At 50.6% G+C, this 72,089-nt stretch overlaps 2 protein-coding genes across 2 annotated transcripts; one reads left to right on the top strand and one right to left on the bottom strand.

Moving 5' to 3' along the window:
- Positions 1–20,706: 20,706 nt before the first annotated feature.
- Positions 20,707–36,229, top strand: LOC142304412 (insulin receptor substrate 1-like). The gene is made up of 5 exons (XM_075346744.1): positions 20,707–20,859; positions 23,724–25,235; positions 30,503–30,795; positions 30,952–32,773; positions 34,990–36,229. Exons 2-5 carry the CDS (start codon positions 24,911–24,913, stop codon positions 34,995–34,997), a joined length of 2,448 nt encoding a protein of 815 aa, XP_075202859.1. The 5' UTR covers positions 20,707–20,859; positions 23,724–24,910; the 3' UTR covers positions 34,998–36,229.
- Positions 35,718–57,979, bottom strand: SAP25 (Sin3A associated protein 25). The gene is made up of 6 exons (XM_075346745.1): positions 57,931–57,979; positions 49,336–49,424; positions 49,156–49,229; positions 37,484–37,603; positions 37,244–37,338; positions 35,718–36,771 (listed from the first exon to the last, which is right to left on the bottom strand). The coding sequence occupies exons 2-6, from the start codon at positions 49,422–49,424 to the stop codon at positions 36,466–36,468; spliced, it is 684 nt and encodes a 227-aa protein (XP_075202860.1). The 5' UTR covers positions 57,931–57,979; the 3' UTR covers positions 35,718–36,465.
- Positions 57,980–72,089: the final 14,110 nt, after the last annotated feature.

Here is a 72,089-nt window from a genome sequence, read left to right as displayed (position 1 = left end):
ACTTTCTGTGTCGGGGGTGGTGTTTTTCGCAGGTATTGTGTGGGTTATAAACATGTTTTTCTTCTTATCAGAATTTTGTGTTTTCTTTTTCTTGTTTTCAAAACGACTTAAACAGTTTGTGTCTCCGGTGTCATCAGTTTAGGAAGATCTGTGACCGGCGGACAATACAGGACGCGGTGAGCATCGCTGCACCTGATGTCATGAGACATCTGCTCCGAACTAATGAGTATGAGCGACGTGCACTCCTATACTGAGCATAAAAGGTGAACAACTGTATACAGCACGTATAGCCAAGAACATGGCGGCCTCCAAGGACTCAGGAGTTTCATAAATCATCAAGGCATCTTTCAATCTCTCTGAAAGGCCCTGACAGAATTGTCTTCTGAGCACCGGGTCCATCCATTTATTGTCGGTTATCCATCTACGAAATCCTGAACAATAAGTCTCCGCTGACTGATCCCCCTTCTGGAGGTGACGCAGCCTGGACTCAGCCAAGGAGACTCGGTCAGGATCGGAGATGAGACCCAAGGCCTCAAAAATCCATCCACCAACCAGAGACAATCGGAGACGTGGCAACAAGAAAGCCCAATCCAGGAAGATTGTGGAGAGGGGAAACTACTGTATTGATAATTGTCTGAACACTTCCCTCTCTACGGTCTCTACGGACTTTTTACCTGCATTTTTTGTTCAAATCAAAGTTTATTAGAATAGAAGAAGATAATCAAACAATTGCACAGCGCGCAGGCAGAGGGTATATATCCAAGCTAGCTGCTAAAAACACAACAGTTCTTTGACTACACCTGCGCCACTGGCGACCAAAAATAACAAGTACAATTCGTATGTGTTTGAAATAGGAAGAACAAGTTGAAAAAAAAAGAGATAAAGAAGAGGAGGTGGAAGAAGAATTTAGAGACAGTAAAGACAACAGAAACGTGGGAAAGTAAGATGAAAGGGGAAGGTTACAAAGAGTTCCCACCCAAGTGGACGCGCCCTCCTACATCAAAACCACATTTTCAAGGCTAACCTTCTAGGTACAGAAATAAGAGAATGGAAAATTACCTACGTACCTGCCCCCCCGTGAATCCATAGACCCATATCCGGCGAGTCCCTGAACATGATCCACGGGGCCCACGTAGCATCAACTTTGTCCTTGTTGCCGAGTGTCTGACCTATCAAGGTCTCCATCCTGAAGATCTCGTTGCACTCTGCTATGAATTCATCCCGTGATGGGATTCTAGTTTGCTTCCAATATCTTGGAATTAGGTTTCTGGCAGCTGTTAAAAAATGTCTTAATAAACCTTTCCTAAACCCTGAAGCAGAAACATTCCCGAGGGACAGGAGAGCTAACTCTTTTGTGGGCCGGATCTGCCTCAAGGAAAGTTTATTGAGTAACTGGAAAATGCTCTCCCAGAATGATCTCACTGGGGGACATGACCACCAGATATGAGTGAGGGTTCCCCTCTCCTTTTGGCATCTCCAGCACACATCAGAGGCTGATGGAAAGGCAGCATGGATACTCACAGGACACCTATACCACCTAGATAGGATCTTGTAGCACCTCTCCTGTGATATCACATTCAGCGAAGTTTTACCAATAAAGAGAAGGATTTTGGTCCGCTCCTCAGCCGAGAATGACCTCCCCCACTCTCTCTCCCATTTCCCAAAGTACCCAGGCAAGCCGTCCCTCGCACCTCTGCATCTGAGAAACAAGTCATACAAGGTCGAAATGGTATGGCCTGGAGGATCCTTCTCTAGGCAAAGGGCCTCAAAGGGTGTGAGTGCCCTATAGATGTCTACCCTCCTAGCCATAGACACTATAAAGCTTTTCAGCTGTTCGAAGAAGAACCACATATCTTGAGATTTGGTGATATCTGAAGAGTAATTATCTAGGGGTTTAATACCTGTGTCTGAGATAAAGTCACGAATAATAGGATGGTCACTCTTCCTTTTATGGAGGAATGTTGATCTATGGAAACCCGCCTGAAAATCTGAATTACTATGGACCGGTGTCAATGGGCCTGGAATGGAGGACAAGTCAAGATATTTATTACCTCGGGACATAAAATTCCGCAATTGCTTTGTGATAAAGGGTACTGTGATAGAGCTGGAGCTGGGTGGTGCTCTGGTCCAAATAACTACCTTCGGATCAACATCAGATTGCGCGCTTTCGGCTTCCACCCATCTTTTCGTTTCACCTGAGTTAAATAGATCCAGAACGCACGTCCCTAAAGAGGCGTAGCTATACAAAAGGAGATTAGGGAGTCCAGTTCCTCCCATATCCCTTGATCTACTCAATATTTTGTGGGAAATACGTGGGCGTTTATGTGCCCAGACAAATTTGGTTATGCTAGATTTCAGACGTGAGAAAAAAGAGGCCGGCAATACTAAGGGGATGGTTTGGAAGTAATAAAGCAGCTTCGGTAACAGGTCCATTTTGATCGCATTTATCCTCCCAAACCATGATTTACCTGCATTTTTATCTGGGTTTGAGGATGTATTTTCGGAGAGGGGGTGTCAGAATTTGCCTCCCCATCGTGTGTATGACTGCCCCATTAATCTGCTTTCTGGAGCAAAACTTCCGAAGTCCAGACTGTATAATCTTTCTGGTCCAGAGAGACCAGCCATGAAGATTACATTGCTGAGAGTCTGGAGAAGGGACATATCAGACCCTCCTCTTCACCCGTGGTGGCAGGGGTCTTCTTTGTTAAGAAGAAAGCTGGGGTCTCCGCCCTTGTTGGATTTTTGAGAATTGAATCAGATTACCGTCTGAGACCCTTATCCTCGCACTCTGATCCCGCATCTATTCAACCAGATTGTGGGAGCTCAGTGGTTCTCCAAGATGAACTTAACGGGGGGGGGGGGGGGGGGCTCTACAATCTGGTTATAATCAGAGAAGAGGATGAATGGAAAATGGCTTTCCATACACCTGAGGGACATTTTGAGAATCTGGTCATGCCATTTGGCCTGGCCTCACTAATGCCCCCGTTGTATTCCAGGATTTTGTGAATATTTTTCACCATTTGGTGGGCAGGTTTGTGGTGGGATATTTGGACGATATCTTGATCTACTCACACGAGATGGAGACACATCAGATACATGTAAAACAGGTATTACAGATCTTCAGAGATAACAAACTGTACGACAAACTGGAGAAGTGTGTGTTCACTGTCCAAGAGGTACAGTTTTTACAATTTTTGGGATACTTATTGTCTCAGGTTTTTGGATGGATCCTGAGAAGGTCCGCGCTGTACTTGACTGAGATCGCCAGGAAAACCTGAAATCATTACAGCACTTTCTATAATTTACCAGTTTTTACCAGAAATTTATTCACAATTATTCGGTAATTGTAAAGCCTCTCACTGACATGACAAAGAAAGGGACAGAATTCTCTAAATGGTCGGACTCTGCCCAACAGGCTTTTTCCTCTTTATAAAAATATTTTTCCTCAGCACTCAGTCAGACTGATATTTTATAGCCTTGTATCATGGAGGTCGATGCATCTGAGGTGGGGGTTGGGGCTGTGTTGTCACAAGGTCCGTCTCCTGGTAAATGGCGTCCTTGTGCTTCCTGTTCCAAGAAATTGTCTTCAGCCAAGAGAAACTATGATGTGGGTTGTGACGACCTTTTACTCTGTCAGTGCCTAGCATGGGTTAACTTTCTTAAAATTCAGCCAGACATGAAGATAGTTTGTGTATAGATGGGGGATAAGCCCTCATTGTTTCTACAAGACTCTTGGGAGTTTAGTATTGAAGTTTTTGTTGACTCATGTAATTGTTTGGCCACTGAAGGCCAGGCACTCATTGTATTAAGATGTGTTTGCTGGATGGGATGTTACTTAGCTGTCTCTTCCTCGTCTCTGTCATTGACCATTATTACTGGAATATTCTGTATACGGCTTGAAATCTAGCCAATAAGAGCCCAGTCTTATCCACCAATCATGAAGACCCCAAATGGTCTGAATGGGGAGCTCAGAGGTATAAGCAGGAGGACTGTCCATTGCCCAGAGAGACTCTTGCTACATGCTACCAATCTAGGACCTGCGGATCCGATTGGCAAGCCATAACCTGGATTATAACACTATATGGACTTCAGCATTGAGTGCAAGGAGTCGGCTGTGATACCAAGGACTACATAAGGAAGGAATCCAGCTTGGGACAATCCAGTCACCTGCCGCAGACTTTGTGGACCTCAGCCAGCTTCCTAAATCTTGCGTTATTCCATTCTCGGTGGGTGCCGCCAAAAGCGGGGTGCTGCTGGATTGGAGTAAGTAGCCCTGGAACCTCTGAGGCATGGACATTCTAAATCCCTGGTGAGCCAGCGGAAGGGTGAGGCTCTGTTGCCTGTTACATTTGTGTGTTTTGCTGGTTATGTGTTATGTGCCGTTAATATTTTGGGGATCCAATAAAGTCTTAATATTGTGATTCCCTCACCCTGTGTTGTCTGAGTAGTGTTCCGCCCACGGTTAAGGAGGTCGTGCGGTCAGTTGGGATGAGCCCTGAGCCACGCTGTCTTTCTAAAGGCGGCTGGGCCAGCGGACAAGAGCACCCACTGAGCCCCGTGTCTCCACATGGGTCAGAGAGCTTCTTGGCAGTTAAGTTGGACTTTGAGGAATGGTGCCTGTTGTGAATATGTTTTCCAGTTTGGGGCTCCCTCTTGTGGTCAGTGCTGGCAGTTCAGTTGATGTGTGGAATGAAAGCCACACACCTGTGGAGGACTGGCAATCGGGGTCAGATTGGGCTATTTAACTGAGTAGTTTTCTATTGTTTCTTGCCGGTGTTCAATGGTCTCCTGTGTGTTAAGGACATTCTGTAACCAGCTCTGCTCACTACCAGAACTCCTCTCAGATAAGTGGGTCTTTGTACCTCTCCTGTTTGTTTTCCACTTTCTTGTAGTTTTTTCTGTTTTGATACTAATACTTGATTCCTATTTTGTCTGTGTGGAGTTCTTGGTGGAATTGGATCATTCCCTGCTGGGAGTGTCTGTATACTTAGCTTCATGATTCTGCAAGGTATTGTGTTTGTCATGCTTGCTATTAATTCAGTCCTTCATCTGTATTAGTGTTTTTGGATCCCAGTAACATCTGAGTGCTGGTACAGTGGGGGAGAGGTTGTGTGACCTCCGGATTTTTCCATATCAGAAGTGCTGGTATATATTAGGGTTTTTACGGCTGCAGACAGTTGCTCTTTCCTATCCTTTCCTATAAAGATAGTTTGGGCCTCACCTTTGCTGAATATGTCTTTTCTAGCTTTGTATTGTGTTTTTCTATATCACCGTAGCCTTTATATGTGGGGGCTATCTATCTAACTTTGGGGACTGCTCCAAGGCAGATTAGCTTTCTTATATCTCTATCTGTAATAATATTTAGTTTTCTTACTTTGTCGAGACGAATGGGTCATCGTAGGCTCGTCCCACGGCTACTTCTAGTTGTGTGTCAGGATTAGGTCTGCAGTCCGTTAAGGTTCCAGCCACTCTGTTACCTTTTGGGATTCTGCATTTTTTGATCCTCCTCGGTCCCTGAATCATAACAGGTGCCATTGGCTGGGGGGGGGGGCAGTTCATCCCATTACGGTAATCACAGACCATAAATACCTGTCATATCTCGATTCTGCCAAACGTCTCAATCCCAGCCAGGCAAGATGGTCTTTGTTTTTCACCAGATTTAATGTTACTGTCACTTACTATCTAGGGAGTAAGAACATCAGGGCAGATGCATTATCCCGAAGCTTCCCTGGTGGTAGTGATCATTTGAACCCGGTAACCATTTTGCAGAAGGTGCAGCTGTGCAGCTCAGATCAGCAGAAATGAATGAGCGATGAAACTGCTGATCCTTACAGTCCCATCGGGGAACTAGTAAAATAAAATTAAAAAAAAAGTTTTAAAAAATTAAAAAAAAGTAAAAAAACCCCTAAAAGTTCAACTCAACCCCCATTTTCACCATTGAAAATTAAAGGGTTAAAAAAAATAAAAAAAATATACACCTATTAGAAATGCCTGATCTATCAAAATATAAAATCAACTAACCGGATAGTAAACACGTGATCAAAATTTAGCATCTGCACAAAAATGGTAGCATTAAAAATGTCATCTTGAGATGCAAAAAATAAGTCATCACTGAGCCTCAGATCACGGAAAATGGCACAATAAGTGCAGCACTTTTTTTTGGACAAAACTCAGATTTTTTTTAACCCCTTACATAAAAGTAAACCTATACATGTTTGGTGTCTACGAACTTGCACCGACCTGAGACATCACACCCACACAACAGTTTTACTATTTAGTGAATATGAGGAATAAAATATCCCAAAAACAATCATGCATTCAGACTTTTTTTGCAATTTTTCCACACTTGGGATTTTTTTGCCATTTCGCTATAGACGATATAGTAAAACTTATGGTTTAATTTAAAAGTACAACTCGTCCCACTAAAAACAAGCCCTCCTATGGCAAGATTGGTGAAAAAATATAAGTTACGGCTCTTAGAACAAGGGGAGCAAAAAACACCGAAAAACGAAAAATCGCCTAGGGGTGAAGGGGTTAAATAATCATCAGCAGGAGTCTACTGGCAAGTCACCATTCTTTGGTGATTATGTGGCACCCCTGAGGTTTCAGTCGCCACAGGGTTCTGCACCTCACTTAAGGTGCGGTACTCATCCCAGGTAAGGAGAGGTTAACCGCTGGTGTTAACCACATTCACAAACCACACACAGTTAGGTGCTTTCCCACTGTGGGTTGGCCTTAGGTAGACAGGGGGGTGGCCATCACGAAGCATGGGACTTTCCCAGTCACTAGGACAACCACCGGGGGGGAGTGGGCACCACTTGGGACAAAAGAAAGGAGCATCTTCAAACTTAGTCAGTTGACCCTGGGCACAGCTTGGTGTGAGGAGCACAGTCAGGACCTCGGTCCAGGCATCTCCTAACACTTCTGGGAGCACCAGAAGTGCGGCCTCACATCCTGCCGCCGGGGACACCGAAAGGTAAGAGATTCGCGGGCTCACATCCTGCCGCCGGGGACACCGAAAGGTAAGAGATTCGCAGCCTCACATCCAGCCGCCGGGGACATCGGAAGGTAAGAGATTTGCGGCCTCACATCCAGCCGCTGAGGACATTGGGAAGTAAGAGATTCGCGGCCTCACGTCCAGCCGCCGGGGACACCGGAAAGTAAGAGATTCGTTGCCTCACGTCCAGTCACCGGGGACACTGGAAGGTAAGAGACTCTTGCCCTCCTGTCTAGCTGCTAGAGACCCTGGAAGGTAAGAAATTTTCAGCCTCCCGTCCAGATGTCAGGGACACCGGAAGGTAAGAGACTCGCAACCTCACGTCCAGCCGCTGGGTACACTGGAAGGTAAAAGATTCACTGCCTCACATCCTGCCGCCGGGGACATCGAAAGGTAGGAGATTCGCAGCCTCACATCCAGCCGCTGGGGACACCGAAACGTAAGAGATTCGCGGCCTTACATCCAGCCGCCGGGGACACTGGAAGGTAAGAGATTTTCGGCCTCACGTCCAGTCGCTGGGGACACTGGAAGGTAAGAGATTCGCGGCCTCACATCCAGCCGCTGGGGACATTGGAAGGTAAGAGATTCGTGGCCTCACGTCCAGCCGCCGGGGACACCGAATGGTAAGGGACTCGCGGCCTCACATCCAGCCGCTGGGGACACTGGAAGGTAAGAGATTCGCGGCCTCACGTCCAGCCGCCGGGGACATTGGAAGGTAAGAGATTCGTGGCCTCACGTCCAGCCGCCGGGGACACTGGAAGGTAAGAGATTCGCGGCCTCACGTCCAGCTGCCGGGGACACTGGAAGGTAAGAGATTCGTGGCCTCACATCCAGCCGCCGGGGACACCGAAAGGTAAGAGATTCGTGGCCTCACATCCAGCCGCCGGGGAGACTTGAATGTAAGAGATTTGTGGCCTCACTTCCAGCCGCCGGGGACACCGGAAGGTAAGAGATTCGTGGCCTCACGTCCTGCCGCCGGGGAAACCAGAAGGTAAGAGACCTACTGCCTCACTGCCGCTGCTGTCACTGTCCTCCGGGGCTGATGGTAGTAGGAGCTAAGATGTTTCTGCTCCCCACAGGTGGAGAAGGCCCCGGGGAGGATGATGAGAGTGGTAGTATACGTTGAGGTGCAGGACTGATGGCGCCGACAGTAATTGGACGACACAAACTGGTTGTTTCCTTTACCTGTACTGGTTGCTGGTTAATGTCCCGAATTACAATCGTCCGGTCAGCCTGAAAGCACTGGTGAATCTCCCTTTGCCTGGTGTGATGGATGGCTTCCTCAATACGCTTGATGAGTGGGTCGCTATGGCTTGAAGTCTCACAGCGTCCCTCGTCTTCTTGGCAATCTGCCTTGTTCCCTATGGCGGGCAGTGCGGGCCGAATGTGAGGCCTGCTTGTATTACTACGGCCCCAGGCTCTATTTACTGCTTCACCATGGGAGTCTCTGTTTGGCCAGGGGATGTAATATCTCCTGTCCTCCAGGTTTTACTGCTGGGCCGTTAGTACCCAACAGTCGAGGACCACAGTGTCCTGATCTCTGTGCTCGGTCCTGGAAAGCTCAAAGCAGCCTCTCAGACAGCGACCGGTCTCTTCCCTCGCCACTACTGTTCTGAAGTTTTCCTTCCTCTTCCTGTGTTTAACCCCTCCTCAGCCCAGAATCCTCAGGGAAGCTCGCCCCAAACAGGTCTTGAGCACCCCCTTCTGGCCTGAATTGGGAAGATGTGATGTTACCTGACAGAGAGAGTTCCCCGCTGCTTCCAGGCATAGCATTCCCCCCCCTGTGAGGAGAACAATTCCACTGTGGCTCCCATGACCACTGGGGTGCCACACGTACACCCTGTATACTTAGAGGCGTACACACCTTATGCTGAGAATCGTACACCCGTATGTTGAGAGGCGTTCACTGTTATGATTCAGGGACCGGGGAGGATTAAATAATGCGGAATCCCAAAAAGGTAACAGAGTGGCTGGAAACTTAACGGACAGCAGACCTAATCCTGACACACAACTAACAGTAGCCATGGGGCGTGCCTACGATGACCTGGACGCCTCGACAAAGCCGGAGAACTAAATAATCTCACAGATAGAAATATAAGAAAGCTAATCTGCCTCAGAGTAGTCCCCAAAGATAGATTGATAGCCCCCCACATGTAAAGACTACGGTGATATAGAAAAACACAATACAAAGCCAGAAAGGACAGAATTCAGCAAAGGTGAGGCCCAAACTATCTTTATAGAAAAGGATAGGAAAGAGCAACTGTCTGCAGATGTAAAAACCCTAATAAATACCAGCACTACTGATATGGAAAAATCCTGAGGTTACTAAACCTCTCCCCCACTGTATCAGCACTCTGATGTTACTGGGATCCAAAAAACACTAATACAGATGAGGGACTGAATAATACCAGGCATGACAAAACACAAATGCTGCAGAATCATGGAGCTAAGTATACAGACACTCCCAGCAGGGAATGATCCATTGCACCACAAACTCCACACAGACAACTTAGAAATCATGCATAGTATGAAAGCAGAACAACAACAAAAAATGGTAAACAAATAACAGAGGTACAAGACCACTTATCTGAGAGGAGTTCTGGTAGTGAGCAGGGCTGGTTACAGAATATCCTTAACACACAGGAAATAAACTGAGCACCGGCAAGTAACAAGAGAAGGCTACTAAGTTAAATAGCCCAATCTGACCCTGATTGCCAGTCCTCCACAAGTGTGTTGCTTCCATTCCACACATCAACTGCACCGCCAGCACTGACCACAAGATGGAGCCCCAAACTGGAAAACGTATTCACAACAGTTCACCCTCTATATTGAGAGGCGTACACCTCATAAACTGAGAAGAGTACACCCCATATACTGAGAAGCGTTCACCCTGTATGCTCAGAGGCGCACACCCCTTATGCTGAGAATTGTACACCCCTTATGTTGAGAGGCGTCCACCCTCTATATTGAGAGGCGTACAGTCTTATACTGAGAGGTGTACCCCCTGTGGAGACAAGGGGGTCAGTGGATGCTCTTATGCACTGGTCTGGATGTCTTCAGAAAAACCACATGGACCAGAGCTCATCCCACTGAACGCCCGCACTCCTTCCCCGTGGGCAGAACACGACCCAGACGACACAGGGTGCAGGCACCATACATTGGTGAGACTTTATTGGGTCACCAATAGCTAATAACATAAAGTACATTCCCAGCAAGAACACAAGACGGTACAAGCAGCAGAGTCTGACCCTTCCACTGGCCCACCAGGGATTAGAATCTTCATGAGTTCAGGGCTTCCAGAGCCTACTATGTTGCAGGCAGGGGTGACCGACAACGGCAGGGAAGGCTACCCGAGGTGCTCGGATCCGGGATCATGGCTGTGGCTTGAGTGGCAGCTGGATCCGGGGCTCGCACAGCAGCCCGTCGCCCACAACAATGAAAAGGGGAGTATTTATAGGGGAACAGTTTGATAGTGACGCCACCCGTGGGTTGCGGTGATGGCTGGTGACACCACCGCTGCTTTGGTATGGGATGCCCAGGGCTGATGGAGCGGAGCAGCAGGATGGAATCCCCTCCACGGGTAGGGGAGGTGTAGTCCCGGGGCCCAGGTGTACGGGGAAGGATGCTGCGGAGCGTATTCTGCAGGGCTGGACCGGGTGGTATTGGTGCACTCACAGTTCTAGAGGAATTCACACAAAGTCCAAATGGTAAACCAAATTGCCAGTGACCGGTGACCTCCGGCGGGTGTATTCGGGTCCCACACCCTGGTACAGCAAACAGGGGTCCCTTCCTCCTGCACTTAGTGTTTGTGTCCTTAGTTTGACTACTCCTCTTGAAACAGGGAACTCCCGGTGATTCTATGTGTTTGGAGCTGTGGCCCGCGAGAACTGACCCGTGGGATCTTAGCAGGTAATTGCGGAGCCCTATCCCCCGCGTTGGGTTTCCGTCTCGCTCTATCTGGGCTCACTGGCGGGACAAGACCTGAAATCTTGTCCCTGGCTAGTCAATTAGAAAGGTGCTTGAAGCTGTCCTTGCTATAGGGTCCAGGTACCCCGACTGTGCACGGCCTCCGGACCGGATTCCCGCAGTCGGCACCGGCGGGCTACAACCCGGGCCCGGTCCACTTAAGGTCTCCAACGACCGGATCTCCGTCGTCTGTGGCTCTGTATGCCGACTGCCACCTAGTCAGTAGTGCGGTAGTCCAGAGGCTCCAACCCCTGACTACCACTTCACTCCTCTCACTTCCTCTCTCCAAACTTAACTGTGTCTCAGCTCTCATTGAACTGTCTTGTTCCCTCCCAGAACACCTCAGGACCCCTAAGTGGGCGTCACATTCTCATTTCAGGGTATTGTGTGTTACAGGATTAGTGGAGATGGCTGCTCTCTCATTGGTCACTAGTTCAATCCAACTGCATAATTTTCCCCTGATGTAGTCAAAGGGTCTGCGGCAATCCTCACTTAGCAGGCAATCCGCATATTAATGAACAATAGGGCTCTGATCAGTCTTACATGAAACAATGGCTAACTTCTGCTGATTAACCGAACAAAGGGACCATACGTCTGGCCTAATTAAGAACATCTCACCACCACACAAGTGACCAGATGCGGAGTCATCACATACCCCGTATACAGAGGTGTACACCCCGAATACTGAGAGTCATACACCCCGAATACTAAGAGACAGACAGCCCGAATACTGAGAGACATACACCCCGTATACTGAGAGACATACACCCCGAATACTGAGAGACATACATCCCATATAATGACAGGTGTACACCCCGAATACTGAGAGACATACACCCCGAATACTGAGAGACATACATCCCTTATACTGAGAGGCGTACACCCCGAATACTGAGAGGCATACACCCCGAATACTGAGAGACATATACCCCGAATACTGAGGTGTACACCCCGAATACTGAGAGACATACACCTCGAATACTGAGAGGTGTACACCCCAAATACTGAGAGACATACACCCCGAATACTGAGAGGCATACACCCAGAATACTGAGAGGCGTACACCCCGAATACTGAGAGACATATACCCCGAATACTGAGGTGTACACCCCGAATACTGAGAGACGTACACCCCGAATACTGAGAGGTGTACACCCCGAATAATGAGAGGCATACATCCCTTATACTGAGAGGTGTACACCCCGAATACTGAGAGACATATACTCCGAATACTGAGACGTGTACACCCCGAATACTGAGAGACATACACCCCGAATACTGAGAGGCATACACCCCGAATACTGAGAGGCATACACCCCGAATACTGAGAGGCATACACCCCGAATACTGAGAGGTGTACACCCCGAATACTGAGAGGTGTACACCCCGAATACTGAGAGGTGTACACCCCAAATACTGAGAGGCATACATCCCATATAATGAGAGGTGTACAGCCCGAATACTGAGAGACATACACCCCGAATACTGAGAGGTGTACACCCCGAATACTGAGAGGCGTACACCCCGAATACTGAGAGACATACACCCCGAATACTGAGAGGCGTACACCCCGAATACTGAGAGGTGTACACCCCAAATACTGAGAGGTGTACACCCCGAATACTGAGAGACATACACCCCGAATACTGAGAGGTGTACACCCCAAATACTGAGAGACATACACCCCGAATACTGAGAGACGTACACCCCGAATACTGAGAGACGTACACCCCGAATACTGAGAGACATACACCCCGAATACTGAGAGACATACATCCCTTATACTGAGAGACATACACCCCGAATACTGAGAGACATACACCCCGAATACTGAGAGACATACACCCCGAATACTGAGAGACGTACACCCCGAATACTGAGAGACAGACACCCCGAATACTGAGAGACATGCATCCCATATAATGAGAGGTGTACACCGCGAATACTGAGAGACATACACCCCGAACACTGAGAGACATACACCCCGAATACTGAGAGACATACACCCCGAATACTGAGAGACATACACCCCGAATACTGAGAGACGTACACCCCGAATACTGAGAGGTGTACACCCCGAATAATGAGAGGCATACATCCCTTATACTGAGAGGTGTACACCCCGAATACTGAGAGACATATACTCCGAATACTGAGACGTGTACACCCCGAATACTGAGAGACATACACCCCGAATACTGAGAGGCATACACCCCGAATACTGAGAGGCATACACCCCGAATACTGAGAGGCATACACCCCGAATACTGAGAGGTGTACACCCCGAATACTGAGAGGTGTACACCCCGAATACTGAGAGGTGTACACCCCAAATACTGAGAGGCATACATCCCATATAATGAGAGGTGTACAGCCCGAATACTGAGAGACATACACCCCGAATACTGAGAGGTGTACACCCCGAATACTGAGAGGCGTACACCCCGAATACTGAGAGACATACACCCCGAATACTGAGAGGCGTACACCCCGAATACTGAGAGGTGTACACCCCAAATACTGAGAGGTGTACACCCCGAATACTGAGAGACATACACCCCGAATACTGAGAGGTGTACACCCCAAATACTGAGAGACATACACCCCGAATACTGAGAGACGTACACCCCGAATACTGAGAGACGTACACCCCGAATACTGAGAGACGTACACCCCGAATACTGAGAGACGTACACCCCGAATACTGAGAGACATACATCCCTTATACTGAGAGACATACACCCCGAATACTGAGAGACATACACCCCGAATACTGAGAGACATACACCCCGAATACTGAGAGACGTACACCCCGAATACTGAGAGACAGACACCCCGAATACTGAGAGACATGCATCCCATATAATGAGAGGTGTACACCGCGAATACTGAGAGACATACACCCCGAACACTGAGAGACATACACCCCGAATACTGAGAGACATACACCCCGAATACTGAGAGACATACACACCGAATACTGAGAGACATGCACCCCGAATACTGAGAGACATACATCCCATATAATGAGAGGTGTACACCCCGAATACTGAGAGACATACACCCCGAATACTGAGAGGTGTACACCCCAAATACTGAGAGACATACACCCCGAATACTGAGAGACGTACACCCCGAATACTGAGAGACGTACACCCCGAATACTGAGAGACGTACACCCCGAATACTGAGAGACGTACACCCCGAATACTGAGAGACATACACCCCGAATACTGAGAGACATACATCCCTTATACTGAGAGACATACACCCCGAATACTGAGAGACATACACCCCGAATACTGAGAGACATACACCCCGAATACTGAGAGACGTACACCCCGAATACTGAGAGACAGACACCCCGAATACTGAGAGACGTACACCCCGAATACTGAGAGACATGCATCCCATATAATGAGAGGTGTACACCGCGAATACTGAGAGACATACACCCCGAACACTGAGAGACATACACCCCGAATACTGAGAGACATACACACCGAATACTGAGAGACATGCACCCCGAATACTGAGAGACATACATCCCATATAATGAGAGGTGTACACCCCGAATACTGAGAGACATACACCCCGAATACTGAGAGGTGTACACCCCAAATACTGAGAGACATACACCCCGAATACTGAGAGACGTACACCCCGAATACTGAGAGACGTACACCCCGAATACTGAGAGACGTACACCCCGAATACTGAGAGACATACATCCCTTATACTGAGAGACATACACCCCGAATACTGAGAGACATACACCCCGAATACTGAGAGACGTACACCCCGAATACTGAGAGACAGACACCCCGAATACTGAGAGACGTACACCCCGAATACTGAGAGACATGCATCCCATATAATGAGAGGTGTACACCGCGAATACTGAGAGACATACACCCCGAACACTGAGAGACATACACCCCGAATACTGAGAGACATGCACCCCGAATACTGAGAGACATACATCCCATATAATGAGAGGTGTACACCCCGAATACTGAGAGACATACACCCCGAATACTGAGAGACATACACCCCGAATACTGAGAGGCATACACCCCGAATACTGAGAACCATACACCCCGAATACTGAGAGACGTACACCCCGAATACTGAGAGGCATACACCCCGAATACTGAAAGACGTACACCCCGAATACTGAGAGACGTACACCCCGAATACTGAGAGACATACATCCCTTATACTGAGAGACATACACCCCGAATGCTGAGAGGCATACACCCCGAATACTGAGAGGCGTACACCCCGAATACTGAGAGACATACACCCCGAATACTGAGAGGCGTACACCCCGAATACTGAGAGGTGTACACCCCGAATACTGAGAGGTGTACACCCCGAATACTGAGAGGCGTACAGCCCGAATACTGAGACATACACCCCGAATACTGAGAGACATACGCCCCGAATACTGAGAGGCATACACCCCGAATACTGAGAGGCATACACCGCGAATACTGAGAGGCATACACCCCGAATACTGAAAGACATACACCCCGAATACTGGGAGACATACGCCCCGAATACTGAGAGACATACACCCCGAATACTGAGAGACAGACAGCCCGAATACTGAGAGGTGTACACCCCGAATACTGAGAGGCATACACCCCGAATACTGAGAAACATACACCCCGAATACTGAGAGACGTACACCCCGAATACTGAGAGGCATACACCCCGAATACTGAAAGACGTACACCCCGAATACTGAGAGACGTACACCCCGAATACTGAGAGACATGCATCCCATATAATGAGAGGTGTACACCGCGAATACTGAGAGACATACACCCCGAACACTGAGAGACATACACCCCGAATACTGAGAGACATACACACCGAATACTGAGAGACATGCACCCCGAATACTGAGAGACATACATCCCATATAATGAGAGGTGTACACCCCGAATACTGAGAGACATACACCCCGAATACTGAGAGGTGTACACCCCAAATACTGAGAGACATACACCCCGAATACTGAGAGACGTACACCCCGAATACTGAGAGACGTACACCCCGAATACTGAGAGACGTACACCCCGAATACTGAGAGACATACATCCCTTATACTGAGAGACATACACCCCGAATACTGAGAGACATACATCCCTTATACTGAGAGACATACACCCCGAATGCTGAGAGGCATACACCCCGAATACTGAGAGGCGTACACCCCGAATACTGAGAGACATACACCCCGAATACTGAGAGGCGTACACCCCGAATACTGAGAGGTGTACACCCCGAATACTGAGAGGCGTACACCCCGAATACTGAGAGGTGTACACCCCGAATACTGAGACATACACCCCGAATACTGAGAGACATACACCCCGAATACTGAGAGGCGTACACCCCGAATACTGAGAGGTGTACACCCCGAATACTGAGAGGCGTACACCCCGAATACTGAGAGGTGTACACCCCGAATACTGAGACATGCACCCCGAATACTGAGAGACATATGCCCCGAATACTGAAAGGCATACACCCCGAATACTGAGAGACATACACCCCGAATACTGAGAGGCATACACCCCGAATACTGAAAGACATACACCCCGAATACTGAGAGGCATACACCCCGAATACTGAGAGACATACACCCCGAATACTGAGAGACGTACACCCCGAATACTGAGAGGCATACACCCCGAATACTGAAAGACATACACCCCGAATACTGAGAGACATACACCCCGAATACTGAGAGACATACACCCCGAATACTGAGAGGCATACACCCCGAATACTGAGAGACATACACCCCGAATACTGAGAGACATACATCCCTTATACTGAGAGACATACACCCCGAATACTGAGAGACATACACCCCGAATACTGAGAGGCATACACCCCGAATACTGAAAGACATACACCCCGAATACTGAGAGACATACACCCCGAATACTGAGAGACATACATCCCTTATACTGAGAGACATACACCCCGAATGCTGAGAGGCATACACCCCGAATACTGAGAGACGTACACCCCGAATACTGAGAGACAGACAGCCCGAATACTGAGAGGTGTACACCCCGAATACTGAGAGGCATACACCCCGAATACTGAGAAACATACACCCCGAATACTGAGAGACGTACACCCCGAATACTGAGAGGCATACACCCCGAATACTGAAAGACGTACACCCCGAATACTGAGAGACATACACCCCGAATACTGAGAGACATACATCCCTTATACTGAGAGACATACACCCCGAATGCTGAGAGGCATACACCCCGAATACTGAGAGGTGTACAGCCCCTTTATGGAGCATCATACACAATCACATATATATATATATTTATATTTAGATACCTACACATATACAAATACATGCATACATATACATATATACTGTGTAAATGCTCACACACATATATATATAAAGACGCACACATGCACAGTATCTACACACATATATATATAAAGACGCACACATGCACAGTATCTACACACATATATATATAAAGACGCACACATGCACAGTATCTACACACATATATATATAAAGACGCACACATGCACAGTATCTACACACATATATATATATATAAAGACGCACACATGCACAGTATCTACACACATATATATATAAAGACGCACACATGCACAGTATCTACACACATATATATATAAAGACGCACACATGCACAGTATCTACACACATATATATATAAAGACGCACACATGCACAGTATCTACACACATATATATATAAAGACGCACACATGCACAGTATCTACACACATATATATAAAGACGCACACATGCACAGTATCTACACACATATATATATAAAGACGCACACATGCACAGTATCTACACACATATATATATAAAGACGCACACATGCACAGTATCTACACACATATATATATAAAGACGCACACATGCACAGTATCTACACACATATATATATAAAGACGCACACATGCACAGTATCTACACACATATATATATAAAGACGCACACATGCACAGTATCTACACACATATATATATAAAGACGCACACATGCACAGTATCTACACACATATATATATAAAGACGCACACATGCACAGTATCTACACACATATATATATAAAGACGCACACATGCACAGTATCTACACACATATATATAAAGACGCACACATGCACAGTATCTACACACATATATATATAAAGACGCACACATGCACAGTATCTACACACACATATATATATATAAAGATGCACACATGCACAGTATCTACACACATATATATATAAAGACGCACACATGCACAGTATCTACACACATATATATATATAAAGACGCACACATGCACAGTATCTACACACATATATATATAAAGACGCACACATGCACAGTATCTACACACATATATATATATAAAGACGCACACATGCACAGTATCTACACACATATATATATAAAGACGCACACATGCACAGTATCTACACACACATATATATAAAGACGCACACATGCACAGTATCTACACACACATATATATATATAAAGACGCACACATGCACAGTATCTACACACATATATATATAAAGACGCACACATGCACAGTATCTACACACATATATATATATATAAAGACGCACACATGCACAGTATCTACACACATATATATATAAAGACGCACACATGCACAGTATCTACACACACATATATATAAAGACGCACACATGCACAGTATCTACACACATATATATATAAAGACGCACACATGCACAGTATCTACACACATATATATAAAGACGCACACATGCACAGTATCTACACACACATATATATAAAGACGCACACATGCACAGTATCTACACACACACATATATATATAAAGACGCACACATGCACAGTATCTACACACATATATATATAAAGACGCACACATGCACAGTATCTACACACATATATATATATAAAGACGCACACATGCACAGTATCTACACACATATATATATAAAGACGCACACATGCACAGTATCTACACATATATATATAAAGACGCACACATGCACAGTATCTACACACATATATATATAAAGACGCACACATGCACAGTATCTACACACATATATATATAAAGACGCACACATGCACAGTATCTACACACATATATATATAAAGACGCACACATGCACAGTATCTACACACATATATATATAAAGACGCACACATGCACAGTATCTACACACATATATATATATATAAAGACGCACACATGCACAGTATCTACACACATATATATATAAAGACGCACACATGCACAGTATCTACACACACATATATATAAAGACGCACACATGCACAGTATCTACACACATATATATATAAAGACGCACACATGCACAGTATCTACACACACATATATATATATAAAGACGCACACATGCACAGTATCTACACACATATATATATAAAGACGCACACATGCACAGTATCTACACACATATATATATAAAGACGCACACATGCACAGTATCTACACACATATATATATATATAAAGACGCACACATGCACAGTATCTACACACATATATATATAAAGACGCACACATGCACAGTATCTACACACACATATATATAAAGACGCACACATGCACAGTATCTACACACATATATATATAAAGACGCACACATGCACAGTATCTACACACATATATATAAAGACGCACACATGCACAGTATCTACACACATATATATATAAAGACGCACACATGCACAGTATCTACACACACATATATATATATAAAGATGCACACATGCACAGTATCTACACACATATATATATAAAGACGCACACATGCACAGTATCTACACACATATATATATAAAGACGCACACATGCACAGTATCTACACACACATATATATATAAAGACGCACACATGCACAGTATCTACACACACATATATATATAAAGACGCACACATGCACAGTATCTACACACATATATATATATAAAGACGCACACATGCACAGTATCTACACACATATATATATAAAGACGCACACATGCACAGTATCTACACACACATATATATATAAAGACGCACACATGCACAGTATCTACACACATATATATATATATAAAGACGCACACATGCACAGTATCTACACACATATATATATAAAGACGCACACATGCACAGTATCTACACACACATATATATAAAGACGCACACATGCACAGTATCTACACACATATATATATAAAGACGCACACATGCACAGTATCTACACACATATATATATATAAAGACGCACACATGCACAGTATCTACACACATATATATATAAAGACGCACACATGCACAGTATCTACACACACATATATATAAAGACGCACACATGCACAGTATCTACACACATATATATATAAAGACGCACACATGCACAGTATCTACACACATATATATATAAAGACGCACACATGCACAGTATCTACACACATATATATATAAAGACGCACACATGCACAGTATCTACACACATATATATATAAAGACGCACACATGCACAGTATCTACACACATATATATATAAAGACGCACACATGCACAGTATCTACACACACACACACATATATATATATACACGCGCACAGCAGTGTGAGCCGCCGCCTCTAGGACCCCGCGCTGCCGTGTCGCCGCCGTCTGACCATGGGCGGGGACTGCAGAGCACAAGTTTAGTCGGGCCGCTGTGTGCTGCCCCCGGCCGCCCGCTGCTGCTGCCCCGGACATGCAGCCTGCAGCCGCCCCCCCACTGCCCGGAGCCTGAGCCCCCCACATCACTGCATGGAAGGAGCAGCTGCCCTGCTGCAGCCAGGTATGTGCCCCCCCTCTGTGCCCGGGCATATGGGCAGCACTGACAGCTCTGCTGATCCAGGCCAAAGGACAAGCACATTGCAAAAGCCAGACCGTGCACAGCAATGCCACCCCTGCCCTGCTGGAGGGGTGGGTGCCCTGCCCTGCTGGAGGGGTGAGTGCCCTGCACTGCTGGAGGGGTGGGTGCCCTGCCCTGCTGGAGGGGTGAGTGCCCTGCCCTGCTGGAGGGGTGGGTGCCCTGCCCTGCTGGAGGGGTGGGTGCCCTGCCCTGCTGGAGGGGTGAGTGCCCTGCACTGCTGGAGGGGTGGGTGCCCTGCCCTGCTGGAGGGGTGAGTGCCCTGCACTGCTGGAGGGGTGGGTGCCCTGCCCTGCTGGAGGGGTGAGTGCCCTGCCCTGCTGGAGGGGTGGGTGCCCTGCCCTGCTGGAGGGGTGGGTGCCCTGCCCTGCTGGAGGGGTGGGTGCCCTGCCCTGCTGGAGGGGTGAGTGCCCTGCACTGCTGGAGGGGTGGGTGCCCTGCGCTGCTGGAGGGGTGGGTGCCCTGCGCTGCTGGAGGGGTGAGTGCCCTGCACTGCTGGAGGGGTGGGTGCCCTGCCCTGCTGGAGGGGTGGGTGCCCTGCACTGCTGGAGGGGTGGGTGCCCTGCCCTGCTGGAGGGGTGAGTGCCCTGCCCTGCTGGAGGGGTGGGTGCCCTGCCCTGCTGGAGGGGTGGGTGCCCTGCCCTGCTGGAGGGGTGGGTGCCCTGCCCTGCTGGAGGGGTGAGTGCCCTGCACTGCTGGAGGGGTGGGTGCCCTGCGCTGCTGGAGGGGTGGGTGCCCTGCGCTGCTGGAGGGGTGAGTGCCCTGCCCTGCTGGAGGGGTGAGTGCCCTGCGCTGCTGGAGGGGTGAGTGCCCTGCCCTGCTGGAGGGGTGGGTGCCCTGCGCTGCTGGAGGGGTGGGTGCCCTGCGCTGCTGGAGGGGTGGGTGCCCTGCGCTGCTGGAGGGGTGAGTGCCCTGCCCTGCTGGAGGGGTGGGTGCCCTGCGCTGCTGGAGGGGTGGGTGCCCTGCGCTGCTGGAGGGGTGGGTGCCCTGCGCTGCTGGAGGGGTGGGTGCCCTGCGCTGCTGGAGGGGTGGGTGCCCTGCCCTGGCGCTGGAGGGGTGAGTGCCCTGCCCTGGCGCTGGAGGGGTGAGTGCCCTGCCCTGGCGCTGGAGGGGTGAGTGCCCTGCCCTGGCGCTGGAGGGGTGAGTGCCCTGCCCTGGCGCTGGAGGGGTGAGTGCCCTGCCCTGGCGCTGGAGGGGTGAGTGCCCTGCCCTGGCGCTGGAGGGGTGAGTGCCCTGCCCTGGCGCTGGAGGGGTGAGTGCCCTGCCCTGGCGCTGGAGGGGTGAGTGCCCTGCCCTGGCGCTGGAGGGGTGAGTGCCCTGCCCTGGCGCTGGAGGGGTGAGTGGCGCTGGAGGGGTGAGTGCCCTGCCCTGGCGCTGGAGGGGTGAGTGGCGCTGGAGGGGTGAGTGCCCTGCCCTGGCGCTGGAGGGGTGAGTGCCCTGCCCTGGCGCTGGAGGGGTGAGTGCCCTGGCGCTGGAGGGGTAAGTGTTGCTGGAGGGGTGGGTGCCGCTGGAGGGGTGAGTGCTGCTGGGGTGAGTGCCCTGCCCTGGCGCTGGAGGGGTGAGTGCCCTGGCGCTGGAGGGGTGAGTGTTGCTGGAGGGGTGGGTGCCCTGCCCTGGTGCTGGAGGGGTGAGTGCCGCTGGAGGGGTGAGTGCCGCTGGGGTGAGTGCCCTGCCCTGGCGCTGGAGGGGTGAGTGCCGCTGGAGGGGTGAGTGCCATGCCCTGGCGCTGGAGGGGTGAGTGCCCTGGCGCTGGAGGGGTGAGTGTTGCTGGAGGGGTGGGTGCCGCTGGAGGGGTGAGTGCTGCTGGGGTGAGTGCCCTGCCCTGGCGCTGGAGGGGTGAGTGCCCTGGCGCTGGAGGGGTGAGTGTTGCTGGAGGGGTGGGTGCCCTGCCCTGGTGCTGGAGGGGTGAGTGCCGCTGGAGGGGTGAGTGCCGCTGGGGTGAGTGCCCTGCCCTGGCGCTGGAGGGGTGAGTGCCGATGGAGGGGTGAGTGCCATGCCCTGGCGCTGGAGGGGTGAGTGCCGCTGGGGTGAGTGCCCTGCCCTGGCGCTGGAGGGGTGAGTGCCGCTGGAGGGGTGAGTGCCCTGCCCTGGCGCTGGAGGGGTGAGTGCCGCTGGAGGGGTGAGTGCCGCTGGGGTGAGTGCCCTGCCCTGGCGCTGGAGGGGTGAGTGCCCTGGCGCTGGAGGGGTGAGTGCCGCTGGGGTGAGTGCCCTGCCCTGGTGCTGGAGGGGTGAGTGCCGCTGGAGGGGTGAGTGCCCTGCCCTGGTGCTGGAGGGGTGAGTGCCGCTGGAGGGGTGAGTGCCCTGCCCTGGTGCTGGAGAGGTGAGTGCTGCTGGAGGGGTGAGTGCCCTGCCCTGGCGCTGGAGGGGTGAGTGCTGCTGGAGGGGTGAGTGCCCTGGCGCTGGAGGGGTGAGTGCTGCTGCCGGGGTGGGCGCCCTGGCGCTGGAGGGGTGAGTGCTGCTGGAGGGGTGAGTGCTGCTGGAGGGGTGAGTGCCCTGGCGCTGGAGGGGTGAGTGCTGCTGCCGGGGTGGGCGCCCTCCTGCAGGACACGTGCTGTGCATGTAGCAGCGGTATGTGTGGCTGGGGCCTGGCAGTTGGGCCAGCAGTTGGCGCAGCCGTCGCCTGTCACCAGCACTTTGCTCAGTTGTTGTTTTTGTGACATTTCTGCTCTTTTTAACCCTTTCCTCGGTGACCCGCCACCTCCCGGCAGATGACTGATTTCTGCTCTTGTGTTTTTGCTTCTTTTCTGTATTTTCGGGCAGAGTTGTAATTTTATTTCTTTTTCCCCCAGGTTTTTGGATTTCTGCTCTGGAGGCCGGGTGTGGGGCAGAGGGCGGCCGCTCCGCAGCCCGGACAGATGGCAGCAGCTCTGCGCAGTTGCATTTAAACATCGCCTTATTCTCAAAGAATGTTTTATGCTGAATCTGCAATTTTTTTTTTTTTTTTAAAGTGCCGGTAACCTATTTTTCAGGGTTTTTTTTTTTTGCTCCCTCCGCCCCCGATCTCTGCGCTGCCAATCACTGTGCCAATCACTTCGGTATTTCCAAAGATTTCTGAATGTTGTGTTTTTTTTTTCTGGTGTCGCTCCTGTCCCCGTGCTTCGCCAGTGCCTTCTGCTCCCGGCTGCAGTCAATCATTAACCCATGCAGACACCTTCTGATTCCGCTTTATTTGCACGTTTAGTAGAAGGAATTCACGTTTCTTCTTTGGCTTTAATGCACTAAATAAACTTCAGATTTTTGAATTATTATTTTTTTTTTAAAATTTGCTTGAAATTCTATTTTTTTTTTTTTTTTTCTCTGGGAAGCCGGGACACAGCGGGGTCTTGTTCCTGAACAGTCGATAAATGACTTTTTCTTGGAAAACGACTTAAAGGGAAAAAACCCCTCTTGCGGATGTGGATTCATTCATTGCCGGCGAGCTGCGGCGTTGCACAATGTCCGCTCTAATCTGCGCCCCGAGGCCTCCGCTCGCTGCTGCTGCCACTTTTGTGTTTTCTTTTTGGCACATGATAGAAAATACAGTTTAAGTGGGAAGATATTTTTTTTTTTTTTCCAAAAACCCAGGGATTTTTTTTATTTTTTTTTTTTTGCATACTGCTTGTATTCAGGAGAGCGAGACGCCGGGCGGTGCAGAAGGCGGCATTGGAATATTAGGAATATTTTTTTTTTTTTCTTTTTTTTTGCAAAGGATCGTACAGTTTTCAGGCCGGAGCCAAAACTAACAGGACAATTGTGCAGATTTTCTGGAAGACTTTTTTTTTTTTTTTTTTGTTTTTTTTCTTCTAAGGCTTGAATAATTACAACATTTTCAAATTTATTTTTTTTTTCCTGACAAACTTTTAAAATTTGTTTACAGAAACTGGAGAATTAAAAGAAATCGGTGCTTTATAGGACTTTACAGCAGAATTTTAAGGATTTTTTTTTTTGAGGAAATTTAAATATATATATATAAAAAAAAAAATACCAAAAAGCAACAATGGACGACGTGAAGAAGTGCGGCTACCTGCGCAAGCAGAAGTCTATGCACAGGAGGTTTTTCGTTCTGCGCGGCCCGGGGTCTCGGGGCCCGGCCCGTATGGAATACTATGAGAATGAGAAGAAGTTTCGGCTGGGGGACGGCTCCGGGGAGCCACGGGGGACAATCATCTTGGAGGAGGCATTTGCTGTGAACAAGAGAGCGGATGCCAAAAGGAGACACCTCCTGGTGCTGTATACGCGGGACGGAGGGCTGTGCGTGTCCGCCGATGGAGAAGAGGAGCAGGAGGCCTGGTACCAAGCCATACAAGAACTACAAGCCCAAGGTACCGCCACCGAGCACTGCATGAGCAGGGGGGAGATCTACATGTGTATGCAGCACGCCACACATGAAAGACACATGCACAATACTATATACAGGTCATGGTGTAATAGTATCTGGACTGTGTGTATATACAGGTCATGGTGTAGTGGTGTCTGGACTGTGTATATTCAGGTCACGGTGTAGTGGTGTCTGGACTGTGTATATACAGGTGATGGTGTAGCGGTGTCTGGACTGTGTATATACAGGTGATGGTGTAGCGGTGTCTGGACTGTGTATATACAGGTGATGGTGTAGCGGTGTCTGGACTGTGTATATACAGGTGATGGTGTAGCGGTGTCTGGACTGTGTATATTCAGGTCATGGTGTAGTGGTGTCTGGACTGTGTATATACAGGTGATGGTGTAGCGGTGTCTGGACTGTGTATATGCAGGTCATGGTGTAGTGGTGTCTGGACTGTGTATATGCAGGTCATGGTGTAGCGGTGTCTGGACTGTGTATATACAGGTCATGGTATAGTGGTGTATGGACTGTGTATATACAGGTCATGGTATAGTGGTGTATGGACTGTGTATATACAGGTCATGGTGTAGTGGTGTCTGGACTGTGTATATACAGGTCACGGTGTAGTGGTGTCTGGACTGTGTATATACAGGTCATGGTGTAGTGGTGTCTGGACTGTGTATATACAGGTCACGGTGTAGTGGTGTCTGGACTGTGAATACACAGGTCATGGTGTAATAGTGTCTGGACTGTGTATATACAGGTCATGGTGTAGTGGTGTCTGGACTGTGTATATAAAGGTCATGGTGTAATAGTGTCTGGACTGTGTATATACAGGTCATGGTGTAGTGGTGTCTGGACTGTGTATATAAAGGTCATGGTGTAATAGTGTCTGGACTGTGTATATACAGGTCATGGTGTAGTGGTGTCTGCACTGTGTATATACAGGTCATGGTGTAGTGGTGTCTGGACTGTGTATATACAGGGCATGGTGTAGTGGTGTCTGGACTGTGTATATACAGGTCACGGTGTAGTGGTGTCTGGACTGTGTATATACAGGTCATGGTGTAGTGGTGTCTGGACTGTGTATATACAGGGCATGGTGTAGTGGTGTCTGGACTGTGTATATAAAGGTCATGGTGTAGTGGTGTCTGGACTGTGTATATAAAGGTCATGGTGTAATAGTGTCTGGACTGTGTATATACAGGTCATGGTGTAGTGGTGTCTGCACTGTGTATATACAGGTCATGGTGTAGTGGTGTCTGCACTGTGTATATACAGGTCATGGTGTAGTGGTGTCTGGACTGTGTATATACAGGTCATGGTGTAATAGTGTCTGGACTGTGTATATAAAGGTCACGGTGTAGTGGTGTCTGGACTGTGTATATAAAGGTCATGGTGTAATAGTGTCTGGACTGTGTATATACAGGTCATGGTGTAGTGGTGTCTGGACTGTGTATATACAGGTCATGGTGTAGTGGTGTCTGGACTGTGTATATACAGGTCATGGTGTAGTGGTGTCTGCACTGTGTATATACAGGTCATGGTGTAGTGGTGTCTGGACTGTGTATATACAGGTCATGGTGTAATAGTGTCTGGACTGTGTATATAAAGGTCACGGTGTAGTGGTGTCTGGACTGTGTATATAAAGGTCATGGTGTAGTGGTGTCTGGACTGTGTATATACAGGTCATGGTGTAGTGGTGTCTGGACTGTGTATATACAGGTCATGGTGTAGTGGTGTCTGGACTGTGTATATACAGGTCATGGTGTAGTGGTGTCTGGACTGTGTATATTCAGGTCATGGTGTAGTGGTGTCTGGACTGTGTATATACAGGTGATGGTGTAGCGGTGTCTGGACTGTGTATATGCAGGTCATGGTGTAGTGGTGTCTGGACTGTGTATATACAGGTCATGGTGTAGCGGTGTCTGGACTGTGTATATAAAGGTCATGGTGTAATAGTGTCTGGACTGTGTATATACAGGTCATGGTGTAGTGGTGTCTGGACTGTGTATATACAGGTCATGGTGTAGTGGTGTCTGGACTGTGTATATACAGGTTACGGTGTAGTGGTGTCTGGACTGTGTATATACAGGTTACGGTGTAGTGGTGTCTGGACTGTGTACATACAGGTTACGGTGTAGTGGTGTCTGGACTGTGTATATACAGGTTACGGTGTAGTGGTGTCTGGACTGTGTATATGCAGGTGATGGTGTAGTGGTGTCTGGACTGTGTATATGCAGGTGATGGTGTAGTGGTGTCTGGACTGTGTATATACAGGTCATGGTGTAGTGGTGTCTGGACTGTGTATATTCAGGTCATGGTGTAGTGGTGTCTGGACTGTGTATATACAGGTGATGGTGTAGCGGTGTCTGGACTGTGTATATGCAGGTCATGGTGTAGTGGTGTCTGGACTGTGTATATGCAGGTCATGGTGTAGCGGTGTCTGGACTGTGTATATACAGGTCATGGTATAGTGGTGTATGGACTGTGTATATACAGGTCATGGTATAGTGGTGTATGGACTGTGTATATACAGGTCATGGTGTAGTGGTGTATGGACTGTGTATATACAGGTCACGGTGTAGTGGTGTCTGGACTGTGTATATACAGGTCACGGTGTAGTGGTGTCTGGACTGTGTATATACAGGTCACGGTGTAGTGGTGTATGGACTGTGTATATACAGGTCACGGTGTAGTGGTGTCTGGACTGTGTATATACAGGTCATGGTGTAGTGGTGTCTGGACTGTGTATATACAGGTCATGGTGTAGTGGTGTCTGGACTGTGTATATACAGGTCGTGGTGTATGGACTGTGTGTATACAGGTCATGGTGTAGTGGTGTCTGGACTGTGTGTATACAGGTCATGGTGTAGTGGTGTCTGGACTGTGTGTATACAGGTCATGGTGTAGTGGTGTCTGGACTGTGTATATACAGGTCATGGTGTAGTGGTGTCTGGACTGTGTATATACAGGTCATGGTGTAGTGGTGTCTGGACTGTGTATATACAGGGCATGGTGTAGTGGTGTCTGGACTGTGTATATACAGGTCATGGTGTAGTTGTGTATGGACTGTGTATATACAGGTCATGGTGTACTAGGCTATGCCCTGTCACGTGCCAGGTTGTCGCACAGACGTACAATATACTTGCAGCGGTGTCTCCTGGGCCTGCGGGTTGGGCCGGCCGCACGGTCTCATTTTATGGCTCCATTACTACACACGCCACCTCTGCTGTCCTGAGAAGCTGACAATCATTAGGCCCAATTCCTGGCTCCTGGTTGTTATGGTAACCAGAGCTGCATCTACCAAAGATGCGTATCCATGGTGATCCTGGCGTCAGAATGCTTGTTTTTATTGCGGAGCGTCACTCCCTTAACCGCTCACTTCCTGCCGCGCTTTGATTTGTTGCTGGAGGAGGTGGACGGGGCAGAGCGATGTGCTGCAGATCCAGAGACCACGGTGGAGAGATCTGCAGAGTGAATCACTGTCATCTGTCACATTGGGGACGTCTGAAGCCGTCTACAGGAAAACTGTCAGCTCGGCCCTAAGCAACCAATTAAAACACAGCTTACGTTTTATTAGAGCATGATTAAACCTAAAACGTGAGCTCTGATTGGCTGCTGGGGGCAACAAAGATTTTCTTTTAAACAGTTCTATAAATGAGGCTGAGTGTAATGGAGACTGTTCTGTCATGTCTAGAATGGCCGGTGGTGCACAGTGTGGTGTGGTACCATCAGACACCCTGTATTGTGTATTATAGAATGGCCGGTGGTGCACGGGGTTGTGTGGTACCATCAGACACCCTGTATTGTGTATTATAGAATGGCCGGTGGTGCACGGGGTTGTGTGGTACCATCAGACACCCTATATTGTGTATTATAGAATGGCCGGTGGTGCACAGTGTTGTGTGGTACCATCAGACACCCTGTATTGTGTATTATAGAATGGCCGGTGGTGCACGGGGTTGTGTGGTACCATCAGACACCCTATATTGTGTATTATAGAATGGCCGGTGGTGCACAGTGTTGTGTGGTACCATCAGACACCCTGTATTGTGTATTATAGAATGGCCGGTGGTGCACGGGGTTGTGTGGTACCATCAGACACCCTATATTGTGTATTATAGAATGGCCGGTGGTGCACAGTGTTGTGTGGTACCATCAGACACCCTGTATTGTGTATTATAGAATGGCCGGTGGTGCACAGTGTTGTGTGGTACCATCAGACACCCTGTATTGTGTATTATAGAATGGCCGGTGGTGCACAGTGTTGTGTGGTACCATCAGACACCCTGTATTGTGTATTATAGAATGGCCGGTGGTGCACGGGGTTGTGTGGTACCATCAGACACCCTGTATTGTGTATTATAGAATGGCCGGTGGTGCACGGGGTTGTGTGGTACCATCAGACACCCTATATTGTGTATTATAGAATGGCCGGTGGTGCACAGTGTTGTGTGGTACCATCAGACACCCTGTATTGTGTATTATAGAATGGCCGGTGGTGCACGGGGTTGTGTGGTACCATCAGACACCCTATATTGTGTATTATAGAATGGCCGGTGGTGCACAGTGTTGTGTGGTACCATCAGACACCCTGTATTGTGTATTATAGAATGGCCGGTGGTGCACGGGGTTGTGTGGTACCATCAGACACCCTATATTGTGTATTATAGAATGGCCGGTGGTGCACAGTGTTGTGTGGTACCATCAGACACCCTGTATTGTGTATTATAGAATGGCCGGTGGTGCACAGTGTTGTGTGGTACCATCAGACACCCTGTATTGTGTATTATAGAATGGCCGGTGGTGCACGGGGTTGTGTGGTACCATCAGATACCCTGTATTGTGTATTATAGAATGGCCGGTGGTGCACAGTGTTGTGTGGTACCATCAGACACCCTGTATTGTGTATTATAGAATGGCCGGTGGTGCACAGTGTTGTGTGGTACCATCAGACACCCTGTATTGTGTATTATAGAATGGCCGGTGGTGCACAGTGTTGTGTGGTACCATCAGATACCCTGTATTGTGTATTATAGAATGGCCGGTGGTGCACAGTGTTGTGTGGTACCATCAGACAACCTGTATTGTGTATTATAGAATGGCCGGTGGTGCACAGTGTTGTGTGGTACCATCAGACACCCTGTATTGTGTATTGTGTATTATAGAATGGCTGGTGGTGCACAGTGTTGTGTGGTACCATCAGACACCCTGTATTTTGTAATATTGAGTGTTCTGTTCATGCTCTTTGGTCTCTCTCTACAGCTCGTGCCCTCTCCACCCCCTCTGAAGATGGTGCCTCCTGGCCAGGTCCACCTTTCCGTGAGGTCTGGCAGGTGAGCTTACGTCCTCGGGGCCTAGGCCAGACACGTAACCTCTCTGGAGTCTACCGCTTGTGTTTGACAGAGCGCACCCTGAGCCTCCTGCGTCTCAGATGTGACACCCCGTCTGTCACCCTCCAGCTCATGAACGTCCGCCGTTGCGGCCACTCTGACAACTACTTCTTTGTGGAGGTGGGAAGATCGGCAGTCACCGGCCCAGGAGAGCTGTGGATGCAGGTGAGATCTTTTGCTCCAATTATGGTCTATGGGAGGGCTAGGTATGGGGCTTCTTAGATAATGATAGAAATTTTCATGATCTGCCCATCCCCCAAATTAGTGGACAGGGTTGAATACTTATTGATGGCGTCTGCTTTCCCCTTGGTTACTCTGCAGGTGGATGACTCTGTTGTTGCCCAGAACATGCATGAGACGATCCTAGAAGCCATGAAGTCTCTAAGCGAAGAGTTTCGACCTCGGACCAAGAGTCAGTCTCTGTCCTCCACCCCCATCACTGTTCCTTCCCGACGTCACTTACCCAACCCTCCTCCCCCAAGTCAGGTTGGTCTATCCCGAAGATCTAGGATGGAGGTCACAATCGATAGCTCCCCAGCTTCAAAACCTCGAGATCAGAGTCCACACTCACCAGAGGAGGAAGAAGAGAAGCGTCTTGGAAGTGAGGCCGGTCACCCCTCTGCAGACTATGGTTCGGTTTCATCAGATGAGTATGGCTCCAGCCCGGGATTTGACGCACCAACATTTCTGCCGCCATCTCCAGAGACTGAAACCAATTACATCTCCATGGGACAACTACAGAGAAGACCCCAAACGTTAGACCTTGTATCACCACCATCTGAGGACCATGGAGGACGAATTGCTAAGTTAGAAAATGATGACAACTATGCCATGATGGGGAAATGTGAACCACGCCAAGAAGCAGGCTACATGCCCATGGTACCCGGCAGCAGATCCTCCCAAGATTACATGCCCATGACTCCTAACAGCATCTCGCCCCAAGCACCTATAGAAATGGCCGGCTATGTTATGATGTCACCCCTCGGGAGCTGTTCTCCAGAGAGGATGAGCTGGCCCCAATCCGGTGACCTCTCAGTAGGCAGCGCTGACAGTCAGGCATCAGATTACATGAACATGTGGCCATTGAGCCGCTCTGCCTCTAACACGCCACCACCACCACCACAGGAAAATTTGCTTTCCTCCAACCACCGTCCCACTAGGATCCCGGCCTCTTATCGATCACTGCCTCGCTCCTACAAGGTGGACACTATGTCCCCGTCTCGTCACTCGTCCTCCTCTGACAGCCTGGAGGATGTGACTGGTGGCAGAATCAGGAGACCGCTCAGCATGTCAGTAGACACAGGGCGAGCCAGCACACTGCCTGGAAATTACCGTAGACCGCCTAGTCCCGGTGAGTACGTAAGCATTCATTACAGGGCTAAACCAGAGAAGGTGTTCTGGATGAGTGACTCAAATCAGGCGGAGGGCATTGCTATGGACACACGTAGCCTCAACCGTGTGCCAAATGGAGACTACACACGAATGGCTTTTGAGCCAGAGACTATAGTCTCTTTTCTCGAAACAGTGGCCAGACCAGAAAAGGCGGCCACCTCAGAAAGCATAGAAGGGAAGTCATTGAAGGCTGCAGTGGAGAAAAATGCATGGTTGCTGCCAACTGTAGAAAAGAACTCCACAGAGAAGAATTACTGGCCAGACACCACCAGTGAGAAGACCTTCCGACCCATTGACCCTGCAGAGGTCTTTAATGCCAATGTCAAGGTAACAGGGGAGTCCACAACTGACCATGTGGAGAAAATGGTGGTGACACGATCCTGCTCTGAGGACACTGCCCTGAGGGGGCTTCTCACCGCAGTGTCGGGGTGTAACCTCTACAAGGGTGGAGAATGGATGAAACCCACACGGACTGAGCCTCCTGCTAGGATTAGGCATTGTTCTGATGGGGCTTCTCTTAATTCGCTCAATGGTAGTCGTCCCCCCGTGGAGGAGTCTGGACTTAATTACATAGACCTAGATCTGGCCAAAGATGTTGGCACTACTGCCCCCTCTGCTGCTCTAGTTGGGACCAGCATACTGCCCCCCTTGAAGACTGGAAACGTGATGCCAAGTCCATGTGTCAATACTTATGCGAGCATAGACTTCCAGATGTCTGGAGAACTGAGAAGAGGCAGTAGAGACGAAACAGGTATTGATGATGGAGTGGGGTGATGCGGAGTACAATACAGGAATCTAATATATAAAGCTGTGTTCCCGTCCCGTCCCGACGCCTCATGTGACCCAGGGAACGTCGTGGACTATGTTTTGACGACATTGTTAGTATAAGCAGCTTATATGTGAGGTAATATGATGTCGGGCCCAGAGACCGAGACGGGCCCAGAGACCGAGACGGGCCCAGAGACCGAGACGGGCCCAGAGACCGAGACGGGCCCAGAGACCGAGACGGGCCCAGAGACCGAGACGGGCCCAGAGACCGAGACGGGCCCAGAGACCGAGACGGGCCCAGAGACCGAGACGGGCCCAGAGACCGAGACGGGCCCAGAGACCGTGACGGGCCCAGAGACCGTTACTATCCCGGGCAACGCCCGGGTACTACAGCGTGTAAACACTACACGGTAAACAGGATGGAGGTGTAGAGCTGTGTGTACAGTATAGGAGTAGTGTAGAGCTGTATATACAGTACAGGTATAGTATATACGGGGCAGGATGGAGGTGTAGTGTAGAGCTGTATATACGGGGCAGGAATGGTATATACGGGGCAGGAATCGTATGTACGGGGCAGGAATAGTATATACGGGGTGTAGTGTCGCACGTTGTGGAGAATTGAGGATTTGCAGTCCCTTTTTATCTGGACGTTTTAGTGATGTCGGTTTTGCTCGCTCGGGTGTCGGGGGCAGGGAACGATCACGGGTATTATCTGGAGGGTTGTGATGACCCCATTTCTGTGCTTTCGTTGTGACCTTGCACCCCCTACCCTCATCAGTCATCAGACTCCATGACTGCGCTCTCTGTGTCATTATCTTTCATTGCTCCCTGAAATTACTGCCTATAACCCCCCCCCCCCCCTCCCGTGTGTAGTTTGCTGTGACGTCAGATGTAGCATGTGGTCATATAACAGTATGTTACATGGGACTGTTACATGGGGCTGCAGGTCACTCGTGTCTCGGCTCTGCTACATTCACATTTCACAGGTTCTGGGCTCTTTTCCGTGTAGAGATTATGTTTTGAGCGTTCCTGTGTATTTTTTCTCGCGCGGTTTGTTTGCGTGATCTTGGCGCTGCGGCTCTTTCTCGGTATAGATTGGCGGCCATGTTGCGTAGCTCCCTCATGTCGTCCTCACACAGGAACTGCTGTATGTCGGGGATATTTATGTCTGCGGCAGGTGGGCCGGGATCTGCCGGGGGAGGGGAGGCCGTGGCAGCTGCAGGACCACAATGGCCTCCTACAGTCAGTGACCCTTATGTGTTCCCCGTGACATTTACATCCCCGACAGTTTTCCCCCCGCTCTTATTACATCACTGCGTAAAAGGGTCACTCCGCCGAAAGCTACGAGGGCAATTTTGAGAAAAATTGTTTCTGGCCAATCACTACCCCAAGTATCGATGGCTGTGGGCGAAGGGTCTGGGAGCGACAAGTACAAGAGGAGTAGGAGGGGTTTAGAGAGTGGAGTCACAATGCCGCTCGACACCCTGCCCACCTGTGGGGCCGCCCCCTACACCACTGGCCAGCCCCCCCACCCCTCTGCAGGGCTTTCCTACACCATTCCCCCATCACACCCCTCGAAGCTGCCTCACACCACCCCAACCCCTCTACAGAGCTGCCCTACACCCCCCCCACCCTCCTCGAGGCTGCCCCACCCGCAGGCCCACCCTACACCACCCCAACCCCTCTACAGGGCTGCCCTACACCCTCCTCGAGGCTGCCTCACACCACCACACCCCACCCAAGGGGCCGCCCTTCACCAACCCAACCCCTCTGCAGGGCTACCCTACACCCCCCCCCCACCCTCCTCAAGGCTGCCTCACACCCCGCCCAAGGGGCCGCCCTACACCACCCCATCCCCTCTGCAGGGCTGCAATACCCCCCACCACCACCACCATCGAGGCTGCCTCACACCCTGCCCCCAGGCACACCCTACACCACCCCAACCCCTCTGCAGGGCTGCCCCACCACCCCTCTCGAGGCTGCCTCACACCCCGCCCGAGGGGCCACCCTACACGCCACTCTGATTACCTTGATGGCGAGTCTTGTTTCCCGTAAAGAAGTCGGTGCGATAAGAGACTATTAAAGGGGGTGCTCCACCGAAATACGGGGTCTTTTGGACTCCACCCAAAACCCTTTGTAACTTTCACAGATACAATTATTTTAAATTCTTTTTTTTTTTTTATTTGTTTTTTTCCACAGAATGTTGACTGGCGGGCAAGGAGAAGCCACCGCCGGGACCGCCACCGGGACCCTCCGCCGAGGCTGCACAATGTCCGTTACTAATTGCACTTTGTCGACTTCTCGCATCTGACGCAAAACTATCAGGACTGGACGGAAATCTCATATTAATGTGCCTTCACCATAAACTGCAGAACAGTCGCCATAGCAACCGGGACGGCGACGAGACACCGTCACCATCAAGGTCAAAGACGTTCATGAGAACATTAACCCCCGACGTGACCAAACCAGGACATTTCACACGGTGGGGGGAAGCCATTTTGTGTTCTTAAGGGGGAAGGATGACACGGCTAATGCTCCACTGCCAAAATGGCTGCCTTACGCTGTCGGCAATGACAAAATGGCGTATTGGGGCCAAAAGACTCTGTAGGTACGATATTTCTTGAGACCACAAAATGGCTGCTCCCGTGTTCCCTGCGCTGGGGGTCCGACGTGGACCTGAGCCCAGATTTACAGTGTTTTTACCAAATGCCAAAATCTGACAAAACCTCATTGTGTTTATGGTACTTCTGCCACCGCGGGGGGGAAACAACGCACAGGGTGGCGGCCATTTTGTGACTGGAAGCTGCCCGGTGCTTTACCAGGTACTAACGACGTTACCGCGAGGTACGAGGCTCCACACGCCTCACAAGTGACTTGACTCAATGGCGCCTTCATCTACAAAATGGCCGCCGGTAGCGCGTGTGTTGGGGGAGGGGGGGGGGGGGTGAACCCGCGGTAGAAGCGTCGGTGTCTTCTGTCTGTTTTGGGAAATAATGAAATCTATGACTAGAAGTTTCTAGAAATTATGTAATATATAGAGATTCTATGTAGAGTATTATAAGCCGGAGATTTATTACAGAGGCCGCGAGATATATATCTGTATATCAGGGAGTAAAGCTGCGCCATTTATAATAACAGGGGGCGGGGCACCGCTAACATTGCACCGGCTCTCCCCAGGCCACTCGCATCAGCCGGTCTCCCTCCCCGTTATATTGTGTGGAAATGGAACATTCCAAGAATCTGAGCCAATGAGAATGCTCGCTCGCCCTAAGCTTGTTGTCCTGTGTTTGGTTGTAGAGCATAGCCATGGCAACGCCTAAGCGCCACCCTTCTTAAAGGGCTCAAAAAAACAAAATGGCCACCGCCCGACTCACAGGAAAACTGCAATGTATAAGCTAATAATAAAGTGTCTAAACGCATCCCGCGTCCTCTGTGCGCCGCCCCGAGTGAAGATCACAAGCATGGCCGCCGGCCCGCACCGACCCCGCAGTATAACTAAATGTTTCCAAGAAAATAAAACTTTTTGGGGGAAGATTCTCTGCTGCCGCCTACAGGGGGCGCTGTGAGCTGACTGCCTACAATGTCACCCACGCCACCTTGTGTGCGGCTGTCCCGGAGCTGACGCTCTAATACCACGGGCAGAAACAACACATAAATAAGTGAGGTGGGCGTGGCTTATGATGTAATGTGCGCGGGGGGCGGGGCCGACAGCCACAAGAGGGCGCACGCTGCCTGCAGCTCCAATGTGGAGTATGGGGTGGGGGAAGGGACCCGAGGAGCCATTACATCAGACCCCAATACTGGGGAGGGGACACACTGCGGGACGTCTTCAGAGTGCAACAGGGGTCCGGACAAAACGTCCCCAATATTTATAGGCTCCCCAAGATCTTCTCCATCGCAGAGAGCGTCCTCATCAGCAGAGGGAAACACACAGGAAGCCATGATGGGTGGCGGAGTCTGGAGACGGAAACAGCCGAACACCTGCAACAAGGAAACAGTCAGTACACAGCCGGCCACGCCCCCTGCAGGGTGATACAGGGAGACGGAAGCTGTAACCCCGCCCCCTGCAGGGTGCTACAGAAAGAAGGGAGCTGTGACCCCGCCCCCTGCAGGGTGATACAGAGAGAAGGGAGCTATGATCCCACCCCCTGCAGGGTGATACAGAAGAGAAGGGAGCTGTGACCCCGCCCCTTGCAGGGTGATACAGAAGGGAGCTGTGACCCCGCCCCCTGCAGGGTGATAGAGAAGGGAGCTGTGACCCCGCCCCCTTCAGGGTGATACAGAGAGAAGGGAGCTGTGACCCCGCCCCCTTCAGGGTGATACGGAGAGAAGGGAGCTGTGACCCCGCCCCCTGCAGGGTGATAGGGAGAGAAGGGAGCTATGACCCCGCCCCCTGCAGGGTGATACAGAGAGAAGGGAGCTGTGACCCCGCCCCCTGCAGGGTGACACTTACACTGTGGCTTCCAGGTGACAGGCAGTTATACACTCTGTGTCCGGGTGACAGTAGGGGATCTGTGTAGAAATATTCTCCGGGGTTTGCAGTGAATCCTGTGGAGAGGAGGACGCGGAGGTTACACAGCCTCTAATTACATGTTATTTACACATGGCTGTTCCGGCCCTTTAACACATTTTGGCAGAATACGGAGGGGGTGAGTGTCAGCTCTGCGGGTGCGAGGATGTCCGGCCATTTTACCTTCCTCCCTCCTCAGCTGCATCTCCGGAGTCTCCAGGTGTTGTTGAATGGCGACAGCAGCGTAGTGCGCCTCAAATGAGGGGTGGAAAAGAACGCGGGAAGTCAGGGGCCACGGCGAGTCTGGAAGGAAGGAGACGTCAGGGTTAATACCACCCTCATCATCACCTGGATAAATTACCCAATACACAATGTGAGCAGCCACGTGACCGCCCACATATGTACAATCAGTGGCTGCCCCGCCCTGCGCGGGAGGTGTATATGTATGTGAGGCAGTGTAGACAGTAATGATACTAGAGACTGTACAGAGACTCCGCCCCCTTAGCAAAGTCCCTCCTCTGAGGATCCTCCTAGACTCCTCCTTACTGATGATACTCATGTGTTACTCCAAGTCGGGTGACCTCCTCTCACAAAGCCGGATTACCTACATCCCTGTGTCTGAGTGCTGACTCAAACTCGGAAACGGGTTCGGTTGATGCTTGGGTTAGTCACTTTCCTGTTACTGATGTAATCATCGCATCAGACTTATGTGATTTCCATCATTTGCATCTGCTGCCGAGTACCAATTGTTTGCTGCTAGCATCACACACTTATTAGGGACTGTTCTCGCTATGTTATTATCTGCTCTGGATTCTATATCTATATTACTCTTGGTAACTCATCATTTGCAGCGTGCATCACACATTTATTAGGGACTGTTCTCACTATGTTACTATCTGCTCTGGGTAACTCATCATTTGCAGCGTGCATCACACATTTATTAGGGACTGTTCTCACTATGTTACTATCTGCTCTGGGTAACTCATCATTTGCTGTGAGCATCACACATTTATTAGGGACTGTTCTCGCTATGTTACTATCTGTACTGGGTAACTCATTTGCTGCCAGCATCACACATTTATTAGGGACTGTTCTCGCTATGTTACTATCTGCTCTGGGTAACTCATCATTTACTGCCAGCATCACACATTTATTAGGGACTGTTCTCGCTATGTTACTATCTCCACTGGGTAACTCATCATTTGCTGTTAGCATCAAACATTTATTAGGGACTGTTCTCGCTATGTTACTATCTGCTCTGGATTCTATATCTATATTACTCTGGGTAACTCATCATTTGCTGCCAGCATCACACACTTATTAGGGACTCTTCTCGCTATGTTACTATCTGCTCTAGGTAACTCATCATTTGCTGCCAGCATCACACATTTATTAGGGACTGTTCTCGCTATGTTACTATCTGCTCTGGATTATATATCTATATTACTCTGGGTAACTCATCATTTGCTGCCAGCATCACACACTTATTAGGGACTGTTCTCGCTATGTTACTATCTGCTCTAGGTAACTCATCATTTGCTGCCAGCATCACACATTTATTAGGGACTGTTCTCGCTATGTTACTATCTGCTCTAGGTAACTCATCATTTGCTGCCAGCATCACACATTTATTAGGGACTGTTCTCGCTATGTTACTATCTGCTCTGGATTCTATATATTAATCTTGGTAACTCATCATTTGCTGCGAGCATCACACATTTATTAGGGACTGTTCTCGCTATGTTACTATCTGTACTGGGTAACTCATCATTTACTGCCAGCATCACACACTTATTAGGGACTGTTCCAGCTATGTTACTATCTGGTCTAGGTAACTCATCATTTGCTGCCAGCATCACACATTTATTAGAGACTGTTCTCGCTATGTTACTATCTGCTCTGGATTCTATATCTATATTACTCTGGGTAACACATCATTTGCTGCGAGCATCACACACTTATTAGGGACTGTTCCAGCTATGTTACTATCTGGTCTAGGTAACTCATCATTTGCTGCCAGCATCACACATTTATTAGGGACTGTTCTCGCTATTTTACTATCTGCTCTAGGTAACTCATCATTTGCTGCCAGCATCACACATTTATTAGGGACTGTTCTCGCTATGTTACTATCTGCTCTGGATTCTATATATTAATCTTGGTAACTCATCATTTGCTGCGAGCATCACACATTTATTAGGGACTGTTCTCGCTATGTTACTATCTGCTCTGGATTCTATATCTATATTACTCTGGGTAACACATCATTTGCTGCGAGCATCACTCACTTATTAGGGACTGTTCCAGCTATTTTACTATCTGCTCTAGGTAACTCATCATTTGCTGCCAGCATCACACATTTATTAGGGACTGTTCTCGCTATGTTACTATCTGCTCTAGGTAACTCATCATTTGCTGCCAGCATCACACACTTATTAGAGACGGTTCCTTGTTATGGATTCCATTACTTGTATCTTTTCTGGTTAATCCATCATTTGCTGTTACCATCATGAATTATTAGAGACTGTTCTTACTATGGTACAATCTCCTCTGGATTCTATATCTGCTCTTGGTAACTTATCATTTGCTGCTAGCATCACATACTGGTATTAGAGACTGTTCCCTGGTATGGATTGCATTACTTACATCTGTGGTTAATCCATCATTTGCTGTTACCACCATGAATTGTTCTTAGAGACTATTCTTGCTCTGATACAATCTGCTGTGGAATCCATTACTTGCATCTGCTTTGATTAATCCATCGTTTGCTGTAAGCATCACAAACTGTTATTGGAAGTGGTTCACATTTTTTCGCCATCTGCTGTGGATTTTGCCAGTTCTATTTGTGTGCTGCCTCAGAAATGCCATTTTCCACTTCATCCGTGTGACGGGGGTGTACAACAGAGCAAAGGATGGACGAGGCCGAGGGACGATCCAACAGGTTTATTCACAAGAACACTGGAACAGCACACGATAAGTCCACGTAAAACAGATTCGGGGGCCCTTCCCGACAATCCTCGGACCGGATTACAAAGCAATCGTCCTTACAGTAGTCCAAAGAGTTCCACACAATCCCACGGGCCGCCACACAGGCCTAGCTCCGTCCGTGTCCACAGCCACACAGGCTGGGGCTCCTGCTCTCTTCAAGTTTCAGCTCACTCTGCCTGAATCTCCCAGGTAAGCAGAGTTTACACTAGTTGGACTCTAGGCCCACCTCCCCCTACTCCCAGGGATGGAAGTGCCTCAAGAGGATATAACCTTGCATTTTAGGGGGGTGATTACCTACAACAATAGAAATGTACACAGAAGTAGTTCAAATAAGACAATGAACCCAACTTGAAATAGGAATCTGTACAGCATATACAGTGAGAGGGTAAATTACATCTTCACAATCCCTCCCCCTCCCAACTTGTGTACGTACTAGGGACCTCTACAGGTCACTGGTTAAGTACACACAGGCAGAGCGTTACTTACATGTGGCTTCATGCAGCCACGAATTGGCATCGTAGCTCTCCCACATCATTGCCCAGGAGAACAGCTGCAGGCAGACCACCCATCACCCGACCCCAAAACCAAAGTTCAGATCCACAGTGGCTGTGGGAATAGTCCTCCATTGTCCACCAGCCAGTTCAATAACAATCCCAGGTCCTCTATGGATTGCCTCAGGCCGAACCACTCGGGGATCAGCCAGTGTGAGGAAAGCACCCGAGTCACAAAATCCAACAAGTCTCTGTCCATCCAGCACAACCTCCTGCAAGTGCTTACCTCGATGAGCAGAAGTCGTCATAACTGCGGGTCACACCCCGTAAACTCCTGGTGGTGCAACATGGGGGGCTGAGTCACTAGGCCAGTCCTCACATAACGGTGCCACATCTTCCTCCATGGCACTGGGCTGTAAATAATTAACAATCCGATTGGGTGCAGGATCAGTCCTCATTTGAACAGCTGGGCAGGAGACTTGCCGATGCCCTGGCTGTCCACATTGATAGCATCTGAGCTGGGTCTCCCTCCATCCAAGGTGTCCTCTTGGGTAAGGGGTAGGGGAACTTGGAGGCCGGCTCCCACCTGAAGGTGCTGTAGGGGTTTGAGGATGATTCCTCCATGGGCTGGCTGGGCATGAGGCCTGCAAATGCCCGGGACCCCGGCGTATTCCAGAAAGTGCAGTAGAAGCAACTGGAGGCACATTAACACGGGTATCAACATGTGGTGGCTTAGCGGAACGGGGAACAATGGGGACAGAATAACTGGGGGCATCCGGTGTTGTGGAGCTGTTAGGCGTCTCTCCATCCTCCAACAGAACCCTCCACTGAGGCTTGATGGTGAGCACCTCATCAGCTAGAGCAGCAGCTTCCTCCAGTGTCGCTGGTTTTCTCTCACGCACCCATTCCCGGATCTCAGCGGGGCACTGGGCAAAGAATTGTTCTTTTAGGATGACCTGCAGGAAGGTCCCCCAAGATAAGGCCTCCTCTGCCTCCAGCCAGCGATTACATATTTGTTTGAGTCTATGAGCATATATCTTAAAAGACACTTCCCTATCACAGGCTAAAGCACGGAACTGAGTCCTGTAAGTGTCTGGGGTCACAGCATAATGTTCTAGAATAGTCTGTTTAATATCCGCATACTCACAGTTCCACCGAGGGTCCATAGCTCTATAGGCTTCAGCAGCTCCCCCCTCTAGGAGCCCAACCAGATGCCGGACACGCTCCCTGTCCGGGACTTCCATTAATCGACACTGATGCTCAAAGTCCTGGAAGAAGCCCTCAATGTCGCCTGCAGCCTCATTAAACGGCTTAAAGTCTTTGCGGGACACCCTGGGAAGTTCCCTCATGATGGGTGCTGGGGTTACAGTCTGTCTGGAACCTCTCGCGGCTTCCACAGCGAGCTCCTTATCCAGCAGTGCCATCTCCTCCATCCTGCGCTCCTTCTCTTTAGCTCCACGCATGGCCTCCCTCTTATCTTCTATGGTGGCCTCATCTCCAAGCAGTGCCATCTCCTCCTTGTACCACACAACCCATTGACTTTTTTGGGTATTCACCTCCGGCTGCCGTCTTTCTTCCGTTTGCTGTGAGGATCCTTCCTCCACGTCATTTTGCGAACAGACTCCTTCTAGCGCCTCAATCAGCTGCTCCTTGGAGAGTCCTTTGAAACGAACTCCTACTTCACGGGCCATTGTTTGTAGGCTCACCACAGTCCAGTTCTTGTACTCTGAGGTTCTGATTCCAGATGTTAATGGGCCGTTGTCCTCCATTCCTTCTGCTCTGATCCCAGCGCTGCCAACCAGTTTGTGACGGGGGTGTACAACAGAGCAAAGGATGGACGAGGCCGAGGGACGATCCAACAGGTTTATTCACAAGAACACTGGAACAGCACACGATAAGTCCACGTAAAACAGATTCGGGGGCCCTTCCCGACAATCCTCGGACCGGATAACAAAGCAATCGTCCTTACAGTAGTCCAAAGAGTTCCACACAATCCCACGGGCCGCCACACAGGCCTAGCTCCGTCCGTGTCCACAGCCACCCAGGCTGGAGCTCCTTCCTCTCTTTAGTTTCAGCTCACTCTGACTGAATCTCCCAGGTAAGCAGAGTTTACACTAGTTGGACTCTAGGCCCACCTCCCCCTACTCCCAGGGATGGAAGTGCCTCAAGAGGATATAACCTTGCATTTTAGAGGGTGATTACCTACAACAATAGAAATGTACACAGAAGTAGTTCAAATAAGACAATGAACCCAGCTTGAAATAGGAATCTGTACAGCATATACAGTGAGAGGGTAAATTACATCTTCACAATCCGCCCTCCTGGATCTGTGGTTTGTTGTGTGTCCTGCCTCACTTGTCTGTCGTCCAGCACAGCCTGTTCTCCACGCCCACTGCCTGCTGTGCTTACACCTTGGGTCTGTCCTGACCTGCGGCTTCGTGAATCCACCTCCCCAGGTGAACAGAATACTATGAGATGGATTCCAAAGGTACAACAGCTGAAACATCGCTGCCATTGGATAAGAATTTGTCTGCACTTTTACAACTTGCTGTAAATCAATGGGAGCTTGGCCCGTATGGATGCACCGCCTCTCGGCCCTTATAAACGCACCGCCTCTCGGCCGGTATGGACGCAACGCCTCTCGGCCTGTATGGACGCAACGCCTCTCGGCCCGTATGGACGTGTTGCACCTTTGAGGCTTCAGTCGCCACAAAGTATTGCACCCAATCTGGGGTGTAAGGGCAAACCCGGTTCCTGAGGAGGTTAGTCTCGGTTTCACCACATTACACACTCAATACACATCAGTCCCACTGGGGACTGGGCTAGGGTCGGGTAATCAAGGGGTTGCTGACAGGCAACTACAGGATGCCCTCAACAAGGGCCCTAGTCCCACTAGCTTAGGACCTGGGAGGGGGAGGTGCAGCCAGCAGGGGGAGTCAGGAGCCAACATAACAGAGAGTTCTCCAGCAGGAGAGCAGCGGAGCAGTCTCATCTTCAGGTGCTCCCGTGGGAAGGAGAAGTTCACAACGGTTGCCGCAGGGAGAGGGATCTATGCTCCCCCTGGAACCGACACCACACAGGGTGGCAGGACCCTAGGGAAGATCATACTTCACGTTGGTTTTCCAGAATCTGCCTGGACAAGGAAAGTTTCAAGCTTCCCTGCCCACACAGTAACCGACAGCAGAGTGCCAGAAAGGATCCGGGACCTCGTTTCAAGCTGGACCCCATCTCGGAACCACGGCACCTGCAGATAGGGACAAGAGTACATCTCGTGAAACCCAGGGTCCCCTCGTAGCTTCAAGCCAGGGGATCCACAGACAGACGTTACAAGGAGAAACCCACCAAACACCAAACCGGGCTGACCTCTAAAGGGATTACCTGGGTGAGCGGCATCGTACAAAAGTGAGTAAACAACCTGGAACCACAGCCATAGACTCTGACTCTTTATTACCCGTACTGCCGCTCCCCGCCGCCATTACTACTCCCCTCATCATCCTCCCCGGGGCCCGCTCTACCTGTGGAGAGCGATACAATCCCTGGCTGCTACTACCATCAGCCCCGGAGGATGGCGACAGCAGCGGTGGCCCATTCCCTGGCCGTATACAACAGGTAGCGTCACAACAAACACGTCACTACTACCCCCAATATCCTTCCCCAGCCATCTTCTGTATGCCTCGGGGCAATGGCGGCGAGCTAGGCCACCCGTCACGACAGTCGACGGTCCGGTGACGAGCAGGTTAAATGCACCTGCCCTGTGGGGCGCTACAGACACTACAGAATCATTGTCCATTCTGGATATTTTCAGCTTTGTACAAATTGTATTGGCTTCCTTTTGTGTTGATATTTGTACTATTAAATTGTTATGTGCCGAATGACAATACAAAGCCAATAGTTTTAGGGATTAGTTGCTTTTTTTTTTTTTTTTTAGAAGGACAAATCTTAACCCCTTTGTTTCCTAAAAGACTTTTGTCCAAAAAATGAACCGAACGTTTATACTTTGCTGTAAACTTTAATATCATATCATTCTTATTAATGTAATAGAGATAACACTCACTGATGTTACAGATTATCTCCCAAATCAGGAGAACGTCGTCAATATATCTGCCATAGCATCAGAGAACGTCGTCAATATACCTGCCATAGCATCAGAGAACGTCGTCAATATACCTGCCATAGCATCAGTGAGTGTTATCATCCAAATCAGGAGGAGATCATCTGTATACCTGCTATACCACCAGACGGAAAATTGTCAGTAAATGTGAGGCGCGCCTCCAATCTGGACATGAAAAGATTTTCAAGGGTTGGGGAGAAATTGGCCTCTCTTGATTCTCTTTGTTTTTGTTAAAAAAACAACACCTTTTGTCAAAAGAAAAAAAGATGATGTCGCTGTAAAAACTCAATTGCCGTACAAGAAATTCCTCAATGCCTGGAGGGTAATGATCACAGACAGCAGTGATATGGCCTGATGGAGAGCTATAGTCTCACGAACTCACAGGACAATTGAGCGTAGGGTTCTCTCCATCCAAAGCGGACGCTACATGTTTAGTGTCTTTAATAAATCCAGTGGCTAAAGATAAAGTTCCACCTAACATCCTAATTTTTCCCCAGGCTGCCTACCTTGCCATTATGGGTCTAAATGATGGGGGGAAGCAATATTTGTTCTTCATAGGAAATAGGAATTTCCGCAAAAAAGATCTTCTGCCACTTCCTATGTAATAGCGCCCAAATTACTCCGTCTTGTAAAACTTTTATCAACGAAGTAAAAAAAGACTGAATGGGATCATGACTCCAATATGTACAGTGCCTTGCGAAAGCATTCGTCACCCTTGATTTTTTCAACCTTTTTCCACATTTCAGGCTTCAAATATAAAGATATAAATGTTAATGTCCTATGGACAGACTCTCCCACCTCAGCTGTAGATCTCTGCAGATCATCCAGAGGGATCATGGGCCTCTTGGCTGCGTCTCTGATCAGTCTTCTCCTTGTGTGAGATGACAGTTTGGACGGACGGCCGGGTCTTGGTAGATTTGCAGTGGTATGATGCTCCTTCCATTTCAATATGATCGCTTGCACAGTGCTTTTTGGGATGTTTAAAGTTGTGGAAATCTTTTTGTAACCAAATCCGGCTTTAAACGTCTCCACAACAGTATCCTGGACCTGCCTGTTGTGTTCCTTGGTCTTCATGATGCTCTCTGTGCTTTACACAGAACACTGAGACTATCACAGAGCAGGGGCATTTATACGGAGACTTGATTACACACAGGGGCTTATATTTATCATCATCAGTCATTTAGGACAACATTAGATCATTCAGAGATCCTCAATCAACTTCTGGAGTGAGTTTGCTGCACTGAAAGTAAAGGGGATGAATAATATTGCACGCCCCAATTTTCAGTTTATTATTTTTTACAAAAATTTAAAATAAGCAATAAATTTCGTTCAACTTCACAATTGTGACCCATTTGTTGTTGATTCTTCCCCATAACATTAAAATTTTTATTTTTATGTTTGAAGCCTGAAATGTGGGAAAAGGTTGAAAAAAATCAAGGGGGCCGAATACTTTCGCAAGCGCTGTATTATCGTCTGACAGCATCTCCAGCATCTCCTCCCAGAATGGCCATATCGGAGAAATCAACAAGGAAACCAACAAGGGAAATTATTGCTGGTGGAAAGATCCAGTCACCATACGGAAGGTCTCGGTTTATATTTGCTATATTGTGGTTAACGGTATCATTATCTCAAAAAATTGTTCCGAACTGAAGGCCAAACAGGCAAACACCAGACCCTCAGCAAAGAAGCAGGGATCACCTTGTAGTTATCTCTATCCTCCACTAAAGACAAGATAGATGTGCCAATGTCTGCTTTCTTAAGGACCTTCACGAATTCTGAGGCAGAAGACAATTTTATGGACTTCTCTTTTCCAAAAGGCTGAGACTCCTGTTTGTTTCTTTGTGGACACCTCTGAAGCCAATACCTGGGAACGGCTCCACAATTCCTGGTGGTCATATCCATTTCCACATGGTGAAGGTGACTCCTCATATTGGTGCCAATTAGTTTTTAATTTTTGCCTCCTTCTGATGCATCATGTTGTTTGAAGCTCCGGTGGCTTTGGCTACACACTCTGGTCATTGATTAGTTGCCTAGTGGGAATCATCAGCTCTACTCTTCTCAGAAACTCTGCTTAGCCTCCAATTTTCCTGCCACTTGCCAGGACTTCACAGATGTCTTCTGAGATGCTACCTCCACATTGGCCATTTACTTGCACCATTGCCCTTCCTCCAGGAACTGCACAACCGAGACAAAGTTCATCATCTTCCTCTCAGTGACTAAGGCGATGTCTGTCTACATTAAAGAGAATCTGGAAAAGATCATCTAAAAGTCTTCATCTCCGGCTGGTGATGGCTCATATGTGGAAATGAGCAAAGATGGGTCTCTGAGACCTTGCACAGATTATCGAGGGTGAATAAAGTCGCTCTGAAAGACAGATCCATCGCCCCTCATATCAGAATTATCTGACAGGCTTAAAGGAGCGACCCCCATCACCAATTTACATCTGCGTGGAGTTGAGAAGCTAATCTGAATTAAGGAGGTCGAAGAACGGAAGACAAAGTTCACCACCTGCGTTGGTCACTATGAATATCCACTGATGCCTTTCAGATCGTGCAATGCCCCAGCTGGGTTCCAGCACTTTGTGACTCAGATCTTTTGTGATGTCCTCTACCAGTATGTAATAGTCTGGATGACAAAATAATGTTCTCCACAGACAGAGACTTTCATCATCTCCATGTTTGCTCTATTCTGAAGTTGGATAAATGTCTCCTTGAGCATCAAGAATTGCCCTTCCTCAAACACCTCATCTATTCTGGAGATCTACAAAAGGATACAAAAATTGTTTCTACTATTTTACATTAGATATAACCTGTTGGTCTCCAAAGATTCCTCGACTTTGCAAATTATTACCCCCACGTCATTAATAACAACTAAGTGGCTGCTCCTGTTATGGCCCTATAATTGTCAAAGCTTCTAAAAACATAAAACTCCTTTCTCCACCGTTCCTGTCCTTCAACATCCTCAAGGTCAAAAAGCCGTTCTGATATTGGTGTAGGAGCCGTTTTCTCACAAAGTTCTTTAGGAGCCAGAAATCACCTGCGGATTCTTCTCCAAGAAATGTTCTCTAGCTAAATGGAATTATTCCATTGGTTGACCACCAGCTATCAGCCAAAAAGTTAGGTCTGGAAGAATGGCAACATCTACTTGAAAAAGAGTTAATTACCGTACATAAAAGATCCAGCGGCATTGCCCGGAAACATCACTTTTTTCTTTTTTTTTTCCCGCTTGAGGATAATCACAGATATCTGGAATATTATCAGTTATCTTATAGTCTGAATCTCTGCCAAGCTCGATGGTCATTCTTCTCCTCACATCTTGACTTCCTCACCTATTGTCCTCCAGAGAAAGTCTGCAGGGCTGATGCCCTATCCACATCCTTCTTCATGTGATGCCTCTGAAGATGCCTCCATACTGAGGCCCCTCCTACTTATCATTGCTTCTCCTCCATACTGTGGCCCCTCCTACTTATCATTGCTCCTCCTCTATACTGAGGCTTCTCCTCCATACTGAGGCTCCTCCTACTTATCGTTGCTCCTCCTCCATACTGAGGCTCTTCCTACTTATCGTTGCTCCTCCTCCATACTGAGGCCCCTCCCACTTATTGCTCCTCCTCCATACTGAGGCCCCTCCCACTTATCACTGCTCCTCCATACTGAGGCTCCTCCCACTTATCACGCTCCTACTCTATACTGAGGCTCCTCCTCCATACTGAGGCCCCTCCCACTTATCACTGCTCCTCCTCTATACTGAGGCTCCTCCTCCATACTGAGGCCCCTCCCACTTATCACTGCTCCTCTATACTGAGGCTCCTCCTCCATACTGAGGCCCCTCCTACTTATCATTGCTTCTCCTCCATACTGTGGCCCCTCCTACTTATCATTGCTCCTCCTCTATACTGAGGCTTCTCCTCCATACTGAGGCCCCTCCTACTTATCATTGCTCCTCCTCCATACTGAGGCCCCTCCCACTTATCACTGCTCCTTCTCTATAGTCTCCTCCTCTGTATTGAGGTTCTCCTCCTTCCGGAGGCCTCTTCCTTGTAATATAACCATTTTGCCTTCCTGCTGAGCCTCTATTTCCACACATTGGAGCAGAGCTACAGTGTAAAGTATGGGGGAGGCATGTAACAGCAGACTGACCTTACAATGAAACACAAAGTGGACTGTAGACTCCACAATGCAGCTTACCTGGAGTCAGTACTACCAGCCATTCTAGAGCAGAGCTGCAGTGTAAAGCATGACAACAGATCATCAGCCGATACTCACCTGAGTGTGGGGAGTGGGAGGCGTCACACTGCGCCAGCGGCTGCTGGGGGGAATCTACCGGATCATCTGAAGAGCTGAGACAAGAACAGGAGGTTCAGCACTGGGAATAAGGGGCTCACCCCCGCCCCCCACCCCGCACACACTTATACTGACTGATACAAAGGTCACATGACCTCTCACCTAAGGTCACTGTCTCCAAAGAGATAACTCTCATCCTCCTCCGCATTGTCTTCTGGGGAGTCGTAGTCCATGCCGTTGCAGGAAAACATCTGCAGGAGACACAGTGATCAGAAAATACTGCCATCTGGTGGTGACACAGCAGAACGCACAACTACAGGCAGTGATCAGATAGTGCTGCCATCTGGTGGTGACACAGCAGAACACACAACTACAGGCAGTGATCAGACAGTGCTGCCATCTGGTGGAGACACAGCAGAACACACAACTACAGGCAGTGATCAGACAGTGCTGCCATCTGGTGGTGACACAGCAGAACGCAGAGCTACAGGCAGTGATCAGACAGTGCTGCCATCTGGTGGTGACACAGCAGAACACACAACTACAGGCAGTGATCAGACAGTGCTGCCATCTGGTGGTGACACAGCAGAACACACAACTACAGGCAGTGATCAGACAGTGCTGCCATCTGGTGGTGACACAGCAGAACACACAACTACAGGCAGTGATCAGATAGTGCTGCCATCTGGTGGTGACACAGCAGAACACACAACTACAGGCAGTGATCAGATAGTGCTGCCATCTGGTGGTGACACAGCAGAACGCACAACTACAGGCAGTGATCAGATAGTGCTGCCATCTGGTGGTGACACAGCAGAACACACAACTACAGGCAGTGATAAGACAGTGCTGCCATCTGGTGGTGACACAGCAGAACACACAACTACAGGCAGTGATAAGATAGTGCTGCCATCTGGTGGTGACACAGCAGAACGCACAACTACAGGCAGTGATCAGACAGTGCTGCCATCTGGTGGTGACACAGCAGAACGCACAATTACAGGCAGTGATCAGACAGTGCTGCCATCTGGTGGTGACACAGCAGAACGCACAATTACAGGCAGTGATCAGACAGTGCTGCCATCTGGTGGTGACACAGCAGAACGCACAATTACAGGCAGCGATCAGACAGTGCTGCCATCTGGTGGTGACACAGCAGAACGCACAACTACAGGCAGCGATCAGACAGTGCCGCCATCTGGTGGAGACACAGCAGAACACACAACTACAAGCAGTGATCAGACAGTGCTGCCATCTGGTGGAGACACAGCAGAACACACAACTACAAGCAGTGATCAGACAGTGCTGCCATCTGGTGGTGACACAGCAGAACACACAACTACAAGCAGTGATCAGACAGTGCTGCCATCTGGTGGTGACACAGCAGAACACACAACTACAAGCAGTGATCAGACAGTGCTGCCATCTGGTGGTGACACAGCAGAACGCACAGCTACAGGCAGTGATCAGACAGTGCTGCCATCTGGTGGAGACACAGCAGAACGCACAACTACAAGCAGTGATCAGACAGTGCTGCCATCTGGTGGTGACACAGCAGAACGCACAGCTACAGGCAGCGATCAGACAGTGCCGCCATCTGGTGGAAACACAGCAGAACGCACAACTACAAGCAGTGATCAGACAGTGCTGCCATCTGGTGGTGACACAGCAGAACGCACAGCTACAGGCAGTGATCAGACAGTGCCGCCATCTGGTGGAGACACAGCAGAACGCACAACTACAGGCAGTGATCAGACAGTGCTGCCATCTGGTGGAGACACAGCAGAACGCACAACTACAGGCAGTGATCAGACAGTGCTGCCATCTGGTGGTGACACAGCAGAACACACAACTACAGGCAGTGATCAGACAGTGCTGCCATCTGGTGGTGACACAGCAGAACACAACTACAGGCAGCGATCAGACAGTGCTGCCATCTGGTGGTGACACAGCAGAACACAACTACAGGCAGTGATCAGATAGTGCTGCCATCTGGTGGTGACACAGCAGAACGCACAACTACAGGCAGCGATCAGACAGTGCTGCCATCTGGTGGTGACACAGCAGAACACAACTACAGGCAGCGATCAGACAGTGCTGCCATCTGGTGGTGACACAGCAGAACACAACTACAGGCAGTGATCAGACAGTGCTGCCATCTGGTGGAGACACAGCAGAACGCACAACTACAGGCAGTGATCAGACAGTGCTGCCATCTGGTGGAGACACAGCAGAACGCACAACTACAGGCAGTGATCAGACAGTGCTGCCATCTGGTGGTGACACAGCAGAACACAACTACAGGCAGTGATCAGATAGTGCTGCCATCTGGTGGTGACACAGCAGAACGCACAACTACAGGCAGTGATCAGACAGTGCTGCCATCTGGTGGTGACACAGCAGAACACAACTACAGGCAGTGATCAGACAGTGCTGCCATCTGGTGGAGACACAGCAGAACACACAACTACAGGCAGTGATCAGACAGTGCTGCCATCTGGTGGTGACACAGCAGAACGCACAACTACAGGCAGTGATCAGACAGTGCTGCCATCTGGTGGTGACACAGCAGAACACACAACTACAGGCAGTGATCAGACAGTGCTGCCATCTGGTGGTGACACAGCAGAACGCACAACTACAAGCAGTGATCAGACAGTGCTGCCATCTGGTGGTGACACAGCAGAACACACAACTACAGGCAGTGATCAGACAGTGCTGCCATCTGGTGGTGACACAGCAGAACGCACAACTACAAGCAGTGATCAGACAGTGCTGCCATCTGGTGGTGACACAGCAGAACACACAACTACAGGCAGCGATCAGACAGTGCTGCCATCTGGTGGTGACACAGCAGAACGCACAACTACAGGCAGCGATCAGACAGTGCTGCCATCCGGTGGAGACACAGCAGAACACACAACTACAGGCAGCGATCAGACAGTGCTGCCATCTGGTGGTGACACAGCAGAACGCACAACTACAGGCAGTGATCAGACAGTGCTGCCATCTGGTGGAGACACAGCAGAACACACAACTACAGGCAGTGATCAGACAGTGCTGCCATCTGGTGGAGACACAGCAGAACGCAACTACAGGCAGTGATCAGACAGTGCTGCCATCTGGTGGTGACACAGCAGAACACAACTACAGGCAGTGATCAGACAGTGCTGCAATCTGGTAGAGACACAGCAGAACACACAACTACAGGCAGTGATCAGACAGTGCTGCCATCTGGTGGTGACACAGCAGAACACACAACTACAGGCAGTGATCAGACAGTGCTGCCATCTGGTGGTGACACAGCAGAACACACAACTACAGGCAGTGATCAGACAGTGCTGCCATCTGGTGGTGACACAGCAGAACGCTCAACTACAGGCAGTGATCAGAAAATACTGCCATCTGGTGGAGACACAGCAGAACGCACAACTACAGGCAGTGATCAGAAAATACTGCCATCTGGTGGTGACATAGCAGAACGCACAGCTACAGGCAGTGATTAGACAGTGCTGCCATCTGGTGGTGACACAGCAGAACGCACAACTACAAGCAGTGATTAGACAGTGCTGCCATCTGGTGGTGACACAGCAGAACGCACAACTACAGGCAGTGATTAGACAGTGCTGCCATCTGGTGGTGACACAGCAGAACGCTCAACTACAGGCAGTGATCAGAAAATACTGCCATCTGGTGGTGACACAGCAGAACGCACAGCTACAGGCAGTGATTAGACAGTGCTGCCATCTGGTGGTGACACAGCAGAACGCTCAACTACAGGCAGTGATCAGAAAATACTGCCATCTGGTGGTGACACAGCAGAACGCACAGCTACAGGCAGTGATTAGACAGTGCTGCCATCTGGTGGTGACACAGCAGAACACACAACTACAGGCAGTGATCAGACAGTGCCGCCATCTGGTGGTGACACAGCAGAACACACAACAACAGGCAGTGATCAGACAGTGCTGCCATCTGGTGGAGACACAGCAGAACGCACAACTACAGGCAGTGATCAGACAGTGCTGCCATCTGGTGGTGCCACAGCAGAACATAACTACAGGCAGTGATCAGACAGTGCTGCCATCTGGTAGAGACACAGCAGAACACACAACTACAGGCAGTGATCAGACAGTGCCGCCATCTGGTGGAGACACAGCAGAACGCACAACTACAGGCAGTGATCAGACAGTGCCGCCATCTGGTGGAGACACAGCAGAACGCACAACTACAGGCAGTGATCAGACAGTGCTGCCATCTGGTGGTGACACAGCAGAACGCACAAGTACAGGCAGTGATCAGACAGTGCCGCCATCTGGTGGAGACACAGCAGAACGCACAACTACAGGCAGTGATCAGACAGTGCCGCCATCTGGTGGAGACACAGCAGAACGCACAAGTACAAGCAGTGATCAGACAGTGCTGCCATCTGGTGGTGACACAGCAGAACACACAACTACAGGCAGTGATCAGACAGTGCTGCCATCTGGTGGTGACACAGCAGAACGCACAACTACAGGCAGTGATCAGACAGTGCTGCCATCTGGTGGTGACACAGCAGAACACACAACTACAGGCAGTGATCAGACAGTGCTGCCATCTGGTGGTGACAGCAGAACACACAGCTACAGGCAGTGATCAGACAGTGCTGCCATCTGGTGGTGACACAGCAGAACACAACTACAGGCAGTGATCAGACAGTGCTGCCATCTGGTGGAGACACAGCAGAACGCACAGTTGCAGGCAGCGATCAGACAGTGCTGCCATCTGGTAGAGACACAGCAGAACACACAACTACAGGCAGTGATCAGACAGTGCCGCCATCTGGTGGAGACACAGCAGAACGCACAACTACAGGCAGTGATCAGACAGTGCTGCCATCTGGTGGAGACACAGCAGAACGCACAACTACAGGCAGTGATCAGACAGTGCCGCCATCTGGTGGAGACACAGCAGAACGCACAACTACAGGCAGTGATCAGACAGTGCTGCCATCTGGTGGTGACACAGCAGAACGCACAACTACAGGCAGTGATCAGACAGTGCTGCCATCTGGTGGTGACAGCAGAACACACAGCTACAGGCAGTGATCAGACAGTGCTGCCATCTGGTGGAGACACAGCAGAACACACAACTACAGGCAGTGATCAGACAGTGCTGCCATCTGGTGGTGACACAGCAGAAAGCACAACTACAGGCAGTGATCAGACAGTGCTGCCATCTGGTGGAGACACAGCAGAACGCACAGCTACAGGCAGTGATCAGACAGTGCTGCCATCTGGTGGAGACACAGCAGAACGCACAACTACAGGCAGTGATCAGACAGTGCTGCCATCTGGTGGAGACACAGCAGAACGCACAACTACAGGCAGTGATCAGACAGTGCTGCCATCTGGTGGTGACACAGCAGAACACACAACTACAGGCAGTGATCAGACAGTGCTGCCATCTGGTGGAGACACAGCAGAACGCACAAGTACAAGCAGTGATCAGACAGTGCTGCCATCTGGTGGTGACACAGCAGAACACACAACTACAGGCAGTGATCAGACAGTGCTGCCATCTGGTGGAGACACAGCAGAACACACAACTACAGGCAGTGATCAGACAGTGCTGCCATCTGGTGGAGACACAGCAGAACACAACTACAGGCAGCGATCAGACAGTGCTGCCATCTGGTGGAGACACAGCAGAACGCACAACTACAGGCAGTGATCAGACAGTGCTGCCATCTGGTGGTGACACAGCAGAACACACAACTACAGGCAGTGATCAGACAGTGCTGCCATCTGGTGGAGACACAGCAGAACACACAACTACAGGCAGTGATCAGACAGTGCTGCCATCTGGTGGAGACACAGCAGAACACACAACTACAGGCAGTGATCAGACAGTGCTGCCATCTGGTGGTGACACAGCAGAAAGCACAGCTACAGGCAGTGATCAGACAGTGCTGCCATCTGGTGGAGACACAGCAGAACGCAGAGCTACAGGCAGTGATCAGACAGTGCTGCCATCTGGTGGAGACACAGCAGAACGCACAGCTACAGGCAGTGATCAGACAGTGCTGCCATCTGGTGGAGACACAGCAGAACGCACAGCTACAGGCAGTGATCAGACAGTGCTGCCATCTGGTGGTGACACAGCAGAACACACAACTACAGGCAGTGATCAGACAGTGCTGCCATCTGGTGGTGACACAGCAGAACACACAACTACAGGCAGTGATCAGACAGTGCTGCCATCTGGTGGTGACACAGCAGAACGCACAACTACAGGCAGCGATCAGACAGTGCTGCCATCTGGTGGAGACACAGCAGAACGCAGAGCTACAGGCAGTGATCAGACAGTGCTGCCATCTGGTGGTGACACAGCAGAACGCACAACTACAGGCAGCGATCAGACAGTGCTGCCATCTGGTGGAGACACAGCAGAACGCAGAGCTACAGGCAGTGATCAGACAGTGCTGCCATCTGGTGGTGACACAGCAGAACGCACAGCTACAGGCAGCGATCAGACAGTGCTGCCATCTGGTGGTGACACAGCAGAACACACAACTACAAGCAGTGATCAGACAGTGCTGCCATCTGGTGGAGACACAGCAGAACACACAACTAAAGGCAGCGATCAGAAAGTGCTGCCATCTGGTGGTGACACAGCAGAACGCACAACTACAAGCAGTGATCAGACAGTGCTGCCATCTGGTGGTGACACAGCAGAACACACAACTACAGGCAGCGATCAGACAGTGCTGCCATCTGGTGGAGACACAGCAGAACGCACAACTACAGGCAGTGATCAGACAGTGCTGCCATCTGGTGGAGACACAGCAGAACGCACAACTACAAGCAGTGATCAGACAGTGCTGCCATCTGGTGGAGACACAGCAGAACGCACAACTACAGGCAGTGATCAGACAGTGCTGCCATCTGGTGGAGACACAGCAGAACGCACAACTACAGGCAGTGATCAGACAGTGCTGCCATCTGGTGGAGACACAGCAGAACGCACAACTACAAGCAGTGATCAGACAGTGCTGCCATCTGGTGGAGACACAGCAGAACACACAACTACAGGCAGTGATCAGACAGTGCTGCCATCTGGTGGTGACACAGCAGAAAGCACAGCTACAGGCAGTGATCAGACAGTGCTGCCATCTGGTGGAGACACAGCAGAACGCAGAGCTACAGGCAGTGATCAGACAGTGCTGCCATCTGGTGGAGACACAGCAGAACGCACAGCTACAGGCAGTGATCAGACAGTGCTGCCATCTGGTGGAGACACAGCAGAACGCACAGCTACAGGCAGTGATCAGACAGTGCTGCCATCTGGTGGTGACACAGCAGAACACACAACTACAGGCAGTGATCAGACAGTGCTGCCATCTGGTGGTGACACAGCAGAACACACAACTACAGGCAGTGATCAGACAGTGCTGCCATCTGGTGGTGACACAGCAGAACGCACAACTACAGGCAGCGATCAGACAGTGCTGCCATCTGGTGGAGACACAGCAGAACGCAGAGCTACAGGCAGTGATCAGACAGTGCTGCCATCTGGTGGTGACACAGCAGAACGCACAACTACAGGCAGCGATCAGACAGTGCTGCCATCTGGTGGAGACACAGCAGAACGCAGAGCTACAGGCAGTGATCAGACAGTGCTGCCATCTGGTGGTGACACAGCAGAACGCACAGCTACAGGCAGCGATCAGACAGTGCTGCCATCTGGTGGTGACACAGCAGAACACACAACTACAAGCAGTGATCAGACAGTGCTGCCATCTGGTGGAGACACAGCAGAACACACAACTAAAGGCAGCGATCAGAAAGTGCTGCCATCTGGTGGTGACACAGCAGAACGCACAACTACAAGCAGTGATCAGACAGTGCTGCCATCTGGTGGTGACACAGCAGAACACACAACTACAGGCAGCGATCAGACAGTGCTGCCATCTGGTGGAGACACAGCAGAACGCACAACTACAGGCAGTGATCAGACAGTGCTGCCATCTGGTGGAGACACAGCAGAACGCACAACTACAAGCAGTGATCAGACAGTGCTGCCATCTGGTGGAGACACAGCAGAACGCACAACTACAGGCAGTGATCAGACAGTGCTGCCATCTGGTGGAGACACAGCAGAACGCACAACTACAGGCAGTGATCAGACAGTGCTGCCATCTGGTGGAGACACAGCAGAACGCAGAGCTACAGGCAGTGATCAGACAGTGCTGCCATCTGGTGGAGACACAGCAGAACACACAGCTACAGGCAGTGATCAGACAGTGCTGCCATCTGGTGGAGACACAGCAGAACGCAGAGCTACAGGCAGTGATCAGACAGTGCTGCCATCTGGTGGAGACACAGCAGAACACACAGCTACAGGCGGGGAATGTGGAATAGGCAGCTCCACCCGTGTTTGCAGCGGACAGATAAAATCACAGATTGGGGGGGGGGCACGTGGCCTTGGTGTTGGGAATTCGTCTGATATTCTGCATTATGTGACTCCGACCTACGGAAGCTCCAGAGGGACAAATTCAAGAGAAGGTGACAGAGCGACTGAGGCACAATACCAATAGTGAAGCCAAGAGGTAACCATGGCAACAATGGGCCGATGAGGGGCTGCAGTACAGAGGATGTAGGGGTCTCTGATTACAGCGGCCCCCGCCATTCATCAAACAGATATCAACTGTCTGAAAGGTGCCAAGACTTTCCTGGGCACGGGGGTGTGTGGACCACAGCAGACCCTACATACTGGTAACTATGCGCCCCTCTCCACTTTCTCACTATGCTGGTCCCTGATAGGCCTCTGTAGTTACCATAGTAACCATACATGCTACTTCCAGCTAAGGACAAGCATGTGACTGGCACAGCCAATCACTGGCTACCCTGGTCACATGTCCACAGTGCAGGAGCAGGAAGTGCCCCGCCGGTGTCTGCACACATGTGATTGGCTGCAGTGGTCACATGTCCACACTGCAGGAGCAGGAAGTGCCCCGCCGGTGTCTGCACACATGTGATTGGCTGCAGTGGTCACATGTTCACACTGCAGGAGCAGGAAGTGCCCCGCCGGTGTCTGCACACATGTGATTGGCTGCACACTGCCTGTATACGGTCTCTACGCCCCCCCCACGCGCGCCCTCTCTATCCTCCCAGTATACAGTCTATACTCTATATACTGCTTTTATATAGTCTATATACAGTCTGTATACTCTCTATGCACAGGGCAGGATGACGCGCACTGTTCTCAGCTCTCACACTGCCTGTATACGGTCTCTACGCCCCCCCCCGCGCGCCCTCTCTACGCCCCCCCCCCCGCGCGCCCTCTCTACGCCCCCCCCCCCGCGCGCCCTCTCTACGCCCCCCCCCCCGCGCGCCCTCTCTACGCCCCCCCTCTCTATCCTCCCGGTACACAGTCTATATACTGCTTTTATATAGTCTATATACAGTCTGTATACTCTCTATGCACAGGGCAGGATGACGCGCACTGTTCTCAGCTCTTACACTGCCTGTAGCGCCACCACCTGGACGCCTGGTGCCTCCACTACTCCCGGACCCCTCTGCAGCATCAGCCGCGCTCTGACATCCTCCCATCACTGCGCCCTGCTCTCTAATACTCTGTGCTGCTGGGATTTACTCTCCATTCCCCACATGATGCACCCTCATCTCCTGAAATACTCTGTGCTGCTGTCTATGACCTCCCGGAAATCTCTACAATAATCCACCTCTGAAATACTCTGTACAGCTGTGAGCCTCTGTTTCCATCATACATCTGATCTGACCAATATGATGCACTCTCATCTCCTGAAATACTCTGTGCTGCTGGGGAACCTGCTTCTTCCACTATTGTTACTATTGTGACTTCAAAAAATGATCCCACTCATGTCCTGACATTCTCTGTGCTGCTGTGAGCCTGGGTTCCTTCCATGCATTGCTCTGCATGATTTGTACATTTCTAAAATACTCTGTGCTGCTGGGGAACCTGCTTCTTCCACTATTGTTACTATTGTGACTTCAAAAAATGATCCCACTCATGTCCTGACATTCTCTGTGCTGCTGTGAACCTGGGTTCCTTCCATGCATTGCTCTGCATGATTTGTACAAGTCTAAAATACTCTGTGCTGCTTCTGTCTACAAGATTCAGGGCAGACCCTGTGAGTGAGGCCTGAGTGCACCGACCCCTGTGAGTGAGCCCTGAGTGCACCGACTCCTGTGAGTGAGCCCTGGGTGCACCGACCCCTGTGAGTGAGCCCTGGGTGCACCGACCCCTGTGAGTGAGCCCTGGGTGCACCGACCCCTGTGAGTGAGCCCTGAGTGCACCGACCCCTGTGAGTGAGCCCTGGGTGCACCGACCCCTGTGAGTGAGCCCTGAGTGCACCGACCCCTGTGAGCCCTGAGTGCACCGACTCCTGTGAGCCCTGAGTGCACCGACTCCTGTGAGTGAGCCCTGGGTGCACCGACTCCTGTGAGTGAGCTCTGAGTACACTGACTCCTGTGAGTGAGCCCTGGGTGCACCGACTCCTGTGAGTGAGCCCTGGGTGCACCGACTCCTGTGAGTGAGCTCTGAGTGCACTGACTCCTGTGACTGAGCCCTGGGTGCACCGACTCCTGTGAGTGAGCTCTGAGTGCACTGACTCCTGTGAGTGAGCTCTGAGTGCACTGACTCCTGTGAGTGAGCTCTGAGTGCACTGACTCCTGTGAGTGAGCTCTGAGTGCCTTGACTCCTGTGAGTGAGCCCTGGGTGCCCTGACTCCTGTGAGTGAGCCCTGGGTGCACTGACTCCTGTGAGTGAGCCCTGGGTGCACCGACTCCTGTGAGTGAGCCCTGGGTGCACCGACTCCTGTGAGTGAGCTCTGAGTGCACCGACTCCTGTGAGTGAGCCCTGGGTGCACCGACTCCTGTGAGTGAGCTCTGAGTGCACTGACTCCTGTGAGTGAGCTCTGAGTGCACCGACTCCTGTGAGTGAGCCCTGGGTGCACCGACTCCTGTGAGTGAGCCCTGGGTGCACTGACTCCTGTGAGTGAGCCCTGGGTGCACCGACTCCTGTGAGTGAGCTCTGAGTGCACTGACTCCTGTGAGTGAGCCCTGAGTGCACCGACTCCTGTGAGTGAGCTCTGGGTGCACCGACTCCTGTGAGTGAGCCCTGGGTGCACTGACTCCTGTGAGTGAGCTCTGAGTGCACTGACTCCTGTGAGTGAGCTCTGAGTGCACCGACTCCTGTGAGTGAGCTCCCACTGCCGTGAATCCTGTCCCCAGTGAGTGAGCACTGACCTGTGTGACTCCACTCACCTCTTCCATGATTTCTCAAACTCAAACCAAAACACTTCCCGGCGCTGACACCAGGGGGCAGTGCAGAGATCAGCAAGAAATCGCCCGAACTCACAGCGCCACCTAGCGGCGCCTCCCTCATACTGCGCCCGTCCGGCAGCTCCTGATCTCCACCGCCCTCTGCAGGTGAAACCTGGTAATGTCATCTGCTGCTGCAAGAGATCATCACCCTGTACATGCGGCTGCACCCGGAGCCAAAACTGCAGCTCCTCACAAGCGACCAAACCCCAGACTACAGGAAGTCACTGACCCCACATGTGCCGGTCTATAGGAAGTCACTGACCCCACATGTGCCGGTCTATAGGAAGTCACTGACCCCACATGTGCCGGTCTATAGGAAGTCACTGACCCCACATGTGCCGGTCTATAGGAAGTCACTGACCCCACATGTGCCGGTCTATAGGAAGTCACTGACCCCACATGTGCCGGTCTATAGGAAGTTTACTGACCCCACATGTGCCGGTCTACAGGAGGTCACTGACCCCACATGTGCCGGTCTACAGGAGGTCACTGACCCCACATGTGCCGGTCTATAGGAAGTCACTGACCCCACATGTGCCGGTCTATAGGAAGTCACTGACCCCACATGTACCGGTCTATAGGAAGTCACTGACCCCACATGTGCCGGTCTATAGGAAGTTTACTGACCCCACATGTGCCGGTCTATAGGAAGTCACTGACCCCACCTGTGCCGGTCTATAGGAAGTCACTGACCCCACATGTACCGGTCTATAGGAAGTCACTGACCCCACATGTGCCGGTCTATAGGAAGTTTACTGATCCCACATGTGCCGGTCTATAGGAAGTTTACTGATCCCACATGTGCCGGTGTATAGGAAGTCACTGACCCCACATGTGCCGGTCTACAGGAGGTCACTGATCCCACCTGTGCCGGTCTATAGGAAGTCACTGACCCCACATGTGCCGGTCTATAGGAAGTCACTGACCCCACATGTGCCGGTCTACAGGAGGTCACTGACCCCACATGTGCCGGTCTATAGGAAGTCACTGACCCCACATGTGCCGGTCTATAGGAAGTTTACTGATCCCACATGTGCCGGTCTATAGGAAGTTTACTGATCCCACATGTGCCGGTCTATAGGAAGTTTACTGACCCCACATGTGCCGGTCTATAGGAAGTCACTGACCCCACATGTGCCGGTCTATAGGAAGTTTACTGATCCCACATGTGCCGGTCTATAGGAAGTTTACTGACCCCACATGTGCCGGTCTATAGGAAGTCACTGACCCCACATGTGCCGGTCTATAGGAAGTTTACTGACCCCACATGTGCCGGTCTATAGGAAGTTTACTGACCCCACATGTGCCGGTCTATAGGAAGTCACTGACCCCACATGTGCCGGTCTACAGGAGGTCACTGATCCCACCTGTGCCGGTCTATAGGAAGTCACTGACCCCACATGTGCCGGTCTACAGGAGGTCACTGACCCCACATGTGCCGGTCTATAGGAAGTTTACTGATCCCACATGTGCCGGTCTATAGGAAGTTTACTGACCCCACATGTGCCGGTCTATAGGAAGTCACTGACCCCACATGTGCCGGTCTACAGGAGGTCACTGACCCCACATGTGCCGGTCTATAGGAAGTCACTGACCCCACATGTGCCGGTCTATAGGAAGTTTACTGATCCCACATGTGCCGGTCTATAGGAAGTTTACTGATCCCACATGTGCCGGTCTATAGGAAGTTTACTGACCCCACATGTGCCGGTGTATAGGAAGTCACTGACCCCACATGTGCCGGTCTATAGGAAGTCACTGACCCCACATGCGCCGGTGTATAGGAAGTTTACTGATCCCACATGTGCTGGTCTACAGGAGGTCACTGACCCCACATGTGCCGGTCTACAGGAGGTCACTGACCCCACATGTGCCGGTCTATAGGAAGTCACTGACCCCACATGTGCCGGTCTATAGGAAGTTTACTGACCCCACATGTGCCGGTCTACAGGAGGTCACTGACCCCACATGTGCCGGTCTATAGGAAGTCACTGACCCCACATGTGCCGGTCTATAGGAAGTTTACTGACCCCACATGTGCCGGTCTATAGGAAGTCACTGACCCCACCTGTGCCGGTCTATAGGAAGTCACTGACCCCACATGTACCGGTCTATAGGAAGTCACTGACCCCACATGTGCCGGTCTATAGGAAGTTTACTGATCCCACATGTGCCGGTCTATAGGAAGTTTACTGATCCCACATGTGCCGGTGTATAGGAAGTCACTGACCCCACATGTGCCGGTCTACAGGAGGTCACTGATCCCACCTGTGCCGGTCTATAGGAAGTCACTGACCCCACATGTGCCGGTCTACAGGAGGTCACTGACCCCACATGTGCCGGTCTATAGGAAGTCACTGACCCCACATGTGCCGGTCTATAGGAAGTTTACTGATCCCACATGTGCCGGTCTATAGGAAGTTTACTGATCCCACATGTGCCGGTCTATAGGAAGTTTACTGACCCCACATGTGCCGGTCTATAGGAAGTCACTGACCCCACATGTGCCGGTCTATAGGAAGTTTACTGATCCCACATGTGCCGGTCTATAGGAAGTTTACTGACCCCACATGTGCCGGTCTATAGGAAGTTTACTGACCCCACATGTGCCGGTCTATAGGAAGTCACTGACCCCACATGTGCCGGTCTACAGGAGGTCACTGATCCCACCTGTGCCGGTCTATAGGAAGTCACTGACCCCACATGTGCCGGTCTACAGGAGGTCACTGACCCCACATGTGCCGGTCTATAGGAAGTTTACTGATCCCACATGTGCCGGTCTATAGGAAGTTTACTGACCCCACATGTGCCGGTCTATAGGAAGTCACTGACCCCACATGTGCCGGTCTACAGGAGGTCACTGACCCCACATGTGCCGGTCTATAGGAAGTCACTGACCCCACATGTGCCGGTCTATAGGAAGTTTACTGATCCCACATGTGCCGGTCTATAGGAAGTTTACTGATCCCACATGTGCCGGTCTATAGGAAGTTTACTGACCCCACATGTGCCGGTGTATAGGAAGTCACTGACCCCACATGTGCCGGTCTATAGGAAGTCACTGACCCCACATGCGCCGGTGTATAGGAAGTTTACTGATCCCACATGTGCTGGTCTACAGGAGGTCACTGACCCCACATGTGCCGGTCTATAGGAAGTTTACTGACCACACATGTGCAGGTCTATAGGAAGTTTACTGATCCCACATGTGCCGGTCTATAGGAAGTCACTGACCCCACATGTGCCGGTCTACAGGAGGTCACTGACCCCACATGTGCCGGTCTATAGGAAGTTTACTGATCCCACATGTGCCGGTCTATAGGAAGTTTACTGACCCCACATGTGCCGGTGTATAGGAAGTCACTGACCCCACATGTGCCGGTCTATAGGAAGTCACTGACCCCACATGTGCCGGTCTATAGGAAGTCACTGACCCCACATGCGCCGGTGTATAGGAAGTTTACTGATCCCACATGTGCCGGTCTATAGGAAGTTTACTGACCACACATGTGCAGGTCTATAGGAAGTTTACTGATCCCACATGTGCCGGTCTATAGGAAGTCACTGACCCCACATGTGCCGGTCTACAGGAGGTCACTGACCCCACATGTGCCGGTCTACAGGAGGTCACTGACCCCACCTGTGCCGGTCTATAGGAAGTTTACTGATCCCACATGTGCAGGTCTATAGGAAGTTTACTGATCCCACATGTGCCGGTCTATAGGAAGTTTACTGACCCCACATGTGCAGGTCTATAGGAAGTTTACTGATCCCACATGTGCCGGTCTATAGGAAGTTTACTGATCCCACATGTGCCGGTCTACAGGAGGTCACTGACCCCACATGTGCCGGTCTACAGGAGGTCACTGACCCCACATGTGCCGGTCTACAGGAGGTCACTGACCCCACATGTGCCGGTCTACAGGAGGTCACTGACCCCACATGTGCCGGTCTACAGGAGGTCACTGACCCCACATGTGCCGGTCTACAGGAGGTCACTGACCCCACATGTGCCGGTCTACAGGAGGTCACTGATCCCACATGTGCCGGTCTACAGGAGGTCACTGACCCCACATGTGCAGCTGTATAGGAGGTTTACTGATCCCACATGTGCCGGTCTATAGGAAGTCACTGACCCCACATGTGTCGATCTATAGGAAGTCACTGACCCCACATGTGCCGGTCTACAGGAAGTTTACTGATCCCACATGTGCCGGTCTACAGACGGTCACTGACCCCACATGTGCCGGTCTACAGGAGGTCACTGACCCCACATGTGCCGGTCTATAGGAAGTCACTGACCCCACATGTGTCGGTCTATAGGAAGTCACTGACCCCACATGTGCCGGTCTACAAGAAGTTTACTGATCCCACATGTGCCGGTCTACAGAAGGTCACTGACCCCACATGTGCCGGTCTACAGGAGGTCACTGACCCCACATGTGCCGGTCTATAGGAAGTCACTGACCCCACATGTGCCGGTCTATAGGACGTTTACTGATCCCACATGTGCCGGTCTACAGGAGGTCACTGACCCCACATGTGCCGGTCTACAGGAGGTCACTGACCCCACATGTGCCGGTCTACAGGAGGTCACTGACCCCACATGTACCGCTGTATAGGAGGTTTACTGATCCCACCTGTGCCGGTCTATAGGAAGTTTACTGACCCCACATGTGCCGGTCTATAGGAAGTTTACTGATCCCACATGTGCCGGTCTATAGGAAGTTTACTGATCCCACATGTGCCGGTCTATAGGAAGTTTACTGATCCCACATGTGCCGGTCTATAGGAGGTCACTGACCCCACATGTGCCGGTCTATAGGAAGTTTACTGATCCCACATGTGCCGGTCTATAGGAGGTCACTGACCCCACATGTGCCGGTCTATAGGACGTTTAGTGATCCCACATGTTCCGGTCTATAGGACGTTTACTGACCCCACATGTGCCGGTCTATAGGACGTTTACTGACCCCACATGTGCCTGCCGGTCTATAGGACGTTTACTGACCCCACATGTGCCGGTCTATAGGACGTTTACTGACCCCACATGTGCCGGTCTATAGGACGTTTACTGACCCCACATGTGCCTGCCGGTCTATAGGACGTTTACTGACCCCACATGTGCCGGTCTATAGGAAGTTTACTGACCCCACATGTGCCGGTCTATAGGAAGTTTACTGATCCCACATGTGCCGGTCTATAGGAAGTCACTGACCCCACATGTGCCGGTCTATAGGAAGTTTACTGACCCCACATGTGCCGGTCTATAGGAAGTTTACTGACCCCACTTGTGCCGGTCTATAGGAAGTTTACTGACCCCACATGTGCCGGTCTATAGGAAGTTTACTGATCCCACATGTGCCGGTCTATAGGAAGTTTACTGATCCCACATGTGCCGGTCTATAGGAGGTCACTGACCCCACATGTGCCCAACTATAGGACGTTTACTGATCCCACATGTGCCGGTCTATAGGACGTTTACTGACCCCACATGTGCCGGTCTATAGGAAGTTTACTGACCCCACATGTGCCGGTCTATAGGACGTTTACTGATCCCACATGTGCCGGTCTATAGGAAGTTTACTGACCCCACATGTGCCGGTCTATAGGACGTTTACTGATCCCACATGTGCCGGTCTATAGGAAATTTACTGATCCCACATGTGCCGGTCTATAAGAAGTTTACTGACCCCACATGTGCCGGTGTATAGGAGGTTTACTGATCCCACATGTGCCGGTCTATAGGAAGTTTACTGACCCCACATGTGCCGGTCTATAGGAAGTTTACTGACCCCACATGTGCCGGTGTATAGGAGGTTTACTGATCCCACATGTGCCGGTCTATAGGAAGTTTACTGACCCCACATGTGCCGGTCTATAGGAAGTTTACTGACCCCACATGTGCCGGTCTATAGGAAGTCACTGACCCCACATGTGCCGGTCTATAGGAAGTTTACTGATCCCACATGTGCCGGTCTATAGGAAGTTTACTGATCCCACATGTGCCGGTCTATAGGAAGTTTACTGATCCCACATGTGCCGGTCTATAGGAGGTCACTGACCCCACATGTGCCGGTCTATAGGACGTTTACTGATCCCACATGTGCCGGTCTATAGGACGTTTACTGACCCCACATGTGCCTGCCGGTCTATAGGACGTTTACTGATCCCACATGTGCCGGTCTATAGGACGTTTACTGATCCCACATGTGCCGGTCTATAGGACGTTTACTGATCCCACATGTGCCGGTCTATAGGACGTTTACTGATCCCACATGTGCCGGTCTATAGGACGTTTACTGATCCCACATGTGCCTGCCGGTCTATAGGAAGTTTACTGATCCCACATGTGCCGGTCTATAGGAAGTTTACTGATCCCACATGTGCCGGTCTATAGGAAGTTTACTGACCCCACATGTGCCGGTCTATAGGAAGTTTACTGACCCCACATGTGCCGGTGTATAGGAAGTTTACTGGTCCCACATGTGCCGGTCTATAGGAAGTTTACTGATCCCACATGTGCCGGTCTATAGGAAGTTTACTGATCCCACATGTGCCGGTCTATAGGAAGTTTACTGATCCCACATGTGCCGGTCTATAGGAGGTCACTGACCCCACATGTGCCGGTGTATAGGAAGTTTACTGATCCCACATGTGCCGGTCTATAGGACGTTTACTGATCCCACATGTGCCGGTCTATAGGACGTTTACTGACCCCACATGTGCCTGCCGGTCTATAGGACGTTTACTGATCCCACATGTACCGGTCTATAGGACGTTTACTGATCCCACATGTGCCGGTCTATAGGACGTTTACTGATCCCACATGTGCCGGTCTATAGGACGTTTACTGATCCCACATGTGCCGGTCTATAGGACGTTTACTGATCCCACATGTGCCTGCCGGTCTATAGGAAGTTTACTGATCCCACATGTGCCGGTCTATAGGAAGTTTACTGATCCCACATGTGCCGGTCTATAGGAAGTTTACTGACCCCACATGTGCCGGTGTATAGGAAGTTTACTGGTCCCACATGTGCCGGTCTATAGGAAGTTTACTGATCCCACATGTGCCGGTCTATAGGAAGTTTACTGATCCCACATGTGCCGGTCTATAGGAGGTCACTGACCCCACATGTGCCGGTCTATAGGAAGTTTACTGACCCCACATGTGCCGGTCTATAGGACGTTTACTGATCCCACATGTGCCGGTCTATAGGACGTTTACTGACCCCACATGTGCCTGCTGGTCTATAGGACGTTTACTGATCCCACATGTGCCGGTCTATAGGAAGTCACTGACCCCACATGTGACGGTCTATAGGACGTTTACTGATCCCACATGTGCCGGTCTATAGGACGTTTACTGATCCCACATGTGCCGGTCTATAGGAAGTTACTGACCCCACATGTGCCGGTCTATAGGAAGTTTACTGATCCCACATGTGCCGGTCTATTATTATTATTATTATTATTATTATTATTATTTATTATAGCGCCATTTATTCCATGGCGCTGTACAAGTGAGAGGGTATACGTACAACAATCATTAACAGTACAAAACAGACTGGTATAGGAGGAGAGAGGACCCTGCCCGCGAGGGCTCACAGTCTACAGGAGGGGAGAGGACCCTGCTCGCGAGGGCTCACAGTCTACAGGAGGAGAGAGGACCCTGCCCGCGAGGGCTCACAGTCTACAGGAGGAGAGAGGACCCTGCCCGCGAGGGCTCACAGTCTACAGGAGGAGAGAGGACCCTGCCCGCGAGGGCTCACAGTCTACAGGAGGAGAGAGGACCCTGCCCGCGAGGGCTCACAGTCTACAGGAGGGGAGAGGACCCTGCCCACGAGGGCTCACAGTCTACAGGAGGAGAGAGGACCCTGCCCACGAGGGCTCACAGTCTACAGGAGGAGAGAGGACCCTGCCCGCGAGGGCTCACAGTCTACAGGAGGGGAGAGGACCCTGCCCACGAGGGCTCGCAGTCTACAGGAGGAGAGAGGACCCTGCCCGCGAGGGCTCACAGTCTACAGGAGGAGAGAGGACCCTGCCCGCGAGGGCTCACAGTCTACAGGAGGGGAGAGGACCCTGCCCACGAGGGCTCACAGTCTACAGGAGGAGAGAGGACCCTGCCCACGAGGGCTCACAGTCTACAGGAGGAGAGAGGACCCTGCCCGCGAGGGCTCACAGTCTACAGGAGGAGAGAGGACCCTGCCCGCGAGGGCTCACAGTCTACAGGAGGAGAGAGGACCCTGCCCGCGAGGGCTCACAGTCTACAGGAGGAGAGAGAACCCTGCCCGCGAGGGCTCACAGTCTACAGGAGGAGAGAGGTCCCTGCCCACGAGGGCTCACAGTCTACAGGAGGAGAGAGGACCCTGCCCGCGAGGGCTCACAGTCTACAGGAGGAGGGAGGACCCTGCCCGCGAGGACTCACAGTCTACAGGAGGAGAGAGGACCCTGCCCGCGAGGGCTCACAGTCTACAGGAGGAGAGAGGACCCTGCCCGCGAGGGCTCACAGTCTACAGGAGGAGGAGAGAGGTCCCTGCCCGCGAGGGCTCACAGTCTACAGGAGGAGAGAGGACCCTGCCCGCGAGGGCTCACAGTCTACAGGGAATGGGTGATGGTACAATAGGTGAGGACAGAGCTGGTTGCGCAGTGGTCTACTGGACTGAGGGCTATTGTAGGTTGTAGGCTTGTTGGAAGAGGTTCCTCTTGAAGCTTTCCACGGTAGGGGAGAGTCTGATGTGCTGAAGTAGAGCGTTCCAGAGTATGGGGGAGGCGCGGGAGAAATCTTGTACGCGATTGTGGGAAGAGGAGATAAGAGAGGAGCAGAGAAGGAGATCTTGTGAGGATCTGAGGTTACGTGCGGGTAGGTACCGGGAGACTAGGTCACAGATGTAGGGAGGAGACAGGTTGTGCATGGCTTTGTAGGTCATGGTTAATGTTTTGAACTGTAGTCGTTGGGTGATGGGAAGCCAGTGAAGGGATTGGCAGAGAGGAGAGGTCAGGGAATAGCGAGCGGAGAAGGGGATTAAGCGGGCTGCAGAGTTTAGGATAGATTGGAGGGGTGCAAGAGTGTTGGAAGGGAGGCCAGAGAGCAGGAGGTTGCAGCAGTCGAGGCGGGAGATGATGAGGGTGTGGCGCCCTGGAGAAGCCAGGGGCCACAGGTAACAACACACACACCCCCCCACCCCCAGCAGTTCACAGCAGTCATCCCCAGTGAGACCTGATTTCTTCCCTCGGGTTCAGACAGACACATCAGGTGGGCGGAGTCAAGCAGATAGGCACGCCCCCCGAGGAGTCTAGCTGGCCTGAGGCAAAAACCAGCTTAGACAAGTCCAGGCAGAGGAAGAGAGAGGAGGTCTGCAGAGAGAAAGACGCAGACTGGGGCCTAGGTTGGAGCCTAGGTCCCTCGTGTAGCCAGTGAGGCAGACGGTAGTGGCCGTCTGCAGGAGCCGGGAAGACAGTCTTGGTGGAACTGTAGGTATCCGGGACAGGGTAGTGGCCCGTCCGGTGCTGAACCGGGGAGCCAGCTGGAAACCGGAGAGCAGGAGGAGCGTACACGAAGGTGAAGGAAAGGACTTACACTACCAACCTGGGGTCAGGGGAAAAACACTGCTGCCGCCTGTAGGACCCGTCCATCCAGCCGTTTGTTTGACCAGAGACTCCGTGTAAATTACTGGCTGAGTGAGTACCACCGTGCCGTGCGGCACCACGCTGCCCCCGCGACCCTGCACCTCACCAGGCCCCGTAACCCGCCGGCCATCGATCCCTACCCCATCACCGGGCCCCGGGACCACCAACCCCCTACCCACGGAGGGGAGAACTAACAACAAAGCTGCTCCCTGTCACCGCTCCCGGGGTCCCCGTCCAGAGCAGCGGTGGTGTCACAACCTCACCACAACCGTGGGTGGCGTCACGGACAATATCCCTAAACCAAACCACCCCCTTTCACTCACGGGCGAGGAACGCTGCTCGAGTCCCCGGGATCCGGCCCATCGCTCGAGCCACCACCGAGCAGCAGCAGCAGCCGGACCCGAGCAGTGGGTGAGCGCAGCGTCCCCTCCTCCGCCCGCGACAAGGGCATGCACTAGTGTTTTTGCTGATTCTTAGTTCAGGAAAGCACGGATCCGGGAGATGTTTTTGAGTTGTAATCGGCATGAGGTGAAGAGGGCTTGGATGTGTGGCTTGAAGGATAGAGCAGAGTCGAGGGTTACTCCAAGGCAACGAGCTTGTGAGACTGGGGAGAGTGAGCAACCATCGAGTTTGATGGAAAGGCTTGTTGGAGGAGATGAGTGAGGAGGAGGAAAGACAATAAACTCTGTTTTGTCCATGTTAAGTTTTAGGAATCGCGCAGAGAAGAAGGATGAAATAGCAGACAGACATTGTGGGATTCTGGTTAGTAGAGAGGTAATGTCAGGTCCAGAGAGGTAGATCTGTGTCATCAGCGTAGAGATGATACTGGAAGCCGTGGACTCTATGAGCTGTCCCAGGCCGAAGGTGTAAATGGAGAACAGCAGGGGTCCAAGAACTGAGCCTTGGGGGACCGCGACAGATAGGGGGCGAGATGAGGAAGTGGTGTGAGAATGGGAGACGCTGAAAGTTCGGTCGGTTAGGTATGAGGAGATCCAAGATAGGGCCAAATCTGCGATGCCCAGAGATGAGAGAATCTGTAGTAGGAGGGAATGGTCTACTGTGTCGAAGGCAGAAGACAGGTCCAGGAGGAGGACAGAGTAGTGTAGAGGGCAGAGGACAGGTCCAGGAGGAGGAGGACAGAGTAGTGTCGCTTGGCTTTGGCGGTTGGTAGATCATTTGTGACTTTGGTTAGGGCAGTTTCAGTGGAATGATGGGGTCGGAAGCCAGATTGTAGCCGGTCAAAGAGGGAGCAGGAGGAGAGGTGTGAGGACAATTCAAGATGGACATGCTGTTCCAGTAGTTAGTAGTCTATAGGAAGTTTACTGATCCCACATGTGCCGGTCTATAGGAAGTTTACTGATCCCACATGTGCCGGTCTATAGGAAGTTTACTGATCCCACATGTGCCAGTGTATAGGAAGTTTATTGATCCCACATGTGCCGGTCTGTAGGAAGTTTACTGATCCCACATGTGCCGGTCAATAGGAAGTTTTCTGATCCCACATGTGCTTGTCTATAGGAAGTTTACTGATCCCACATGTGCCGGTCTATAAGAAGTTTACTGATCCCACATGTGCCGGTCTATAGGAAGTTTACTGATCCCACATGTGCGGGTCTATAGGAAGTTTACTGATCCCACATGTACCGGTCTATAGGAAGTTTACTGATCCCACATGTGCCGGTCTATAGGAAGTTTACTGATCCCACATGTGCGGGTCTATAGGAAGTTTACTGATCCCACATGTGCCGGTCTATAGGAAGTTTACTGATCCCACATGTGCCGGTCTATAGGAAGTTTACTGATCCCACATGTGCCGGTCTATATGGTTCCGTATTTGCTGTGGCCACTTTGGCTTTGAAGTCTCCCATAATAATGAGTAATACTTGTTTTGGGGTTTTCTCGATTTCTTCTTTAGCTTGATGGTAGAGCGTC

The sequence above is a fragment of the Anomaloglossus baeobatrachus genome, chromosome 4 (genome assembly GCF_048569485.1).
Source record: "Anomaloglossus baeobatrachus isolate aAnoBae1 chromosome 4, aAnoBae1.hap1, whole genome shotgun sequence".
NCBI classification, from domain to species: Eukaryota; Metazoa; Chordata; class Amphibia; order Anura; family Aromobatidae; genus Anomaloglossus; species Anomaloglossus baeobatrachus.
Note: the sequence above shows the minus strand (reverse complement) of the source record. Positions and strands in the feature narration are given on the sequence as shown.

Excerpts from the sequence above, each read along its gene's own strand:
- SAP25 (XM_075346745.1), bottom strand. The coding sequence starts at position 49,424 with ATGTTTTCCTGCAACGGCATGGACTACGACTCCCCAGAAGACAATGCG. Across the intron at positions 49,230-49,335 it reads TTTGGAGACAGTGACCTTAG|CTCTTCAGATGATCCGGTAG; the intron begins GTGAGAGGTCAT and ends TTCTTGTCTCAG. Across the intron at positions 37,339-37,483 it reads GCAGCTGAGGAGGGAGGAAG|GATTCACTGCAAACCCCGGA; the intron begins GTAAAATGGCCG and ends TCCTCTCCACAG.
- LOC142304412 (XM_075346744.1), top strand. The coding sequence starts at position 24,911 with ATGGACGACGTGAAGAAGTGCGGCTACCTGCGCAAGCAGAAGTCTATG. Across the intron at positions 25,236-30,502 it reads ACAAGAACTACAAGCCCAAG|CTCGTGCCCTCTCCACCCCC; the intron begins GTACCGCCACCG and ends CTCTCTCTACAG. Across the intron at positions 30,796-30,951 it reads CAGGAGAGCTGTGGATGCAG|GTGGATGACTCTGTTGTTGC; the intron begins GTGAGATCTTTT and ends GTTACTCTGCAG.